The sequence below is a fragment of the Lepus europaeus genome, chromosome 10 (assembly GCF_033115175.1).
Source record: "Lepus europaeus isolate LE1 chromosome 10, mLepTim1.pri, whole genome shotgun sequence".
NCBI lineage: Eukaryota > Metazoa > Chordata > Mammalia > Lagomorpha > Leporidae > Lepus > Lepus europaeus.
The window spans coordinates 111,946,721-112,001,419 of NC_084836.1; the positions used below are offsets into that span (position 1 = coordinate 111,946,721).

The following is a 54,699-nucleotide window of genomic DNA, read 5'->3' on the forward strand; positions in this document are numbered from 1 at the left end:
CTAAAGAGCAACCAAGATGTCCTGGGCAGCGCTCTCTTATTCTACTTCCCGTGTTCTCCAAAACTCAGCCCAGGAGAGATCAGACACCTGGGATGTCTGGAAGGGCTCTAAGGACCATCAGCCCCAATTTGTTCATTTTATAGACAGAAATCATAAAGCCCAGAGAAGTTAAGATGCTGCCCAGGGTCACCCAGAAAGTGAGTGTCAGAGATAGGGCTCACAGGGAGCTGAGCACGGACGTTCTTGCCGGAGCTCGCTAGGGGGTCTGCTGAGATTGGTAGGGACGTAATATTTTATTGTGGAGTTGGACCTACAGAAGAATCCTGAGTGCAAAAGGGGTGGAAGGGACGTCTTCAGTGGCGACAGGGTCTGAAGAGTCGCAGAGCCAGCAAATTTCCAAATGACTCACATTAAGGCTGAATTTCGTCTCCAAATTATCTTTAAAGTAAATTAAAACGCTTTCTGGTTGCTCTATCCCATTATGTGTTGTCTAATTTCCAGGCCCACCCAGGGGTCTCATGTTCCAAGAAAGTAAAATGAAGTAGGTTTCTGAAGGCCTGGCATAAACTGTGGTTTTGGACCCGTGTCACACCTAATTTCTTGGAGAAGACTGGGTAAGGACCCATCTGATCCTCATCTCTCCTCTCTCACCTTCTCTCACTGAGGGTTATGGTACCCTACCTTTGCTTTTTTAAAATTATTTTTAAATTTATTTTTTAAGGAATGCAAATTTCACAAGTACAACTTTAGGAATATAGTTATTCTTTTTTTAAAGATTTATTTATTTATTTGAAAGTTAGAGTTACACAGAGAGAAAAGGAGAGGCAGTGAGAGAGAGGTCTTCCATCTGCTGGTTCACTCCCCAGTTGGCCACAATGGCTGGAGCTGTGTCGATCCAAAGCCAGGAGCCAGGAGCTTATTCCAGGTCTCCCACGTGGGTGCAAGGGCCCAAGGACTGGGGCCATCTTCCACTGCTTTCCCAGGCCATAGCAGAAAGCTGGATCGGAAGTGGAGTGGCCAGGACTCGAATTGGCGCCCATATGGGATGCCGTCACTTCAGACCAGGGCATTAACCCTCTATGCCACAGCGCTGGCCCCTACCTTTGCTTTAGTTCCACTTCTGTTCTGGGAACTCCAAGGAGAACTGAGGTAGACTGGCCTCTACCTGGCCACTCCTGCTTTTTCATTAGACTAATACCAGTGACATGGGCTGACCTCCTATCACTGGTTTTCTATGTTGTTCTCTGTGCCTATAACTGGATTACTGAATTGCATGTTTGTTTCCCCAGATAGGCTCTGAGATCCATTATACAGGTCTGTGTTTAACCTGGAGCTTAGGGCATGAATAGGCCCAGAATAAAGAGTAAATCCTGGCCAGTGCCATGGCTCAATAGGCTAATCCTCCACCTTGCAGCCCCAGCACACTGGGTTCTAGTCCAGGTTGGGGTGCCAGATTCTGTCCCGGTTGCTCCTCTTCCAGGCCAGCTCTCTGCTATGGCCCAGGAAGGCAGTGGAGGATGGCCCAAGTCCTTGGGCCCTGCACCTGTGTGGGAGAACAGGAGGAAGCTCCTGGCTCTTGGCTTCGGATCAGCACGGTGCGCCAGCTGCAGCAGCCATTGGAGGGTAAACCAACGGTAAAGGAAGACCTTTCTTTCTGTCTCTCTCTCTCTCACTCTCTACTCTGCCTGTCAAAAAAAAAAAAAAAAGATTAAATCCTGCTGGATGGGCAGGCAGACAACACTAGGCGGGCGGGTAGCTGATAGGTGATGAGCGATGGGGTGGTTGGGTGAGGAGGAAGTGGTAGAGGAGGAAAGTGTGATGTTTGGATTAAGTTGAGTATAAGGTCAGTGATGGACGGGTGAGTCTCTCGGTGCAGGCTGTTTGAAAGGAGGCAGATTAATGGATTGGTAGGTGAATGGAGAGGTGGTAGGTATAGAAATGGGTAAGTTTGTTGATGGGCATAAAGGAGAGAGGGGGTAAATAACAGGATGATGAATTAAAACACTGGATATAAAATGGGGAATGGATAGGTAGGAGGAGGATGAGAAAAAAGGATAAACGCATGGGTGATGGCAAATAGATAAGTTGAGAGATGTGTCAGTGGAAGGCTGGGTGAGCGGGGATCGGATTCCTGGGTGAATGGAGAGAACACTTGGGTGTATATATACACGGAGTGAATGGTGGGTGCAGAGATGGTTAGGTAGAAACATGCATGTGCAACTGAAAATATTAACCAAAATTAGAGATATGAAAAAAATTACATAGAGAACAATTTATTTACTCATTTTTAAAATAGAGGAAATACATCAATTTGATAAAAATATGGACATTCACAGAAGAGGAGGTAGAGAACCTTCACAGACTGTGAGATGAAGTGTCTGCAGGTCCCTCGACTGTGCCACCACAGAAACAAGTGCTGACCTGGATGATTTTCAAGCAGAATTTTACATAACTTTCCATGTACAGAGACTAGATATATCATAAAGTATTTCAGCTCATAGAAAAGGCAGCTAAGTTTCCCATGCTAGTTGTTCTGAAAGTACCATGACCCACCCAGCAAAACAAAACATACACTCAATGTGATTTAAATCATTCTCAAGTTGCAAGATGGTTCGACATTGGACGATTGAATAACATGCTCATGTTAAGTTGTTGTGCCAACAAATGAGAAGAGTAAAATCACTCTATGTCTAGATGCTTAAAAGGTATTTGATAAAATTTGGCAATCATGGGCTGGCGCCGCAGCTCACTAGGCTAATCCTCCGCCTGCAGCGCCCGTACCCCAGGTTCTAGTCCCGGTTGGGGCGCCGGATTCTGTCCTGGTTGCTCCTCTTCCAGTCCAGCTCTCTGCTGTGGCCCAGGAGTGCAGTGGAGGATGGCCCAAGTCCTTGGACCCTGCACCCACATGGGAGACCAGGAGGAAGCACCTAGCTCCTGGTTTTGGATCAGCGCAGCGTGCTGGCCGTAGCAACTATTTGGAGGGTGAACCAACGGAAGGAAGACCTTTCTCTCTGTCTCTCTCTTTCACTAACTCTGCCTGTCAAAAAAAAAAATTTGGCAATCATTTCCAGTGGCACCTGCAAATGGATAACCTAACAACCCAAGTGCAATAAAACCTATTTATCCCAAACCCAATTACAAATATCTTTTTATGCCTTTGACTATAAAATAAAGAACTAGGGGTGAGAGTTTGACTCAGCAGTCAGACCACCGCTTGGGACACCCACATCCCCCGTTGGAGGGCCTGGATTCGAGTTCTGGCTTTGCTCTCCATTCTTGCTTCCTGCTAAGGCACACTCTGATATGCAGTAGGCGATGGCTCAAGTACTTGGGTCTCTCTTCCCTGGGTGGCAGGTGGGAGACCCAGACTGAATCCATGAATGTTGTGGGCATTTGGGGAATAAACCAGTTGATGGGAAATTCATTCTCTCTCTCTCTCTCTTTCTTTCAAATAAATAAGTAAATAAATAAATATTTTGGAAATACAATGAAAGTCTATTATCTTATTTAATGTTCAAATCAAATTTCATATGTTCATATTATATACATATACGTATATACATACTATTTTTCCTTTGTAAAAAAGATTTATTTATTTATTTGAAAGTCAGAGTTACAGAAAGAGAGAGAGAGGTCTTCCATCCGATGGTTCATTCCCCAATTGGCTGCAATGGCCGGAGCTGCGCCAATCCGAATCCAGGAGCCAGGAGCTTCTTCTATGTCTCCCACACCGGTGCAGGGGCCCAAGGACCTGGGCCATCTTCCATTGCTTTCCCAGGCCATAGCAGAGCTGGATTGGACGTGGAGCAACCAGGTCTCGAACTGGCATCCATATGGGATGCCGGTGCTTCAGGCCAGGACGTTAACCCGCTGCATCACAGCGCCGGCCCCCATACTATTTTTCTTAAAAGCAGGGATGGTAATATCACATGAGAATCGTGACTAGGAGCACATCATGAGGAAACAGGGTGTGTTACTATGTAATTCAGTGAAGACATTTACAAATACCTATATGCCAAATAGCATGGCATCCATACATTCTTTATACTTTGCATATTAATGTCCACATATGAGAGATGAGATGTGGAATTTGTCTTCTTTGTGTCTAGGTGATCTCAGCATAATGATCTGCAGTTCGATTCATTTTGTTGCAAATGTCAGGATTTCATTCTTTCTGATGGCTGAGCAATATGTAAATACCACATTTTCTTTATCCATTCATCAGTTGATGGACATTTAGGTTGATTACATATCTTTGCTGTTGTGAAAAATAAAATAGAATAAGCAACTATAGAGAGATAGATACCACTACCTTTATTTTCAGTGGTAGTTTGCAGGTTCTGCATAATGTAAGACAAGAGAACAAAGTCACGAAGTTTCAAAAAAGAAAAGCGACATTTACTATCATTTTCAGATCATATGCTTATTTCTAAAGCCACAATAACTACTAATATCATTGTACTTAAAAATGTAATCTGGCCAAGTAGTTAGATACAAGACAAATAAAAGCTTTCGATTCGGATTACGCTGCTCATGACGAACGATTCCGATGGCCCGTCTCTCCACTTACTTCATTTCTTGGGTTCCAGGCACTGCAGTCCACACCGCGAGCAGCACTTCTGTTCCAGCGGACAGTCATCATCGTGCAGGCACATGGGCTTTCCAATCATGCCACACACTGCGGGCTTGCGCGGGCAGAAGCCTAGTTTGCCTTTATGAAGTAAAATCAACGCTTGATCTGGAAAGACTTGTCACAATTCGAGACAAACTTGGGGAACCCAAATGGCTTTACTCTGATAAACCTCTTACCTCTCCTCCCATAGCAACAGTGGCCTGGAGGAAGCAGAGTATCAACTCTCTGGGGATAATAATTTGAGGAGCATCAAAAAAGTACTGCCATCTCGGACTTCTCCAGTCTGGGAGAATCCCTGCCGGCCCCAACAGAATGAAGGTATCTGAGCTATGTGGTTCAGAGGTGGGAGGCGTATGAGAGAGTGCCAAGAACCTCCTTGTCCGATAAATTATAGGAACTGAGGGTCATCTATCAGGAGTGAATTGTCCAACGCCAGTGGAAAAGTTGAAGTTGAAAAAGGCCACCATACTTTTACCATTTTTGCCACCATACTGTGCTGAACTTGAAAACACTGACAATTCCTGGGGCCATACTGGGGAATGTATCCTTCCAGCCTTAAAAGTGGCAGAGTTAGCTTCTACATCAACATCTTTGGCTACTAAGCTTTTTATCTTGTAGGTCCATCTTGTAGGATGGTTCTGTGCAGAGATGAGGGCTTGTTGGGAACACATGAATCAGTTATGGGGTATGTGTATTTGTGTGTGTGTGTGAGAGAGGGACACAGACAGAGGGACGGGGGTGGGGGAGAGAGAGAACGTCAGTGGATGTCATCACCTTGTAGGTCACTGAAGAATGAGACTCAGAACAATCGCATTCTGTTGGGGAAGAGCTGAGGGTGATACCACATAGGGTTGACTTTAAGGAACTGCCCACTAGTGTCCTGAGGTCAGGATGAGCACAAAGTGGGCGTTAAAAGAGGAAACATTCCCAACAGATCTCAAAAATTGATCAATCCAAGGGCCATATGAGGTTCAAGCCCCCCCCCCCATTCAATAGGAAACATGGTACCCTTGGAATATACCCACTGGGTTTTGGGAGGTATATCCCCAGTTCTCACCTGACCATTCCTTGGTGCAAACAAAGCCACAAGTGGATTCACAACATTTTTCTTTCTTGGGGCAATCAATGTCACTCTTACACGATGATGGACACTCCATACGGAAATTGTAAGGGAAGAGTGGACACTGTCCTCTCTTGACTAAAACAAGAGCAGATGTGAGCTCCTGCCAACACCACCCACCTCACCACCCTTCACAACAGTGTTTGCTTTTCTTCAAAGCTAGCATCTCTTTACGAAACTTGGTTCACCATGCCCTGAACTAACCCGAGCTTTGGAGGAATGAAATATCTCATCATATCATGGAATACGATAGAAAGAATACTTGACATCGTGTCGGAAGCCCCAGTGTAAAGCCTCAGTTCTGCTGTTTAATGAGCAACATCAGTTTTCTCCTCTATAAAACAAAGGTAATTCGGTGGAATGTACACAAATCACTGTAGCCATTTTTAGGGACCTTGATTTTACCTTGAGTGAAACGTGCAGCCATTGCAGTGTTCTCAGTAGAGAAGTGATATGATTGGACTCATGCCAAAGTTGAAAGAACCACTGTGGCTGCCATGTTGAAAATAGCTCATAGGAGGCAGGGGTAGGAGCGGGAGGACCTTTACGGAGGGTGAGGCAGCCATCCTGCTAAGAAGCCAGCTCTTCTGACCAGGATGGTGGCTATGGAGGTGATAAGAGGTTGCCAGATTCTGGATCGATTTTCAAGTTAGATCCAAAATAATTTCCTAAGTTAGTGCTTGTTAACTGAGAGAGAAAGAGAGGCACAAAATATAACTTAGAAGGTGTTTTAAACAAAACTGGGGAGAACTCTGGCTGGAAAATGTGTGTGGTGGGGAGCGCCGGTAGGTCTTAGGTGAGTTAAGCGTGTGGTGTTTGTGAGGTCCAAGTGGATGTGTAGAGAGCTGGAGTGTGGGAGTCAGATTCAGATATAACTTTGTGGGTCCTTAGGGCACAGATGGCATTGGAATGAAGTCTCCAGGAGTCTGTGCGTGTGTCCTGTTGTCCTCGTCTGACTGTAAATTCTATGAGGCCAGAAACTGTTCTGTGCTTTTCCTCCTCCAGACTATGCCAGGTTTGACCCTCCGAAGTGTGTTAGGTCACCTCTGAGCACCAGCCTACCTTCCCCACTAAACAGCTGAAACCTGTTTTCTTGACCTGTTCTTCCTGCTGGCTCCTGGGAGTGAGCACTAAGATCTTGTCCTCTACACAGCGATTCCTTAAGACCTCCCCAAGGGGAAGCCTGTGGTCCTAGTTCCATCAAGTCAGGCCACAACATTGCTTTGGCCTTGCAGGGTCACTGGGCCCGTGGAATTGAAATCCCAGCTCTACCCCTTGGGCAGCTAACTTCATCTCTCTGTTTCTTGTACAGTAGTGCTGATGGCACATTTCCCAGCCTGCCTCGTAGACTCTGAGGTCCACATCCCAGCGCTGACTTGTAAAACACACAGTGCTGCAGTTGGAAGATCAAGGGCTCCCGGCTCAATCGTTAGCTCTTAGTGAACCCACACCGCGGGGCAGCCATTGTGCTGACGAGTCTTTGTCTTTGAGCCCATATAATTGCACCAACGACTCAATGAGGTGGTTACTATTGCTCCCGTATTAGGGACTGAAACTTGCACTAAGGGGAAAAGCAAGGGTTTTAATCCAGTCTACTTTCCTCCTAAGCTCTTTAAGACACTGTCTTCTAATGTTACTGATGATGGTCATTATACAAAGCAATTAATCTACAGCCTCACCTTCACCCTATGCAGCTCTCTGCCCCCAGTGTCTACACTAAACTCCACAGGGTTCCTGACCTCTCCTGTCTGTGTTTTCTTCTTGGGCAAGTCCTCGGGGTGATGCTCAGTAGGTGGCTGTGATAAGGAAACACTTTCCTCCAAGAAGGTAGATCTGGCTCTCAGGTTCCGCTTGCCAAATTATTTTAGCACTTCGCATTGTCTCTTTTTTTTTTTTTTTTGGCGCAAAACCTCCATTAGGTAAATGCCATTACTATCCCCATTTTATAGACAAGAAAACCAAAACTCATCAGGGCATACAACTGGCCCAAGACCTCCCAGACAGTGAACGGCAGAGCTATGGCTTGTTCAACATCAAGGCCTGAACATATAACCACACTTAAATACTATTTCTAGTAAAACCAGCCCCTCAGGTTGCCAGGGTTATAGGTCTCACCAGTAAACTCGCAGGCCTTCTGACAGTCATTATGGCTGAGGAAGTTGTTGGCATTCCCACGGCAGCCCCCAAATATAAAGGATTTGCATTCTTGATGTTCAAAGTCAAAATACCAGCGCTGTTTGTTATCCCCACAGTTTCCTGGGTCGGAGGGTAGTGTGCAGGGCTCTGGAGGTAGGAAGTAAAGGGGGAAGAACACAGGGCAGAGATAAAAGGAGGGGTCAGGTGCCAGCCCTTGGTGCTCTCGTGCAAGCCATAAAAAGGAGCCACGGGGGCGGAAGTTGAGGGCAGCGATCCAGACGCTGCTTGGGACACCTGCATCCCTCATTGCCGGGCCTGGGTTCGAGTCTTGCCTTTGTTTTTGATTCCAGCTCCCTGTGCATGCTAGGAAGCAGCAGTGATGACTCGAGAACTTGGGTCCCTGCCATCCACGTGGGATGTCTGGATTGAGTTCCAGGCCTGGCTTCAGCTTGGCCCAACCCTGGCTGTTGTGGGCAGTTGGGGAGGGAATCAGTGGATGGAAGATCTCTCTTTGTCTTTGAGTCATTCTCTTTCTGCATTTCAAATAAATAAAATAACATTTAAAAGCAGATCCACAGCCAAAAAAAAAAAAAAGGCATAGATTCTAGTCCCAGCCCTACTACTAATATCCTATGCTGTACAGTGCCTGTAAGCAACATTTCTTCCTTGCAATGGATACTACAAAGAGCACATGAGATCACCTTGGAGCTGATCTTCCCTCTCCACTGCTCTGAACTTGGCAGGGCAAGACTTGTTCAGCATCTATGTCCAGAGTGCCTACAGAAGTGCCTGGTTCATGGAAGGGAGAAAAAGAGTAGATCCTGACTTCTGAAAGCTGATGTGACCTTCACAGCTGAGCCACATTGTTCCTCTGGTGGACATAAAACAAATCTCACGGGACATCCACACAAGGGGAGGCAAAAACAAGACGAGTGTGAAACACAGCGACTACCAAACACTTCTCTCCCCCAGTTAGCATGAGTGACTTACACTTCTCTACCGATGACAGTTGCATGCTCACTTGATTACCCCCTCTCTACAGATAGGTTTCACTGAGACATCCGGCCACAGCATCGCACTTGCTTTATGAGGGCACCTAGTCTAAGAAAACTCTTTGCTTGGTTTTTAATTTTTATTTGTTTGTTTGAAAGTCATGGGGGGGGGGGAGAAACACACACACACACACACACAAAGAGAGAGAGAGAGAGAGAACTCTCCCATCCACTGTTCATTCCCCAAATGCCTGCCATGGCCAGGGCAGAGCCAGGCCAAAGTCTAGAGCATAGAATTCAACCCGGTTTCCTGTGTGGGTGGCGAGGACCTAACAATGCAAGCCATTGCCTGTGCCTCAGAGTATGCAATGGCAGGAAGCTGAATTCTGGAGCAGAGTTGGGGTGCAAACTGATCAATCTGATATGGGCTGCAGCTACCCAGACCTGAACTTCTTTAGACTCGCCCTCAAAGTCTGTAAGGATTTCTTCATAACCATTTCCTGCTGAGATGTGTCATGGTTGCTTCTCTATGGTGAACATTCTCCCTCATTGCAATGAGTAGTTAATCCAGTTTGTTCTACTGTAGATGTGTTCCCAGTGGGCTTTGGCTACAGGATATTGGCAATACATGTTGGTTGAATGAATGAGAAAAACTCTATGAAATCCACAGGTCCCCATACATATTATCACCCAATACTTTGAGTTACTAGAAAACCTTGAAGACCCAAAAAGCCCAAAATCACCCCCACATCTAAGCGGACTGAGGTTTGATTTTGCCACAGTGCCAACAACAGTCTGTTGACACCTAGCGAACATTCAGACAGTACCAGCTGTTTGTGAATGGCTGAATGTTGGGCCAAAGACTAGCAGCAATATCATCCAGCTGAAGTGTACTGTGCCTAGACTCGTGGTTCATCCTTGATGATGGGGGGCTAAAGAATGAGAGAGGTATGAACCCTGGTCTCTTTGTCCTGCTATCCAGGGCAATCACTCAGCCAGCTCTGGCCAGAACAAGAGAGGGAAGCTTCAGGAGGCACCTCGACCCGTAACCTGGATGCCCCTACCTTGGTATGGATCTATGCACTTCTTCTCACAGGCAAAACGGCAGCACTTCAGGAATTCCCGGCAGTCCAAGTCTGTTTTGCAGGAGCCCGCAGCTTTAGTGTCACAGGTGAGCCTTTCTTTGGGACATACTCCTGGCTTCTCTGCAAAAAAAAATGTCCAAGATCACCCTTATTGAGAGGTTTAGCGCTTCTCCTCCTGTGCCGAAGGCGCATAGTGGATTTCTCTCAGCCTTGTCCTCCATCTGCTTTCTCTGCTTGTTAGGTAGGGACTAGGGCTGCCCCTCACAGCCCTTGGCCTGCTCAGATGGATCTGAATCAGCGATTCGTGCCCAGGCAGATCTGCAGGGAACTATCCTGGGCTCCAGGACAGGAGATGAGCTAGGGACCAAGACCTTTGCCTCAAGGATCTCCCCCTCTAGTGAGGATCTCCCTCTCTATTCTTGAAACCGAATACTAAATCCTCTGCCTCTAGCATCTTAGTTGGACGGGAAAACTAGTATGGAGTTGTGGCGATGTGGCAGGAATGGGAATCGGGAGTTCGGAATTTGGCACCTTCAAAGCTCAAGACCAACCCAAGTTCAACTGTGTGACTTGTAAATCACCCCCGGAAAGGGAAGAAGAGGTGGAGTGGAAGGAGAACCTGGTTGGGAGCTTGGCTCCAGCACTAACAAGCTGACCCACCTGGGAGAGGTGTCTTCCTTTGTCTAAGTCGTGAGTCTCCCCCCGAAAAATGAGAATGGTGATCCCTACCCTATAAGCCATCCTATAAGCCAGTTACATGGGATGGTGTTTATCATAACCTGTCCTAGAGCATGGCAGACGGCCCTTTCTGGGGCTACGCATAGCTTCCTGATTTCGCTGCTTGTGGTAGACAGAATTCAAAGTCTCACTCCCAATAACCTCTGGTTATGGAATCAAATAATAACCCAGGCACTGCCGTGAATGGACTTTGCAGGTGTCACCAAAGTCCCAAGTCAGTGGCCTTTAAGGTCCGAGGTTACCCAAGGGGGCCAGGCCCCATCAACTGAGTCCTTTCAAAGCAGAATTTTCTTCTGGCTGGTGGAGAAGAGGCCAGAGAGATCCAAACGAGGAGCAGGATCTGATGCTCTCTCGGCAGCTGAGCAGATGGAGGAGGCCAGGTGCCATGGATGCGGGTGGTCTCTGGAAGCCGACCTCCAGTGACGAACGGGGGCCTCATATTGCAAGGAGATGATTCTGCTAACCTCCCGTGCACTAGTTTGCCACAGCATGTCTGGACGGGAACTAGCTGGGGGGCCTATTACAGATCAGATTGCTGCAAGAATAAACATCACATTTATGGAAAAGCTTGCATGGAAAAATGAGAAAAATCATGGATGCTCTATAAGAGGCTTATGAGAACAATGCCCCAAGGGAATGAGCAGTTCGTAAGAGGATAACTCATTGTCAGGAGTGATGAGATGGGGCTGCAGATGGAGCCCCTGGCAACAGGTCATCACATCGTCTTCAGGGAAAGGTTAATCTTCGGGACAGACACTTAGCAGCAAAAACAGTAGTCCACACCATGGATAGCTCAGGTGGTTCTGTTAACACCATTCTGAGACGCTAATGTGGAGCAAGTTTTCTCAACGGGGCCAAGATGCTCGTGCCCAGATCAGCTGCAGACAAGAGCAGAGCTTTCAGCGCAAACATTAAATAAGTGAGATCATGATCCCGAAGCATTTTTTTAAAGACTTGTAGCAGGAAAGGGAACATGGCTCTCCCAGCTGGGTTCGCGAGTGAAGCACAACCAAAAGCAATGGTCCAGTCGAGGCAAAAGCAGACGGGTCAGGAGCAAAACTCCTGGCCACAGTTTGCTGGGACTCTCGGGATATTTTGCTTGCTGACTTTCCGTATGGCCAAGGAGTGGCCACATCTGCCGATGATGACAGTGTTTTGAGAAGGTCGGCCAGAGCATCAGCAGAGAAACCCCCAGGACATCTTCACCAGAGCGTCCTCTCCACTACCACAGCGTTCCTGCTCTCCTCTCCTCAAACGGGAGCAATTTGGTGGGAGTTTTGATAGGCAGTCACTAGGTGTTCACTTGACAGTCCTGATTTGGTTCCAGAATTCTTTGTTTCCTAATCTTTAAAGGGCATCTTTTTTTTTTTTGTTTTTTTTTTTTTTTTTTGACAGGCGGAGTGGACAGTGGGAGAGAGAGACAGAGAGAAAGGTCTTCCTTTTACCATTGGTTCACTCTCCAATGGCCGCCACGGTCGGCGCGCTGAGGCCGGCGCACCGCGCTGATCCGAAGCCAGGAGCCAGGTGCTTCTCCTGGTCTCCCATGGGGTGCAGGGCCCAAACACTTGAGCCATCCTCCACTGCACTCCCTGGCCAGAGCAGAGAGCTGGCCTGGAAGAGGGGCAACCGAGACAGAATCCGGTGCCCCGACCGGGACTAGAACCCGGTGTGCCTGCGCCGCAAGGCAGAGGATTAGCCTATTGAGCCGCGGTGCCGGCCACCTTTTTTTTTTTTTTTTAAACTTATTCATGTAAAAAAAAGACTGCGTCAATAGAGTCAAATGCCCAGGACCCTCAGTTAATTAGGGATGGACTATATGTCTGGTCTCATCACTTGCAAGTGTCTTGAACTGAATGGAGTTTGTGTTGCGAAGTAAAGCTTATGTATTTTTATTTTTAAATTTTTGATTCCATTTTCCACAAACTGTAGGCAGTCCCCTGGGATTTAGCACCAACAATTCTCGTCTGTTGTTGGAATCCAGGGATTCCTTCACCCTAGCAGCCAGAGACCCTGGTCAGTGCCGTTTTCCTGCCTCTTTCTCCAGACTCCCACCCCCCCCCCCCGCCCTTCACTGTGGGTCCTCAGGACAGCTGACCTCATTCCATCTCTCTTCCCAGGGACAGCAACAGCTTCCTCCCGGGCCCTGCGTAGTGACTCTTACATCTGAAATATTACACTTGAAAGACAACTATCAGAGAAACTCGGGGAGATCGTTTCGGGGAAACATGTTCGGGAAGAATCCGGAGGGCCCTGGGCGGCTCTGGATCCTAGGGTCAGTGGCGGTGGCCTCCTCTCGTGTCCGACCCCCAGTCCCCAAGGATGCTGCTTAAGGAGGAATGGCCGCAGCTCCTCTGAACGCACTTTGTATCTTCTGGGGCGGCGCTGCCGAAGTCTGCTCCAAAGGCAGAGAGAGAAGCAGCAGAAGAGCTACCGTCCTCCGGGGGAAGGGGGCGCTGTGGAGAGGGAGGTGCCTGTGAGAGAGGAGGAGGGGGCAGCCGTTAGGCAGGGTCACACAGAATGTCTGCAGAGGAGCCTTCCCACAGATCCACCGGCTTCCCTTAGTCTAGGAGGAGCCTTCCCGAGGATCCACCAGATTCCCTTAGTCTATGGATCTGAGCACCAAGGTCCAGAATGGGGAAGGGATTCTCTGAGGTCGGGTGTGAGTTAGGGCAGGCCTGGGATAGGCAGCACCCAGACTTCTCCCAGGTGCCCCACGCAGACACCTGCCCACTGTCTTGCTCCTAACGGTCCACACCTGAACGATCACAGGGATTTATCTGGGGCAGTTGCCCAGTTGCAGGGCTGGTTTGCTCACAGTCACTCCCAGAGAGAACCTTTTCTGTGCCCCACACATGATAGAACAGGTGGACGAGATTTTCTGGAGGGCCTAATCACACCCTATGGGTTATGGTGTCCCAGAGCACAAATGATCCCAGATGACACTGGGTTAACAAAGAGATTCCTCTTACTCCTTGCGCTGCTATCCAAGCCTAGGATGTTATGATACCGTCAGACAATGAGATAAAGACTCTTCCCCAGCGTGCACAAGCCCCCAGTTTCCTTGTGTCTTTTCATGACCTTTAAGTATTTTTTTTTTTAATGTTTAGGTATGAAGACCTAAATAATGCCTTACTGTGTTAACTCTTGGAGTAAATGCATTTCAAACACACACACACACACACACAGAGGGAGAGAGAGAGAGAGAGTTGGAGGGAGAGAGGGAGAGAGAGATTAGAGGGGGAAAGATGAATAGCTTTATGACAAAGTATGCATCTGCATTGGGGCATCTTCAGACCCCCGAGCTATGGGAGTGTGTTGTAGTAGTCTTTCCCAGAGCTCCTGGGGTCTTCACATGTGGCTAATTAAGAGTGAACATTTGTGGCAATTTATTCCCCAACCCCCCCCCCCTTTCTTTTTTTCAGAAGTCTAATCCTGTCTTCTCCCCATTTTTACCATTGTTTTACCCATTGTTACCACAGAGTCTAGACTCTTCCATAATAAGAATTTTGACCTCCAACTAGAAGTCTTGATTCCGGTCCTGGCTCGGTCACTTACAGTTACAGCACCTCTTGATCTGCATCTAGAAAATGGGCACAGTGCAGCCTACCCGGCAGCGTCCTGGTCGCCGTGAGGATTAAGACGAATCCCTGCCTTACCCTCGCTCAATCTAACGCAGCTGATGAAGTCTAATGCCATGAGTTTTTGACCATCCCACACACTGCATTAAGTCTTCGACAGTCTCATCTGAACTTTCCAATTCTGATTTCCAAACAAAGGAACAGTTTGTGGATCCTATTCCTGAGGATGCTGCCGCAGTGGGAGCAAAGCAGAGAAAGTCTGGGTAAGACATACCGAGGGGTAAGCGCCACGTTCCCTTCAGGTGAACAACACAGTGAGCCCCTGTGCCTTCGGTGCTCCAGTCTGGAATTAGAATTCAGAAATGCGATGGTTTCCACAGAGATATATATTACAACATTCCTTCAAATTGAAAAATGAAGTTGGAGGCCGCGGCGCCCCTCTTCCAGGCCAGCCCTCTGCTGTGGCCAGGGAGTGCAGTGGAGGATGGCCCAAGTGCTTGGGCCCTGTACCCCATGGGAGACCAGGAGAAGCACCTGGCTCCTGCCATCGGATCAGCGCAGTGTGCCGGCCACAGCGCGCCTACCGCGGCGGCCATTGGAGGGTGAACCAACGGCAAAAAGGAAGACCTTTCTCTCTGTCTCTCTCTCACTGTCCACTCTGCCTGTCGAAAAAAAAAAAAAAAGAAAAAAAAATGAAGTTGGTTTCTTGTGCGATAAAGGGGATCTGATTTGGCTGACTAAGGACTGACTTTGCCAATTTTTTAGATATGATGGCAACATAAAAAATATAAATATTTAAAGCATGTAAATAAAGTATTTTATAAAACCATATTATCTGGGCTGGCACTGTGGCATAGCAGGTAAAGCTGCCGCCTGCAGTGCCGGCATCCCATGTGGGCGCTGGTTCGAATCCCAGCTGCTCCACTTCCGATCCAGCTCTCTGTTATGGCCTGGGAAAGCAGTAGAAGATGGCCCAATCCTTAGACCCCTGCACCTGCGTGGGAGACCTGGAGGAAGCTCCTGGCTCCTGGCTTCAGATTGGCCCAGCTCCAGCCAATGCAGCCATCTGAAGAGAGAACCAGTAGATGGAAGATCTCTCTCTCTCTCTTTCTCTCTCTCTCTGCCTCTCTGTAACTCTGCCTTTCAAATAGATTTTTAAAAATCTTATCAAAGATCTATCAAAATTAATAATACTCAAAATTTTCAACACTTACAGAGCAAATGAAAGTAAGCAATTGTGCCTCAAAAGGACTAATTAAAGGTATAATTAATAATATTATTAATCATTTGGTAAATGTTGATAAAACCTTACTAATAAACTTTCCAAAAATTAACAAAAATCACTTGTAATTTATGATTGACATCCCAACTATTAGGAAACAAGTTTTTTTTTTTTCAAATTTTCCATGAACTTTATTTATTTTTTCTCTCTCTTTTTTTTTTTTACTTAATGAATGTAAATTTCCAAAGTAAGTTATTTTTAAAATTTATTTATTTATTTGAAAGTCAGAGTTGCACAGAGAGAGAAGAAGAGGCAGGGAGTGATCTTCCATCTGCTGGTTCACTCCCTATTTGGCCGCAGAAGTCAAAGTTGCACTGATCCGAGGCCAGGAGCCAGGAGCTTCTTCCGGGTCTCCCACGCAGGTACAGGGGCCCAAGGACTTGGGCCATGTTCTATTGCTTTCCCAGGCCATAACAGAGAGCTGGATCAGAAGTGGAGCAGTTGGGACTCGAACCAGCACACATATGGGATGCTGGCACTGCAGGCGGTGGCCTAACCCTCTACACCACAGCACCTGCCCCCAAAACAAGTTCTTTTACAAGTGCCAGGTTTAGTGGCCCAGGAAGGCAGTGGAGGATGGCCCAAGTGCTTGGGCCCCTGCACTTGCATGGGAGACCAGGAGGAAGCACCTTGCTCCTGGCTTCGGATCGGCGCAGCACGCTGGCCATAGCAGCCATTTGGGGGGTGAACCAATGGAAGGAAGACCTTTCTCTCTGTCTCTCTCTCTCACTGTCTAACTCTGCCTGTCTAATAAAATTTCAAAAAAGAAAGTGTCAGGTTTCTGATTTTATGCCTTCATAAAAATTGAAGGCAAACTTACTCGTTTGTTAATATCTAAGTTTTATCATTAAAATAATTTTGATAAGAGAGTATCATGTGAGTTTTGGCAATTTACTAGAAGTTCAAAGAGCCAAGTGATATGCTCAAAGCTCCATGTGTTCTCATGTACCCACATATCATCAGTGATGCATTCCCTGAAGAATTTTATCAATAGAATATTATCAACACATTGTTATATTTAATTATATGATGATTATTGTATCATTAAAATAATACACAGATTAAGAGGGAAGTCTATAAGAAAAAATTATTCCTAGAGAATTATGATCTTAGAAAATGAAAAAGTAAATTATAATTTATGCATATGCTTTTATTGCATAGCAGAATGAGAAGGGTATAAAAGACTTTGGGGTATATGGCTGTACTTCATTTGATTAAAAATGTCTATGGGGCAGTCGCTATGGCACTGCTATGGCCTGGGAAAGCAGTGGAAGATGACCCAAGTCCTTGGGCCTCTGTACCTGCGTGGGAGACCCAGAAGAAGCTCCTGGCTCCTGGCTTCAGATTGGCCCAGCTCCGGTTGTTGTGGCCAGTTGGGGGGTTCAAAGAAAAAGAAAAATCTTAATTTTCCAGTGATTAGAGATTTGCTTTTCATATATTTTCAAATGGGTATTGTGGGTATCAAAGTAGTATAGTATTTTCATCTCAATGAATACATCCGAAGCAGTTAGGTGGCAGTTAAAAATTAGCATTTGCCATATTTTTACACAATACATTTTACACAATACATACTGTTGTGTGCTGTTTGTTCCTTTTATTGCTGAGTTGTAGTCTATTGTATGGAAATGCAGCAGGTTGTTAATCCAATCATTAACTGATGGACATTTGGGTTGCTTCCAGGTTTTTTGCAATTATGAATAAACCCCTTACAAACATTTGCACACAGGTTTTCATGAAATAAATTTAAGAAGAAGCAAAGAAATGGAAAGATATTCCATATTCATGAATGGAAGCATTATATTGTTAAAATGTCTATACTAGAGGTTGGCCCTGTGGCATAGCAGGTTAAGCCTCTGCCTGCAGTGCCAGCATTCCATATGGGCACTGGTTTGAGTCCTGGCTGTTCCACTTCCGATCCAGCTTTCTACTCGGGCCCCTACACCTGTGTGGGAGACCCAGCGGAAACTCCTGGCTCCTGGCTTCAGATCATTCCAGCTCCAGCTGTTGAGGCCACTTGGGGGAGTGAACCAGTAGATGGAAGACCTCTCTCTCTCTCTTTCTCTCTCTCTCTCTCTCTCTCTCTGCCTCTCCTTCTCTTTGTAACTCTGCCTTTCAAATAAATAAATAAATAAATCTTTTTTAAAAAGTCTATACTACCCAGAACCTACCTTTTTGCACTGCTGTCCCAAGTGGCTGGACTTGCTCTTTGCTGTAAACTAAGGAGCATTTTGCAGTTGGAAGACCTACAGATGGCCAAGAGCGGGAGGAGCCGTGCAAATTCCCAGGTTGTAACCTAACTACAGGGAAGGCCTCACTATTATATCCCAGTACCCCCTTCTGCTGCCCTACCGGAGCGCGCCGAGCCCCAGGCCCTGTTCTCATGGTTGAGTGCTCCTTCTCACACCCGCCTCACTCCAGTGGTGTGGTGCGTTCGGCCATGTGACTGCTCAACCAGGACAGCGCCTTCGGCTTGGCCAGGAGACCTTGAGGGAGACAATGGCTCCACGGGCCTCTCTAATACACCTTGCCCTGCGCTCCAGCAGAGTGAATGAGTAAGACTCCTCCACACACTGCCTTCTGAACAACTCCTACTCAGCCGTCTCCATCCTCACACCAAGGAAGGTGCTCTCTAAATGCTGTGTGGAGCATTTCGTAAACACAGATCGGTTGTTCAAATAGGTGAAATCTTTCTAACGTTTTGTCCTTTAAAAATTTTTATTGACTAATGTGTTTGAAAGGTAGAGTGACTCACAGAGAATCTTCCGTTTGCTGGTTCATTCCCAAATGTCCACAACAGCCAAGTCTGGGCCAGGCTTAAGCCAGGAGCCAGAACTTCATCCGAGTTTCCCACGTGGGTGGCAGGAACTAAAGCACTTGGGCCATCACCCACTGCCGCCCTGGCACGTTAGCGGGGAGCTGGGTGGGAAGTGCACTCGAGCTGGGCATTTGGATATGGGGTGCGGGCATCCCAAGCAGCGGCTTAATCCGCTGCAACGTAACACCTAACCCTTTTTGTCCTTTTTCTCAATAGTTGAGAAACAAATGCTAAATGACTTCAACATGGCCATAGATTTCTCAGTTTATACCTGTAACTACACGAGTGTTAGCTTTACATACCCTGACTTCATTGATTGGGTCAAATATAAATGTATTCCTGGTGAACTGAGTCTTTCTGGTGATGCCCTCTTTGCCCCTAGAAGAAGTCTTCATCCTAGAGCTTTCTATCGTCTGGTATTAATCTAATTATATCTTTCTTTTGCCTGTATTTTCCTGGTTAGTTTCCATCTTCGTGCTTTCAACCATTCTACATACTTACATTTTCTATCTTTCAAATAGTGCAAATCTACATGGTAAAAAATTTAGTCTGGCAATCTGGACCTGGTAATTAACACTTACGGGCTTTGGTGACATCTTAGGATTAATTTCTAGCTTGAGTGTTCCACAGCCTGTCCTCATCATGCGATTCTGAACTTGCAGTGTCTCCTGCGTGCTGAAGTCTACTTGCTACCCTAGAATCAGTACCTCTGATGCCTGGGCAGTCCTTCAGAGCCTTGTGCCCAGGGGCGAAACCCCGAGTTGGTCAACACGCACATTCCCAGCTGAGGTGGAGGGGGGCGGCTCTCACCCTCCCGTTCCCTGCTCTCCTACGGGGCTGTCCTTTTCCATGGATTTGGGGCCACGTTTTTCAGTTTTGTGATTTTTCTGTGTAAAATGGCCCCACGCATAATGCTGAAGTGCCACCTTGTGTTTCTAGGTGCAAGAAGGCTGTGATGTGCCTGACCAAAAAAACAAAACAAAAGACCGCGTGTGTTAGCTGAGCTTTGGACAGGCACCACTTCCGTGCAGTCGACCAGGATGTTCACGGAACAGTAAGCATTACAGAAGGTGTCTCCCCACTGAAGCGCACATAAAATGAGGCTATGTGTTGAGCAACTGGGGAAAACGCTGTAGCCGGGGGCTCCCGGAGACTGACTCTGTGTCCCCGGCAGCAGGGGCTCAGGGTTTGCTGCGTCGTCAGTGCTGACCGTGACCGTGCTGAACGTAACTGATGTGAACAGGGGCATCAGCTGTCTCTATCAGCTTTGCTTATGTTTGGGGCACAAGTAACCCGAAACCCTCCTTGGCTTTCCACCACAAAAGGGTGTTTGTTTTTTTCTTTTCTTTGTTGAAGATACTTGTAGGTTTCAAGTTGTCTACTGTTTTGTTCCAGGCAGGGTGCCCCCTCCAGGCCATGGGGCTGAGACTAAAGGAGCAGCCTGTTCACTGGTCAGTCTTCTTCTCAAGATAGAGTGAAATAACCAAGGAGCCAGCAGGAACGGACAGTGTGTGCGTTGCCTTTGCTCATGTTCCATTGGCCAAAGCACAACTCACAGCCAAGTCCAAGGTCAACGATGCTACTCTTCCCACAGGAGGGTCTGTAAATTACAGGCAATGGGCAGAAACATAATTCTCTCTTAAAAAACATGTTTATTTATTTGAAAGGCAGACTTACAGAGAGAGAGAAGGAGAGACAGAGATAGAGACAGAGATAGAGAGATAGATAATCTTCCATCTACTGATTCACTCTCCAAATGGTCGCAACGGCTAGGGCTGGGCCAGGCTGAAACCAGGAGCCAGGAGCTTCTTCTGGGTCTCACACGTGGGTGCAGGGGCCCAAGGATTTGGTCCATCTTCCACTGCTTTCCCAGGCACATCAGCTGGGAGCTGGATCGGAACTGGAGCAGCCAGGACTCGAACTGACACCCATAAGGGATGCTGGCACTGCAGGCTGTGGTTTAACCCACTACACCACATCGCCGGTCCAACATAAGTCTCTTCAAGAAGACTAGAATAAATGATGGTGTTTAAAAATATAACTTATCATTATTACTCTTTCTGAATTTTTAACGTTTATAGTCATATTTGTAGAAAATATCACACTTTCCCCTGCTTAGGATGACTTTCTACACTGCCCACTCACCCTGCTTGGGCTCCCGCAGTGACACAGGGCTGCTTCTGCACACCGGTGCCTGCTTCATCCGGGCTATTCTGGGGAACCCCTCATCTCTTAGCCAGACGCTGGCTCCCCGTGGCAGGCCACCCTCGCCTCCAGATGTCCTCTTCTGTCTCCTGGGGCTCTGGCCCTACACATCAGGGTGCCCCTTGCACTGACAGCCTTCCCCCCTGCTCAGGCTGTGGTACCTTGGATGGGTCTCGCCTCCCACCCTGACGCCTGTGGACACCTGCCTTCAGCCCTGACGGTCCACACTCGCGCACACTCTGCCCCAGTGCTGAGGCTGCTCCTCGGCACGGACACCTCACCCAGCCGCTTTCCAGGCCCCAAACAGACGCCGTTCTCCCTGCCCAGCCGATTCTCCACGCCGTCCTGCTGCCCACCTCTTCCTAGGCTCTCTCCGGCTCTGTACCAACAGTCTCCCTACAGAGATGCCACCCCTGACCTTATGGACACGGACCCAGACCTCCGTCACTCCTTGCCCTCGGGGCAGATGCCCTCCCGCTCTGCCTCTCTAGTGGCTCTAGACTTGGCCAGTCCACTAAGTTCACTGGAAGATCACTGAGGTCAAGTTCAGGAAGATTTCTTTTTTTTTATTTCATTTTACAAAATCAGAAATATTTATTTTGAAATAAGATAAGACATGGTTTACCTCAGAAAACTACCACTCAGAAATATTTTCCATCCACAAAGCAGGAAAAACATAAAAACATTCAAATTTCACATTGGCGCTAAAAAGGCTACCTGCCCCATCTTGGATCAGACAAACTAAAGCTGAGTGATAAGTAGTTTTGCAGGTGTTTGAACATGCCTAAGCCTTTACATCAGTAAAATATTTTCTACAGATTCTGATTACAAAAGTAACACATACTTATAAAAATTCAAACAGAATAAAAGACAAAAAAAAAAAAAACAACAGAAAGTGAAAGGCCCCTGTACACCCTCCATGGGATCCACACTCCCACCCCTCTAAAGAAGCCACATCTAACAGCTTGGAGCTATCTTTACAAATCATTTGTTCTACACATACACAAAACACACACCCCTTGACTTGGCTCATAACATGCACAGTGGTTTAGTATTTGTGTTTTATACTTACAATATCCTTGACATCTTTCCATGTCACTACGTGTTGGCTAGATGGCATTGTGTCGTTGAACACAAACCTCTTTTGAAATCATTCATCCAAGTGAGTGCTGATCATTTGAAAAGGACAGAATCCTAAAACACAAAGACAAGCATCTAAAAATAATCTCTATCTTTCCACCAGTGCGGATCGGTTCATTCTGTTTATCACACACAACAAATTATGTGATTGGGGAGATTAACTAGAATCTCCAAGTTTCTACAGAATGCTCCATTGGCTAAGTCTATCTGAAAAGAACGAAACAATTAATTCACGTACACTTAGAAACTAAGTCAATGTACTACCAATACACACTGCAATCAGTTATCATGTGATGCTTCTTAGTCTACAGTTTCAACTAAAGAACAGTAAAACAATGGGAAAAATAATACAGTTAATAACCGGAAACACTCAGAAGTTCAATTTTACACTGCCGACTAAACCATTACTTTTTCCCCCTAATTGGTAGCAAACGCTAACGGAATTCAACGCTGATTACTTAAAGTCAGCTCACGGCACACATTCAAGCAGGGTAATAAGAGGACCACAGCCTGCCCCTGTGGCGTTAGATTAAGACATAAACATCCTCTGCTTCAAAGCGATGACGGTGTAGCACAGGGGCACGTGTCAACTGCTCCAGCACGCTGTGTACAGGTGCCCCGTGTCCCCAGGAATGAAGACCGCAGCAGCACTTCTGTCCCGGCAGGTCTTGCAAGCTTCCCCTCCTGCAGGCGCCGGAGCTGCCAGCAGTGAAGTCCGACTCCACTCAGCCTGTGCACCGCTCTCCCGAGCGTTCGCTAGATCTGCAGCCAGACCTCGAATGATTCATAGCTGCTCCCAGAAGTCTGAACGTCTTCCTCCATTCTTTTCTTAATGTCCCCGACGCTGGATCCCATCCGTATAGCTTCTTGAACCACAGGACTTTGGAAGACGGCACCATCGGTTGTTTTAGTGAGTGATGGTGTGTTTTCAGCCGTTCTTGCCAGAGGCTCCCCAAGTGAATGAGTTAAATGAATACTGTCTACATATCCTTGTCCTTTCTCTTCTAATAGATACTCACACCATGGATACCACTCAGTATGCTGTTCCCAAGGGTCTTCACTAGCCCTCCTCCACAGCGAAAGCACCTTACCTCATCACCTTCGCCTAAGGCATCAGATCCAACTCCCGATCTGCCATGGCTGGGTTGCTTGGAGGATTCGTTGAATTTGGGAAATTCCTATCAGAAATCACAACATCAGATTCGCTTTGAATACCAACGGTCTGGCCCAAAACACAGGAGCAGTTAGGAACGCGTTGCCTGGGCTCCCACCAGGCGTGAACACAAGGTTGCCAGTTCTTCAGTTTCCACAAGAGCACTGCACTTGACCCTCCACACCTGTGTAGCGGAGCCGGGCTCTAGCCAACTCTCTGGGGGCTTAGTGGGCATAGCGTGGCCAGTGCTGAAGGGACTCCAATCTGGCTTCTGTGCTGCACGTGGCAGGGCTCCGTGGGTATATGGGGTCTGACAGATCCACACCTGTCCAGGTCTCAGATCGTCTGCGTGAGTCTCAGATGGTCTGTCTAAAGCAAAATGATTTCTGTTTCCCAGGCAGTTTCCACCTTCGTATCGACCATTTGGGACACCAGGATTGTAGGTCGTGCAGCACTATTTTCAAAATAAAAGCCGTCGATAAACCTGCGTTTTTGGGATACTTTCCCGTGTCTTCCAACCGCCGGGTCTGCACATCGCCCTCTAGGGCGGCTGAGCATCGCTCCGTGTCTCCACCTGCCGGAAGCCGGACTGCTACTTGGAAAATCCGCAAGTTTTTAACTTCAAACTCCTCCTTAAATTCTCCATTTCTGTGGATGTCTGCAGGTCCTTCCACACTGGTAAAAGTCATCTTGAAAATAGGACCTCCAGCGGTGAACGGCCTGGTCCCCAGGGGAGGGTCCCCGAGCTGGGGCTGCCCGAGACCCCAGTTGGAAATGCCAACTCCTGCCCCTTGGCCGGGCCTTCCTCGATCAGCGCCGTGGCCGCTCGGGGCGTCGCCAAGGTCCCGCCACTTCCACCAGCAGGGAGGGCGCAGCCACAGAAAACGAACTCTCTTTCCACCCCTCCCTGCCTGCCCTCCGGCCCCCGCCACAGCTGAAAATGCTACCCCACCCAGCGGGCGCGCATGCGTAGGAGGAAGAGGTCCAACATTCTAGAAGGTCCTTGCTTGTTCTTTCCCAATCATAAACCCTCAAGGTAGCTGGTGGCAATAACTTAATTGTGTTTCCCTTATATTTTTTAAAATATGTGTAGCTCCAAAACGTATACTTATATTTTTGTCTGTTTCTGTTTTGTATAATGAAGTCATTTGGAAGGTATTATTTTGTGTCTTTGTGCCTCGCGTTGTTCTGCTGAGTTTTGTTTTCATTCATTTTAATTGCTGTATCATCCGTTGTAGGACTGTACACGATACTCCTAATCTACGTGGTTTGCCTGCGGCTTTCAGCTATTAAGAACAGAGCTTCCACAGGCCTGTTGCACTTGCTGGAGCGTGGGCCAGTTATTCTTGTTGGCCACAGGATAGTCAAGCCTTTTGTGGAAAATGAAATTAAAAGATAAGTTTTGATTCAAAAATTTTTTTGAAAGCCATGAGCAAGAGGAGTCTCTCAGGCCGGTGCCACAGCTCAATAGGCTAATCCTCCACCTGTGGCAGCAGCACCCCAGGTTCTAGTCCTGGTTGGGGCGCTGAATTTTGTCCCAGTTGCTCCTCTTCCAGTCCAGCTCTCTGCTGTGGCCCGGGAGTGCAGTGAAGGAGGGCCCAGGTCCTTGGGCTCTACACCCACATGGGAGACCAGGAGGAAGCACCTGGTTCCTGGCTTCGGGTCGGTGCAGGGCACCGGCCTTAGTGGCCATTTGGGGGGGGGGGGGGTGAACGAACCAATGGAAAGGAAGACCTTTCTCTCTGTCTCTGTCTCTCTCTGTCTCTCTCTCTCTCACTAACTCTGTCAAAAAAAAAAAAAAAGAGGAGTCTCTCATCCCAATTCAGAAGTAATGAGAAGGGCCGGCTCTGTGGTGTAGCAGGTAAGGTTGCCACCTGTGCCACTGGCATCCCATATTGGCACTGCTTCAAATCCCGGCTGCTCCACTTCCAATCCAGCTCCCTGAAAATGCACCTGGGAAAGAAGCAGAGGATGGCCCAAGTGCTTGGGCCCCTGCACCCATGTGGGAGACCTGGATGAAGCTCCTGGCTCCTGACTTCAGACTGGCCCAGTTCTGGCTGTTGTGGCTATTTGAGGTGTGAACCAGCAGATGGAAGATCTCTCTGCCCCCCCCCCCCCCCGCCGCCCTGGCTCTGCCTTTCAAATAAATAAAATAATCTTAAAAAAAAAAGAAGAAGAAGAAGAAGAAGAAGAAGAAATGAAAAGCACCCTGTGTGGTGGAATGAGAAGGCCATGCCAAAATGGCCGCTGGCAACAGAAACTGCCTGGCAACAGGCTGTGGTTGGATGGCTTTGGAAACCACATGACAACAGAGCCTGACTGACAACAGGCTGTGATTGGTTAGGGCATAGAGCGCCCCTTGACCCGATTGGTGCCTTGGCTATATAAGCTGCTGTACCAACTGAAATAAACGAGTCTGCAGGCTGCCTGCCTCTGCCCCGCTTTCACCCGGCTCCCGGGGTCTGTGTGGTGACTCCAGACTTCTTGCCCCCACCACGCTCCTCCTCTCAGAATGAATCCTGTCTACAGGTCAGGTATCAACAAAGCCATATTGCTGGTGCTGTGGGACTCAGAAGGGGCAGCCCTACGGGTGATACTGGGGGTAGTGGCACTGAGAGTTGGGGCTCTGGAACTGCGGGATGTGGATGTGACCTTTCCTAGATCCTGCTGAGTGGGTGTGGATGAAGCTACCCAACAGCTACAGTCCCCGCACAGGGGGCTCTGAAATTTACCCAGGCCCCACAGGGCTCTGACGGATCGTGTCCTGGCGGGCGTGAGCTTGGAGCTTTCTCTTGCTCCAAAGCATCAGAGTCCCAGAGCTGTCGGACATGGTAGTGACCTTCCCCAGTTTCAATGGGACAAGTGCAGGTGAGGCTGTAGGCCTGGGGCAGTGGACTGCAGATAGGGCCTTGCTCAGGTTGCACAGGGTGAGCACAGGAGTTTAGCACCCATGCACACAGTCCCAGAGGTGCAGAATGTGCGAGTGTGGCGTTACCTGGATCCCACAGGGGAAGCACTGGTTATGCTGGGGAGTGTGCCCTTGAGTGAGCTCAGGTAATGCTGGGGAATATGGCACCAACAGTCAGGGTCCCAGGGCTCAGGATGCAGAGGGTAGTTTACCCTGGTCCTGCACGGTGAGCACAGATTACAGTGGGGACTATGCACCAGCAAGCACAGGCCTGGTGTGGTGGAATGCAAACAGAGCCTTCCACAGAGCCCACGGGGCCAGTGTGCGTGTCCCTAGGGCTTATACAACCAACAATCACAACTCCAGAGCTACAGAATGTGGTAGGGTCCTTACCAAGCTCCCATGGCGTGAGCGCAGGTCATGCTGTGCACTAGCAGATGTGGGCCTGTGGCAGTGCAATGCAGGCAGGGCTTTCACAGGTCCCATGGGGCCAGGGTGGCTGTCCCCAAGGCTTAGAGAACCTACACAGTCCCAGAGCTTCAGGGCACAGAGGGTACCTTATTCTGCTCCTGCAGGATGAGAACAAGCTATGTTGGGGCATATGCACCAGCAGCTGTGGGGTACAGGTAGGGCCTCCCCCAGTTCCCTCAGGGCGAGCACTGGTTACTCTGGGGGTTGTAGCACCAACAGCAGCAGTCCCAGGGCTGCAGGATGCAGAAGAATCTATCTCCAGGTACCAATGCAGTATGCAAACTTGATGCTGGCCACCAAGAACCCTGTGCCAAAAGATGGCAGCAGGGGGACTTCATCAGAGCTTGTGTACTGGCCGCGGCCTCTGCTGAGCCCAGGACGAGGTGCAGAGGGGAGGCAGGAGTCAGCAGCTGGTGCCTGGGAATCTGCCCCTGCGGGATGCACACGGGCTTGCTCTGTGCCCTGTGAGGTGCACCAGTTCCAGAGGCTTCCTACAGCAGCTGGGGCTGCCTTCTGGCCCCTAAGACAGAATGGAGTCTAGGAGAGCTGTGGAGCACTGTGAGTTCATTTTTCTGGGGGTAAAACAGCTGCTTGGACCCAGCCAGCTTTCCAGACAGGCTTTAAGGCCTCCGAGGACCGTTTATCCCTGTAGTTAGGGCTGCTGGCTGCAGCGGTGATGGGCGTCGCCGAGCTTTCCCTCTTAACCTTTTCTCAGCAATGAGGCGTCTCCCTCCCTCCCTCCCCCACCCCGTCCCGGCCAGGGAGCCAGGACAGAAGTGGCAGGGTGCCTTGTCCCTGGGCCTGTGCTGGCGGGCTGAGTCTGTGCAGTTGAGGGTGCCTGTCCCTTCTTTACTGGAGTCCCCCCTTGGTCTCTGGAAATGCAGTCCTCCCTTTGTTCCCATTCTTCCTGGATCCTCCTTTAATATTTTGTTCACGACGTTTGCATCTATTCCTAGAAACATAGATCTTTTATTTTGTTTATTTATTTATTTGGAAGGCAGTTAGAGGGAGAGAAGGAGAAACAGAGGTCTTCCATCCACTGCTTTACTCCTCAAATGGCCATTAACAGCCAGAGCTGGGCCAAGTTGAAGCTAGGAGCCAGGAGCCAGGAGCCAGGAGGTTCTTCCGGGTCTCCCATGTAGGTGCAGGGGCCCAAGGACTCTGACCATCTTCCGCTGCTTTCCCAAGCCATTAGCAGGGACCTGAACCAATGCATATGGGATGCCAGCATTGCAGGCAGCAGCTTAACCTGCTGTGTCACAATGCCGGGCCCTGCTTTTGTCTTCTTATAACGACCTTTTTAAGTTCTAGAGATCAAATTTATATTGGCCTCATAAGTAAGTTGAGAATATTCCCTTTTTTATTTTATGGGAGATTTGCTATAAGATTGGTATTATTTCTTCTTTGAATGTTTGGTAAAATTCAATATTGATGCCTCTGGAGCCCAAAGTTGTCCTTGAGAGAATTTTTAAACTCTGTATTAATTTATTTCATGGATGCATGATTGCTGATGTTTTCTATTTCTCCTATGAAATTTTGATGTTCTTATTTTATAGGAATTTATCCATTTCTCTGAATTTTGTATTTTATTCCTATGCAGTCATAATATTCTTTATTTTCATTGTCTATAGGGTCTATAGTTATGTTCATTTTTCCTTTGTTTATATTAGCTATTTCACCATAATTTACCAAATTTTGTTAGTTTGTTCAAAGTTTCAACATTGGGTTTTGTTGATCTTCCATGTTGTATGTTTATTTTTATTATTTGTATTCTGATCTAAGTTATTCTCTTCTTACCAATTTTTATTTAATTTGCTATTCTTGGGGCCAGCGCTGTGGCGCAGTGGGTTAACGCCCTGGCCTGAAGCGCTGGCATCCCATATGGGCGCCAGTTCGAGACCCGGCTGCTCCTCTTCCAATCCAGCTCTCTGCTATGGCCCTGGAAAGCAGTAGAAGATGGCCCAAGTCCTGGGGACCCTGCACTCGTGTGGGAGACCCAGAGGAAGCTCCTGGCTCCTGGCTTCGGATTGGCACAGCTCCAGCAGTTGTGGCTAAGTGGGGAGTGAACCAACGGATGGAAGACCTCTCTCTCTCTCTCTCTCTCTCTCTCTCTCTCTCTCTCTGCTTCTCCTCTCTCTGTGTGACTCTGACTTTCAAATAAATAAATAAATCTTTTAAAAAATTTGCTATTCTTTTTCTCACTTTGGAGATCAAAGGTAAGATGGTTGGTTATCAGCATTTGTTCTGTTTAAATACATACACGTTAGGTTAGAACCCCTTCTGTAGTTTTAGTTGTATCCTATGATTTGCTATGTTGTATTTTCACTTCAAAATATTGCCCATTGTGATTTCATCTTTAAACTGTGTTTCCTTAGAAGTGTTTGATTTAATTTTAATCATATAGAACATTTTTCTGAAAGTTCTATTTCATTTATTTCTATGTTAATTACACTGTGTTCAGTTTGACTTAAATCCTTTGATATTTGTTGATATTTGTTCTAGGCCGGCGCCGTGGCTTAACAGGCTAATCCTCCGCCTTGTGGCGCCGGCACACCGGGTTCTAGTCCCGGTTGGGGCGCCGGATTCTATCCCGGTTGCCCCTCTTCCAGGCCAGCTCTCTGCTCTGGCCAGGGAGTGCAGTGGAGGATGGCCCAAGTACTTGGGCCCTGCACCCGCATGGGAGATCAGGAGAAGCACCTAGCTCCTGGCTTCGGATCAGCGCGATGCGCCGGCCGCAGCGGCCATTGGAGGGTGAACCAATGGCAAAAAGGAAGACCTTTCTCTCTGTCTCTCTCTCTCTCTCTCTCTCTCACTATCTACTCTGCCTGTCAAAAAAAAAAAAATGTTCTGTGTGCATATATCCTATAATAATTTGGTTTGTATATTCCATAATAATTTCGAATTCTTTTTTATATATGTTGATCAGTCACATTGTGTGTGTGTGTGTGTGTGATTCAAACTTCCTATATCGTCTTGGTTTCTGTTTTGTTTTGTCTTCTAGTTGCATCAGTTACTGGGAGAAATGTGTTAAAATCGACTGCTGGTCAGTCCTCCTTCTGATAAGGGCAAGTGAGTCTCCGATCCCACGATCCCCACGGGGAAGCCGAAGCCAGGACTCCTGGGGGACTTGAGCTCGCTCCTCTGACCACCAGTCTCCTCTCACCTCTGAAGCCCCGGGGTGGAGCACCCGCAGCTCTGAACCGCACAGCCCAGTGCGCAGGCTCAGGGTGTTCCTCAGTACACCTGGGGGCAAATAAGAAGTCCTGTCCGCCAGGTGACCCCAGAGGTCACCTGCGCTGCTCGCCAGGAAACAGTCACTGGGTTTGGCCCAAGGCAACCACCCCCTGCTAGGGCAGGGACGCTGACGACCTGTCCTGTCGCCATCTCAGTCCGTGCACCTCCCCAATGCTTCTCCTCAGCGACTTCCTCCATCAAGCGTGTCTCAAGACAGACCCGTGTCAGGAAACTCAATACCGAGGGCTTCAGGACAGGAGGTCTGCCTACTATTTGGCACTGGGCAGCCACCGGTCTCTTTGTTCCCCTTTGCTAATTTTTTTTTTTTTTTGACAGGCAGAGTAGATAGTGAGAGAGAGAGAGACAGAGAGAAAGGTCTTCCTTTTTGCCGTTGGTTCACCCTCCAATGGCCGCTGCGGCCGGCGCATCGCGCTGATCCGAAGCCAGGAGCCAGGTGCTTCTCCTGGTCTCCCATGCAGGTGCAGGGCCCAAGCACTTGGGCCATCCTCCACTGCACTCCCGGGCCATAGCAGAGAGTTGGCCTGGAAGAGGGGCAACCGGGATAGAATCCGGCGCTCCAACCGGGACTAGAACCCAGTGTGCTGGCGCTGCAAGGCAGAGGATTAGCCTGTTAAGCCACATTGCCAGCCTTAATCATGTCTTTTGATAAACTATTTTAATGTAGTACAATTTGTCAATCTTTTGCCTTGTGGTTAGCCCTTTGGTCTCTCCTTGAAAGAATATTTCATTCCCCAAAATTACTAAGACAGACTTCTGTTCTCTCCTGGAATCATACACCTTTGACAATGAAATCTATCATCAAAATTACAGATTTTGTACTAGCCAACTTTTCGTCCCTATAGTGAACTACCTGAGGCAACTGACTCTATAAGAGAAAGAGCTGATTTAGCTCACAGTTTGGAGATGTAGGTCCAAGTTCAGGACCCCATTGGTTTGGCCTCTGTAAGGGCAGCAAATGGCAACAGAGGAGTAGGTACAGACAACTAATCACCTGTGAGACAGGAAGAAAGGGAGTGGTTCGGCTCAACTCGGGCTTTTATAGCCAACCCTCTCATGAGCACTACCGTCCATTGCCCCCAACAATCTTCCACGAGGCCCAGCTCCCAAACACCAGAACTGGTTTAAGTTCTCCCTCTCTTACTACTCCTAACGGATGATCTTGGGGTTGAAACATCTGCATCATATTAAAGCTACAGCAAATGTAAATGTGTTCTTTAAACATGTATAAAGCAGGATTAAATTCCAACTAATTGAGAATAATTGGCTCTTTTCTCACAGAATTAAGGACCTCAGAACTGTGCTTTGTGTTGTTCTTGTTGGTTTTTCTTTCATACATACATTAAAAAAAAAAAAAAAAACAGCTTTAGGAACAGAACAAAATTGAGTTGAAGGTACAGAGTTCCATGTACCCACACACCACTAGCAACATCCCTCACCAACGTTCTTGGTGATCTTTCTTACCAAATCCATGGCTTGTATCAGGGCTCACTCTTGGTATTGCACATTCTATGGGTTTGGGCAAATGGGTGGCGACGTGCATCTGCCCGTGTGGGATCCGACAGTGCGGCTTCACTACTCTAAAAATCCTCTGTGGGCCTGTGCTGTGATGTAGCGGTAAAGCCGCCACCTGCAGTGCCAGCATTCCATATGGGCGCCAGTTCGAGACCCGGCTGCTCCACTTCCGATCCAGCTCTCTGCTCTGGCCTGGGAAAGCAGTGGAAGATGGCCCACGTCCTTGGGCCCCTGCACCCATGTGGGAGACCCAGAGGCAGATCCTGGCTCTTGGCTTCGAATTGGTACAGCTCCAGTCATTGCGGCCACGTGGGGAGTGAACCAGCAGATGGGAGATCTCTCTCTCTATCTCTCTCTGCCTCTGCCTCTCTCTCTCTCTCTCTCTCTGTAACTCTGCCTTTCAAATAAATAAATAAATAAATAAAAAGTCCCCTGTGAGCTGCACTCTCACGTCTTCCCTCCCCAGCCCCCGCCAAGCGCTGGTCTTTTTGTCTCGTAGACTTTGCTTCCCCAGACGTCATGTATCTGGAATGACACAGCCGGCTGCCTTCCAGATCGGCGTCTGTCACTTAGCCACGTGCTTCTGAGTTCCCTCCGTGTCTTTTCAAGCTTGTAGCTCATTTCTTTTCAGCACTGAGTGAGGTTCCATCGACTGATTGCCTCAGTCGATCCTATCTTGGTGGCTTCCAAGTCGTGGCCATGAGGAGCAAAGCTGCTGTCACACCCATGTGCAGGTGTTTGCGAAGACTCGGCAGTCAGAAGTGCAACTGCTACAGCGAGGGCAAATATGGTTCATTCTGTAAGGAATCACCAAATCACCCTTCCAAGTGGCTGTGCCGTGGTGGCTGTGTGGGTCAATGGCGGGGAACCCCTCCCTTGGGAAGCCTCAAAACTAGAAGGGAAAGGCATTCCCCCCTCCCCCCACTTGGTCCGGCTGCAGAGACATGCTGTCAGTGACCTATCCCCTCCCCCAAAACAACAATGGAGTGTTCTGTGTGCTAATGCCTTAGCTTTGAAACAAAATCCTGCGTTTTAGAAACCTTGATAAAAGTGGCATTTCAAACCGTGCAGTGCCCACAAGCACACAGCGACCTTCTGGGCTCCTCCAGCACCAGCAGATTCCTGTGCATGCTCCGTTTGGGGGTTCCCTCTTCTGCGGGGTTACCCCCGGCCGTGCCAGCACCCACTTCTCCCTTCTTTCAGTTGGGCACTGTCTCCTTTCTCTGGTGGGGGCCTCTGTGGCTTGGGTTCTGGCTTCGCAGGAGCAGGTGTAGCAGACGACCTTGTGCTTCTCTGAGGTTTGCCCTTCACCTTGACTTCTTCTCCTTCAGAGTCTTGTTTGGTGGCGGAATACAGGTAGCAGGCATGGGCGTGAGGGCTTTGGTCAGTCCAGCGGTCACTGTCGCCTCTTCTCCTTTGGTCAGTCCAGCGGTCACTCTCACCTCTTCGCGCTGCTCCCAGATGCGGTTCCTACCTTTGCTCTGCTCCATGTAAGGTGTTTATTTCCCCGAGAATTCTTCTTTTTTTTTTTTTTTGACAGGCAGAGTGGACAGTGAGAGAGAGACAGAGAGAAAGGTCTTCCTTTTTGCCGTTGGTTCACCCTCCAATGGCCGCTGCGGCCGGCGCATCGCGCTGATCCGAAGCCAGGAGCCAGGTGCTTCTCCTGGTCTCCCATGGGGTGCAGGGCCCAAGGACTTGGGCCATCCTCCACTGCCTTCCCGGGCCACAGCAGAGAGCTGGCCTGGAAGAGGGGCAACCGGAATAGAATCCGGCGCCCCAACCGGGACTAGAACCCGCTGTGCCGGCACCACTAGGCGGAGGATTAGCCTGTTAAGCCACGGCACCGGCCTATTTCCCTGAGAATTCTTTCAGGACTTTTTCTTTATTTTTGCTCTTCTGTGGTAAAACATTCTCAAATGAAAACCGCAACAAAGAAACAAAAACCAAAGCCATATTGAGACATCTTTTCAAACTACAAAAAAGCGAAAATGAAGTTTAAAAAAATCTTTAGGGATTCCCAAGGAAATAAGCACTTTCCTATAGAGGAGCAAAGATCAGGATCCCAGCTGGGAGCAGTAAGGAAAAGAACAGACGAGAGGGAGCCCCGGACGCACCAAAGCCTGCTCACCCCTCCCCTCTGTGCCCAGGAGCTCTGCCCCGTTGCGTCACTCCCCCACGGCATCACCACCAGGCCCAGAGAGAGGCGGCAGAGGATGCCGAACGAGATGAGGCGAGGTGCGGCACAACCAGAGAAGACCGCACGGTCTCCGCTACCCCTGCCCCTGCACAGCCAGAACTCAGGCCTGAACAGGCCCCGCCCGCTCTGTGCCTCCCTCTTCCCCGATGGTGAACTCTCAGCTTTGATTTATTTGGAAAATCACGTTCCTGCTTCATTTTCGAGGGGGTAATTTTTGGCTGAGTGCTGGTTTTTGTGAACATTTTCAGCACTGTACACGCAGCGTCCGTTCCCTTGCGCAGTGTGTGCCAGGTGAGAAGTCTGCTGGGCTCCTGAAAATCCCTTCGTATGTGATGAGTTATTCCCCCGCCCCGGCTGCTTCCAAGACTCCCCCTTTGTCTTTAACTTGACAAACCGACTGCACTGTCTCAGTGTGTCTTCTGTGAGCTCATCCTGTTCGGATGCCTTCGAGCTTCTTGAATATGGATGTCATTTTCTTCCCAAGATTTGGGGAATTTCCAGACATTTTTTGTAAATTCACTTTATCTCTTTCTTATTTTCACTTTCTGGGATTCCTGTTATGCATATATTGGCCTGTGTGTTGGTGTCCCAACACCCCCCATCTTTCCTCATTATTTTTTATTCCTTTCTTTTTGTTCTCCTCTGACTCAACAATTTCAAATGATTTTCTTCGAGTGTAGTCATTTTTTCTTGTGCGAATCTGCTGTTGAATCCCACCAGGAAGTTTTTCAGTTCTGTCAGCGTACATACTCTTCAGCTCCGAGATTTCTGCATTTGAAAAGCATTTTCTAACTCTGTTGAAATGTGTAGTTTGTGAACTTTTAATGGCGCTTACTTTTCATTCTTGTTCAAGCTATTTATGTGCTCCCATGTCTTTGGAGTTGATTCTTGGATATTAATTTTATTCCTTGGAGCCAGCTTTGTGGTGTAGTAGGTTAAGCCTCCCATTTGAGTCCCAGCTGCTCCACTTCTGATCCAGCTCTCTGCTGTGGCCTGGGAAAGCAGAGAAAGATGGCCCAAGTCCTTGGGTCCCTGTACCTGCATGGGAGACCTGGAAGAAACTCCTGGCTTCTGGCTTCAGATCAGCCCAGCTCTGGCCATTGCTGCCATTTGAGGAGTGAACCAGTGTATAGAAGATCTCTCTGTCTCTCTCTTTCTCTCTCTGTCTGCAACTCTGCCTCTCAAATAAATAAATCTTAAGGGAAAAAAAAAACCACTATCCCTTAATTTTGGCCACATTTCTTTATTTCTCCGTGTCCCTGGAGACTTTGTATTCACATCAGTGCATTGAAAGATAGCAGCCACCTCTCCTGGTCATGTCTGCCTGTGTTTTCCGGGACAGACCTTCTCCTCTCTCCCCAGCTCGGGACTCCGGGCGCCTCTCCAGCCTTCATGGAGGCTGTGTCTTTGCCGTGAACACCTAGAGTTCCTTCTTCAGGAAGGAGCTCCCTCTGGTGTCTGTCTGCTATACCACAGATTTCTCGAAGCTCCCAAGTTTCTCAGCAGATTTCCCCAGAAATGTAGGAGATGCAGGGTCCTGCCAGGACAGGGTGAGACAGGACCAGGCCCTCGGAGCCTGGGACTCTTCCCAGTCGAGTTGCCCTCAGCTGCAGAAAGGGTTATGGTGAGATAATCCACAAGTTTTCCTGCACACTCCAGGGGAGCTGGTGTCACCCTTGCCCGGAGTGCAGGAGTCTCTCAGCTGGCCCCTGCGTTTCTCACGTGTGGAACCGGTCCACATCCTGTTGTTGGCTTGATCCACAGCATCCTGCGATGTCACTTTTTGGCAATTGTAATCCATTTGCATCTAAAGGACTCCTGTCTTTGCTCTGTTTTCCAGCTGTCTTGCATCTACTACGTTCTTTAGTTCCTCCATTAGCGTCATTTTTGCGTTTGACTTTTTTTTCCCACTATACCACCTTGATTCCCTTTTAGCTTACTTTTCATACCTTTTTAAGTCATTTTTTTAGAATTAGCCACTCCTCGCTGTGACCCTGCTTAGTCATTTTGGTGTGGAACGGAAGCGTCCCCGGGAAGTGGATGGTCTCTGCCCCCTTCCCCCTTGCACGGGATACGGGTGGTCACTGTGAAGGCGCTGAAGCTCTCCATCGGTTTATTCCACAGTACTAAGGAGCCAAGGAGCCACAAGGGCCAAAGGGAATTTCAAAACTCAGTTAGAACGTGTTGCTAACATAGTCCACATAACTCCTGCTCACGAGGGTGTGTAGTTCTTACAAGATGGTTTGGTTCCTCCAGGGTCAAGCCACCCCCAGTGAAGCCCTGGGGCAGGGCTGCTGGCTGGTGCTTTATGGATCTGTGATTCTTCATTTCTCCAGCTTTGAGTACTTGCCGTTCACCTGCTAGCCTCCTCCCTGGCTGCCCGATTTACTGTGCCTTCCGAGCCCCCCGGTGCTGAGAGTTTATGGTCACAGGCTGGGACTTATCCCTCTCTTCTTTCCATCCTCCACCCCCACCTTTGGCTCTCGTGTTAAGGGCTGAGCTCACAGCTCTCCACGTGTAGGTGCTGGCCTGCTCATTCCCACAATGACGGACTTATTCATGGCCATTGCTAGTGATTTCACCATTTCATGATGATTTTCCTGCCGTATCAGTCTTGCCTGCCAACTTGACCCAAGAGAGCCAAGTGCCCTTCTAGTAATTCCTGTTTGTTTTTCTTTCTGGTTGCTGTCATTCACATGCCATGAAATTCACTATTTTAAAGCACACAGTTCAGTGGCTCCTAATGAGTTGACAAGATTGTACAACTATCCCCACTACTTCCAACATTTTTATTGCCCCCAAACTCTGTGTCCCTTTACGGTCACTTCCCTGTCCTCCCTGGCCACACCCAGCCCCTGGTGGTCACTAATCTATGTCCTGTCCCTATGGATTTGTTTACCCTGGATAGTTTGTGTCTGGATTCTTTTTTTTTTTTTTAATTTATTTGACAGGTAGAGTTACAGACAGTGAGAGAGAGAGACAGAGAGAAAGGTCTTCCTTCCGTTGGTTCACCCTCCAAATGGCCGCTGCGGCCAACGCTGCACCAATCCGAAGCCAGGAGCCAAGTGCTTCTTCCTGGTCTCCCATGCAGGTGCAGGGCCCAAGCACTTGGGCCATCCTCCACTGCACTCCCGGGCCACAGCAGAGAGCTGGACTGGAAGAGGAGCAACTGTAACTAGAACCCGGCGCCCATATGGGATACCGGCTCTGCAGGCGGAGGATTAACCAAGTGAGAGTTCTGGATATCAACTGTGACAATACGTTTTCTTGGATTCAATATTACATGTATTTCTTGCTATCTCAGTTTTCACCATATGACTATTTTCTGAAATATTTACCCACAATTCACAATCTAGAGTTTTTGAAAGTGCGCTAGGAGTGAGCATTTGGCATCGCAGTCAGGACTCTGCTTGGGACACCCACATTCCGTGTCAGAGCGCCTGGGTTTGAGCTCCACCCCCAATCCCAGCTTCCTGCTAAAGCACCTGCTGGGAGGCAGCAGGGGATGATCAACTAGCTGGGTTCCTGCCTCTCACATGCGAGACCTGGGTTGAGTTCCCAGTCCCAGACTTGATGTGGTTCATTCCCGGCTATTGCAGGCACTTGGGAGATGAACCGGGGATCTCTCTCTCTCTCTCTCTCTCTCTCTCTCTCATAAATAAATAAACCCCTAAAGAATTCTGCATGCAGAAATGTTTAAGCTGTCTGTGAACTCAGGTAAGAATACAGTCATACTTCAGCTTATTTCATACTCATGTCAAAATGTATTGTGAATCACTGATACCAACTTCCCCACATTACTAAGTGGAAAAGGTCCTCCCAGGAAATTAGAAAAAAGGAAATCAACCCTTAGAAATGAAGTTCACTAGCCAAAACGACTCTGCCTGTCTAGCAGATTTTCAGAAACAACCTCTTGTCGACCACATCCGCATTTCTACCTTCAGAAACACTGGTGACTCCGGTTGACGAGACGTCGTGTGCTTTACTGACTTAAAGTTGGGAGAAATAAACACATAAAAGTGTGAGCTTGGCCACATTCATGTTTTCCTTCCCTGAGCCTGATGCTTCCATGCACAAGAAAATAAGTTACGAACCTCCTGTGAGTCTGGAGATCCTCTGTGATTCGCTGGAGCGTGGCGTGGTGTTTCTGAGTGCCAGAGAGATGTGTACCTATGCTGATAGCCACACCACTGGGGGAGGGAACGGAGCGGCGGGCCGGGAGAGCAGATGGTGCCAAATGCCCTCAGATACCTAAAAAAGAATTCAGTGGCGAAGGAGACGGCTGTGGGAAGAAGCCGAACAACTCTGAGTAGCCAACATTACCTTGAAGAAAAAGAGGATGCTCCGGTGACCACTGTAGCTTTCGAGCGCCCACAGCACTCTCATGATTCATCTACCCGTGCATAGACGGATCAAGAACAGTTCACGAAAACTCGCATGTGGCCAAGTTTGTGTTCTCTCTCTCTCTCTCTCTCTCTCTCTCTCTCTCTCTCAAATAGTGCAATGTATACGAAAAATAATTCTGTGAAGAAATTAAATATTGAAGGAAGCCTGGAGTAGTTCCAAGAGACTTGAGGACCGTGAGAATCTGCTTTATTTCTACATCTACATAAAATAAGGATGGTTCACAGAAGCACGGTGTAACTGCGTGTTTGCAGGCTCTCAAAATGATCTCTCACCTGTCCTACCCACATCCCCACCGCAGACACTGATGTCTCCAGCCGCTGAGACTCGGTGGTTTATCGGCTTAAATCAGGTAATTGTCCAGTCCTCGTAGCTCCCCAGTCCAAAGGCACACAAATGCCGACATGAAACCCAAAAACCATTGCTGGCGCCGTGGCTCACTAGGCTAATCCTCTGCCTGCAGCGCTGGCACCCTGGGTTCTAGCCCCAGTTGGGGCACCAGAGTCTGTCCCGGTTACTCCTCTTCCAGTCCAGCTCTCTGCTGTGGCCCGGGAGTGCAGTGGAGGATGGCCCAAGTGCTTGGGCTCTGCACCCGCATGGGAGACCAGGAGAAGCACCTGGCTCCTGGCTTCGGATCAGCGCAGTGTGATCCCCACTGAGTACCCATTGCTTTCCAGCTTCTGCTTTCTTGAAATTGTGTATTTGCTATTTCCTCTCCTGCGCTGTTGATCCAGTGTGTAAATGGTCTTTTTAAAAATCATGTTAGTGAGGCTTGAGTGTAAGCAGAGGGAAATACATTGCCATAGAATAATGATGCCGCCTTAGACATGGCTGTGCTCTGATCCCCAGATCAGGAACTGCTCACAGAGGGCACTCTGCAGGGACCTTGCGACAGGGAGAGCATCCTGATGACTCAGGTGGCCCAGTGAAATCATTACCCCTTAAAAGAGAGAATCTGGGGCTGGCACTATAGTGCAGAAGGTTAAGCCTCTGCCTGTGGTGCCGGCATCCCATGTGGGCACTTGTTCCAGTCCCGGCTTCTCCACTTCAGATCCAGCTCTCTGCTAATAGCCTGGGAAAACCAGTAGAGAATTGACCAAGTGCTTAGGCCCTGGCACCATGTGGGAGACCCAGAAGAATTTCCAGGCTCCTGGCTTCAGCCTGGCCCAGCCCCAGCCGTTGCGCCCAGCAGTGAACCAGCAGATGGAAGATCTCTCTGTCTCCCTCCCTCCCTCCCTCCCTCTCTCCCCGTAACTCTGACTCAAATAACCAAATCTTTTAAAAAAAAGAATATTCATTTTACTTCTTGTTTTGCTGTGGTTTGAATTTCCTTACTTTAACTTTTTTGAGAAAATGACTAATATTTTTATAGCCGTCAAAAATCATAAATTTCCCCTCTAAACAATTTCGAATGTACCGTACAGTTTATTCATAAGTATATTTGTATGAGTGTAGAACAGATCTCTAGAAATTTTTCACCTCACATGACAAAAATGCTATACCCATTGGACAACACTTCCTTGTTCAGCATTTCCTAACGCCCTTGGCGGTCACCATCCTACTACATTTTTCTCGTAAGCAGAATCACGCTTGCTGTGACTGGCGTATTGCACTGAGCATAATGTGCTCGACCACGTTGTGGCCTATGGCAGGACTTAGGGTCCCTGGGCTCCCCCACGTCCTTTCTGTGTCCTCACGGAAAACCACCAAGTGCCTTGACTGCCCTGTGGCTCAGCCACCTGCAGGCGTCTCTCAGCGAGCTTGAACCCAAACCTGGACTTCGAAGGGTCCCAGGGATCTATGTTGTTGCCAAAACATGGGAAGAAACTGGCCCCGAGCCAAATCCTTAAGCATCATATGAGCTCCATTCCCTAACCTGCTTATAGCAGGTGCCTAGAGAGAATGCCCCCCCCTTCTCTTGTGCACATGGTGAAAATCCCTGAATAAGCACTCCGGGCTGATCGCCTTGGCGCATGCTGCTGCTCTCTGGAAACGCAGCAAAGCTGAGAGCTCAGTGTATGCGAACAGTAAATACCCGTAGCCCTGTTCTGTGTCTACACAGCCTGCAAAGGAGCAGTGCTGTCATGTGCCCACGTCTCAGTGATTCTTTTGATGTTCTTCCGCTTCTTTGTGCCAATTACTCTCTTTTTTTAGAGAAAGATTTTATTTATTTACTTGAGAGACAGAATTACAGACACAGAGAAGAGAGACAGAGAAAGAGGTCTTCCATCCACTGGTTCACTCCCCAAATGGTCACAATGGCAGGAGATGGGCCAGTCTGAAACCAGGGGCCGGGAGCTTCTTCTGGGTCTCACACGTGGGTGCAGGGGACCCAAGGACTTGGGCCATTTTCTACTGCCTTCCCAGGCCATAGCAGAGAGCTGGGTTGGAAGAGGAGCAGCCGGGACCCAAGCCGGTGTGCATATGGGATGCTGGGGCTGCAGGTGGAGGCTTAGCCTACTATGCCACAGCACTGGCCCTGCCAATTACTCTTTTGCTAATATTGGCAAGGAATATATTCTTGCCCTACCACTCAGCAGATGAATTGTGAAAGGGATATGACATCAAAGTCAGAGGCCCAGCTTTGCCTTCCCCAGTCCTTCCTCTGGAGGCCTGTAGCCTTTTTGTTCCTCTCTATTTTTCATAAGAAAAAAAAATCATCTTCATTCTAGGGAGCTCCAACTCTTCTCGACCCCTCAAGGTCAAGACATAGCCCCACTCCTGAAGGGTGTTTACCTGAGCCCCGGAGCCCCTGAGCCATTTTTCTTTCCACAGCTTGGGCTGGAAGGCATTAACTGGTCTCCTATTGGGCTCCAGTCCCTTGGCTGGCCTTGATCTCTGCTGTATCACATTCCCAAATGACATTCAGACCCATGCATCTAAGTGACAACATCTTGTCTTCTGGCCTGAAGGGAGGGGCACAAGGCTGGATACACAGTGGGCACTCTGTAATATCCTCATACAGGAAGAGTTACACTTGAAATAGAATCTTCAATGACAAATGGTGGGAATTTAGACACGATTTATGGGAAAATATGGCAGGACAGCCTACCTTGCATTATCTGAAATCTCAGAATATAAGCAACATCACCCAGATAAAATTACCAGGCAGCTGGTCTCACAAGAATAAGATATACCAGGGATGGTAAAAGCAGTTCATTCTGGAAGCTTCCAGTACCCACCTGGAAGACATAAATGCTTTCTCTAATGACAAGGTGCACCTGCTTTTTGCTAGTGTATTGTGGTAGGGGGCTCAGGGAAGGGTGTGTGGGCAAGGTGCCTATTCCATTGAACGGAGCAGTGTGGAGGGCAGGGTCTTGGGCCTTTGTTGAGAAGTCTGGCTTTGCATGAGTAGATGCCACGAGGTCACCAAATCCCATTTTCTGTTCTTGGGAATACAGCTAGACTATGGTTCCTAGCTTCATTTGTAAGATGACGGGACTGTATGACTATATTATGGCCCATGAAGTGTAGGCTGAAAATGATGAACTCTCTATTCCTAGGCTCACCCACTTAAAACCTTCTGTGTGAGTATCCGTAAGCCTTCTTTCTCCCACCTACTGGCTAGATGGATCAGAACCAATCAAGGAGACCCTGGGAGGTGACAGAGCTACAGATGGAAGGAGGCAAGGTCCTTGAATCATGGCAAGGAGGATTGGCTACTGACCACCCTTGGTGAAATGTATTGTGAACGAAAACAGACCCATGCTGTGTTACTGCAATGGAATTTTTAAATATCTCTATAATCTTGCTATAAGGATTAACCAGCCTGGCTAATGCTTAGGTCTAACTGGAAAGGCAGAATTGGATGCCCGTGCCCACTTACGTATAGGAACAATGGCTGGGGTTGTTGGGGATTGTAATGAGAGAAATTAGGTCACAGGTATGCAGTATGAAAAATGCAGAGCCATCAGGATGATGCATCAATTTATTTAGCAGAACCTTGAACCTGCTCAGGGTGAAGAGGTCAAGGAGAGAGCAGAGGTCCTCAAGAGAAAGGAGTGTCCCAACCGGAAGCCAGGGGGCGCTCTTCTAAGATCAACAGTCATCCTCCAGCCTGCCCTGAGGGGCTCAACATTGTTCTAAAAGGCTCCCTGGAAAAGAAAAGTTAGATAGTTAAAGTCAGGGGCCCTCAGAGAAATCTATTTCCAATCTTAATAGCACAAGAGGCTCCAGATAAGGAGCACAGAAATTATTTCTGTTAAATCAGGAGTTACCTACTTTTAAGTGATTTCTCCCAAGACGTTTGCTGGTGGAGCAGACAGGTGGAAACCAGGATGGGGCCTAAGAGAACGGGGCCAGTGGAGAAGCCCACCGAAGGCAGCACTTAGGATCTCAGAAAGAGGAGGGATAATACAGACTGATGGGTGGTGCTTTAAGGAAAGGGATGAACGTGGAGGGAAAGGCGGGAGGGGCCATGCTGGCGTCTTGGTTTATTTGGCAATGAGTGGCGGCCCAGGTTCAGGGATAGGAGGCTGTTGCCTGATTCTGCCTGATTCTTTTATCCCAAGTGGGTGCCTGCAGGCTTCTGTTTGAGGTCTGAACAGTGGGAGAGGCGCAATGACGGGGCAAGCTCAGGCCCTCCGCCCCGCCCCGCCCGTCAGCTCACTGGTTGTCCAGGCAGATGTTCCCACAGAACGTCCAGCAGCACGTGTGGTTCAGGCGTGGGCAGCTGTGCTCCTTCGTGCACCTCTGCTTGCAGTGCTTCTCCGGAGGCTGCACCCAGCACTGCTCGATCTCTTTGTCATCTGAAACCGAGATGACAGCGCTGCCAGGGCCCGGCCAGACAACCCGAAAAAGAAACCCTTCTCTGGCCCAAGAGCCCTAAATAACAAAATATTTCTCTGTCTTCCGATAAAATCCCTTCCTCAAATTCTAACCAATGTCTCTTCACACGAGACGGTCCCTGTAGGGCGTGTGTTCTGCTGCAGGACTCCGGGTGCCGGAGATGGGACCTGGGGCGCCCACGGCCCCCGCTTCATTCTCACAAATGTTCAGGTGGCAAGGCCTGCACTATCCTCTGGCTCCAAATCCCACACCACGGAGCACCTGCTGTTGCTCCCTGTTGAGAACACCCAAGCACTCAGCTCTTGGTAAATCCCACGTCTTTCCCCAGCCCAAACCCAGTTGCTCATTATATGACCCCAAACTTCGACCTACTGAGGACTAAGCGCCCTGTTCAGGTTTTTATGTTCTATAAGATTCTCTCCTTCAAACTAATGCATGTGTTCTCCAGTGCCTTCTGCTCGGCATCAAAGGCTCGCCCCGCTGATTCACAGAGATGGCGCGCTCGGCAGGAAGATCTGTGTCGGTATCTCCCCTACCCACGCCGCTCTGACATTGGAAAATAATAAGCTGATAACCCACGTAATGTTGGCACCGCTGTCTTCTCTTCCCATAGGCCCAGCATCGCTCCCAGAGCTGGGAGGGGGAGTTTGACGAGATAGCAGATTGGGAGCAGCCAACATAATCTCGCTTGGCTGTCTCCACTTAGGGAGGACTCTGATTCCTTAAAGGAAGATCTGGAAGTGTGGGCCCGGAATCAGCTCTCACAGATGTCCCAGGACCCGGCAGCCCACACCTGTCCCTCGCCACACCACCTACCAACGTTACTTTCGGTCTTGTGGCCTCCCAGCACGGACAGAAGCACCATCACCTCGTGAGTGAGCACGAGGAGTAGGAGAATCCAGAACTTCATGGTCGTCTCTGTGCGCGCTCGGCTTCAATTCCGGCAGACGCAGGTCTTCCCCCAGTGCTGATGGAGGTAGGAGACGGATCGAGGAGAACAGGCTTGGCAAGAGAGGGGAAGTTCTGGTGAATACTATGTTACTCTTTCTTCTAATTTTCCTTTTTACCCTCTGGTTCCCAGTAACAAGTAACAAGTCGACTCCCAAGCTGGCCACTGACTTCCCTAGGCTTCATCTCATCTCACGTAACATACTCCTTCATTTGCAATACAGTTTATAATGCAGAGCAGGGAACTGCAAAAATGGGGGGCAATACAAATTGTCAATGGCTAGATTTTCTTGTCTCCAATGAACCCTTGGAATCTCCCACCGAGGAGTCAGGACCAGAAGCACAAAGCCAGCCTGGGGTAGCATCCCCTGGTGCTTCCTCCCTCCACTTCCCAGGGGACAGAAACTTGCCCTAAATCAGGCGGAGGTGTTCGGTAACCCAGCTTCTGAGCGGGGAGACCCTCCACAGTTGGAAACACTGTGCCCCAACGTGGCTACCTGCATGGGCCTGCACACTTTAATTATTAAGTTGAGAAGATGTTTTGAGATTGAAGACTCACATCAGATTTGTGGGGACCTATCTAAGTTTTCCCAAAGTAAAGAAACAACAAATCATTCTGAATAAAGTATGCATACAAGAGAGAAAAAAGTGACCTCAGGACACAGGTCAGACCAGCAATCCAATTATGCGTTTGTGATCACTCCCCACGTCATGAGGACACAGATATTTCCAATTTCTTTTTGTTAATGTCCTGATGAACCTAAAGCTTTGACACGTGGGTTATTATTTTTATAGCATGAATTCATAAAAGAGCTTGCTGGGCACCGTTGTCTGTTTCAGGCTTTGAATAACTGTGGCATGTTTTCTCATTAAGGGTTGGGTTACATCCCCACCCACTGGACATCAGGTGCATACCCCACACTCCCTGTTCAACCCTAGGCAGCACAGAGGTGGTTTCCGCTGCTATGCTGCTGGCTGCCCAGTAGCTTACAGAAAAAAGCCCCTGATGCCAGGTCACAGCGGCCTGGACTAGAATCCTGTTCCCACCAACTTTCAGCTGTGGAACCTGTGCCAGTTGTGTAACTCCCAGAGCCTGCTGACACGTGGCAGCTGAGAGTGGGGAGTCCTGGGGCATGGGAAGAGGAGACTTCATTACCTTCCAATGTCCCCACCCTCTCCCATTTACCCCGTCATCCTCTATCTGCTGCTTTACCTTCCTGAAACCAAATCGGAAAGAAGCTAAAAAGTCAACCAAAAGGATAGAATTCTGCTCCTGTGAGTTACACAGGGATAGGGAGGTGAGTTCCCATCTCCCTGGAAGTCTCTGTTGTGCAATACATAATCCCAGCTGTGAGTGGCTGTTTATGTTCATTCAGTCAACTTACAAATTCAAAATCTGGTCATCTCAAGAATTCTACAGCCACAGGAAGCTAGGGGCTATCATATTGGACAGTTGAGACAGAAAATTTCCGTCATCAAAGAAAGTTCTGCTTGGGGCTGGCGCTGTGGAGTAGCAGGTAAAGCCGCTGCCTGCAGTGTCCGAATCCATGTGGGCACCAGTTTGAGTTCCAGCTGCTCCACTTCCGATCCAGCTCTCTGCTGTGGCCTGGGAAAGCAGTGGAAGATGGCCCAAGTGCTTGGGCCCCTGCACCTGCATGGGAGACCCAGAAGAAGCTCCTGGCTTCAGATCAGCACAGCCCTGGCTGTTGCAGCCATCTGGGGAGTGAACCAGCGGATGGAAGACCTGTCTCTGTCTGTCTGTCTCTACCTCTCTCTGTAACTCTGCCTTTCAAATAAATAAATAAATAAATCTTAAAAAACAGAAAGTTCTGCTGTAAATGCTGCTCTGAATGAGTTCACACAAATTACTCTGCTCAAAAGCACACTGTAGCCCCTAACTATATATATTTATTATTAATGAAACATGTTTAAAAATGAGTTAAAATACAGATATAGGAAAATGCAAATGTAATGCTGCAGGTCATTTAAAAGGTGCATACTTTTCCAAAGGGGGCGTTGAAAACTCATTGTTAGGGCTGACGCCGTGGCGTAGTATGTTAAACCTCCACCTGCAGCGCCAGCATCCCGTGTGAATGCCGGTTCGAGTCCTATTGCTCCACTTCCAATTCAGCTTCCTGCTAATGCACCTCAGAAAGCACTGGAAGACGGTCCAAGTGCTTGGGCCCTGCACCCACGTGGGAGACCTGTGAGAAGCTTCTAACTTCTGGCTTCAGTCTGACCCAGCTCCAGCCGTTGTGACCATTTTGGGGAATGAACCAGCAGATGGAAGACCTTGCTCTCCATCTCCTGCCTCTCCAATAAATAAATAAATCTTTAAAAAAAGAAAAGAAAACTCATTGCCCCCCTAACAAAGGTGAAATTTAGAAGTTGGAAAAATACAAGTTTTAGGCACGTGAACCACTAGGATGCACGGAGTTTTAATTGAATTGGTTTTAGATCTAAGGAGGGGAGAGCACAAGATCAGGAGAATAAGGAGCAAAAGAGAAGAGAAAGCCCTACAGAAGTAGAAGACCGGAGACCTGGGCTTCTTGGATGCCTATACCTGCCCCCCAGCCCGCTCAGTTCAGAACAGTGCCCCTTCCAGCGTGTCCCAGCATGGCTTGATGGAGGAAAGTTGCCAAGTTAAGAAGTTGGACTCCATTTACCACTGAGCAATATTTATATCAAAGGAAACAGCTCAACAGGTAAGGCTCAGGCTGTGGGAGAACCATCTTGAAACACGGTAGGCGTCCAGAAATCCTGCAAACCACTCGGTCTGAGCACAGGAAAGCCCGCTGGCCGTGGCAGGGAATCCAGGCCCAGGGCTCAGGCTCAGAGAGCTCTGATCCTTTGAAGACAGCAATACATAGCAAGGCAGATGTGCAGAGCAGGTGTTCTGTTTGCCCTTACAGATGGAGATGGAAGGGTGAGCTGGCTGGGTTAGTGGGCCAGAGCGCAATGGGCCTGTGCATTTCTGGCACCTGCCACTTACACAGACGAGGGCAAGATTGGTGCACAGTGACCGGAACACAAGCCCAAAGCAGTGGGTTCTACGAGGCTATTCCTTTGTACTCAAGAACTACCATCCTCGACGCAGGTTTTCCAGTTTTGTTCATTTTTAGCCCTCGCTCAGTTTTTTCAGTCCCTTACTGCCCTCAGGTACGTGCAGAATCATGGGAACCTCCAATCTGCTTTGCACCTCTCAGTGTACCAGATCATCCCGGAGAAGACAAACACACCATGCCCGGCTGGCCATGTCTCCTTACAGAGCTCTGAACAAATTCTTTGATCACCCTGAGACAGAATGTAAGACCATTTAAAAAGCCCTCAGGCACAGGAGGACACAGAACTGTTGCTTCCCCCCTAATCTGGGACCCTGGGCCATCCAGATAATGTTAAAGAAGAGAGAGTACTAGATCCAGAGATAGGAATGCTGGTATCTGGTTTCATCTCTGTCCTTTTTACCTATGGGACCTCAAACAGGTCATGTCATTCTCTCTGTCTCTGTCTCTCTCTCTCCCCTGTCATGCCCACATCAATGTCCTTATTCGAACAAAGAGACACAAATCCGCATCTTAATGACATGATATTGACGTCCTCTGGGCAGGGAACGCATCCAAGGCACAATACCCTTCACCCTCCCTGCCTTCTGTGTTTGAGCTGAGAATCAGTGGTCACTTGCTGAAAACTCCATTGTCTGTCCTCTTGCGACCAGGTTGAGGGTTCAGGACAGAATAGCAAGGAAATAAAGCCCAAAGACATAGAACTTAACGATGGCTTGTTTTGGTAGTGGCATGTCTTTAAGTTCTTTGCGGGAGCTTCATGTTGGGTGTATTACAGAATCTTAATACTTGATTTACTTTGATGCAGGAAATAACTCCTGAGTAGATCATCGTGTGCCACCCCAGCTGACCCAAGGCACCTGTCCCCAGTACATGTGAACCCATTCACTGGGAAGGAGTTGAGGACAGGGTCTGTACACCTGTCTTGGACTTGCTGTGTGCCCTCTGTTAATGTCCATTCTTCCCAGCATTCAGCCAACTTTGGCGGTGAAAGCATAACACCATCTCCCACCAAATGCCCTCTGGTTTTGAAGTAGCTCACATGAGACTGAATAGGACGGATTCTACAAAAAGTAGATCGCCCAGACAATAGAGGAAGTGAAGGGATCAAATCCAGCACCAAGGTCATGGCTTGTTAGTTAAGAGGTAAAGGGATTTTTTCACCAAATATCACAGAGAGAGATTATATGGGTGCGTACACACACACACACACAATTTGGTTAGATTAGAAGAAGGAAGAGTTGGCCAGCGCTGCGGCTCAATAGGCTAATCCTCTGCCTTCGGCGCTGGTACCCTGGGTTCTAGTCCCAGTTGGGGCGCCGGATTCTGTTCCGGTTGCTCCTCTTCCAGTCTAGCACTCTGCTGTGGCCTGGGGAGGCAGTGGAGAATGGCCCAGGTCCTTGGGCCCTGCACCCGCATGGGAGACCAGGAGGAAGCACCTGGCTCCTGGCTTCGGATTGGCGCAGCGCACCGGCCGTAGCGGCCATTTAGGGATGAACCAACGTAAGGAACTTTCTCTCTGTCTCCCTCTCTCACTGTCTAACTCTGCCTGGCAAAAAAACAAAAAAAAAAAAAAGAAGGAAGAGTCAAGTTAGCAAGAGGCAGGGACTACCAAGGAGCAGACCTCCTCTCAAACTTCATCTATGGGAATATTTCATACAGTTCCTGGAGATGCCCCTGTATCACCAATTCTTCCCCAAATGTTATGTACTGAGCAGCAGGAATTTTGTGCCAAGACTCCACAATCTTAACCAAGGAGAATGGACCAGAACAAAGACAAAGGCCAGAGTTTGGGGACCTTGGTACAAAAGTAAGGAGACAAACAGAAGGGAACTCAGATAGGGGCTAAGTGATGCCAGACCTAAGTGGCTGAATCCCACATTTCCGAGTCACTGGTTTATATGGCAGGAAGGTGCTCCATGGAAGGCAGGCGCAGGGTCTTGTCTGTGTCTGGCCCAGACACTGGCGGCTCTCCGCGTGTGATGGGGAGCACAGCCAAGGATGAGTAGCTGACGGGTGCCAAGGAGGTTCCTCCCAGGACGCCTGCCACTCCGGGCCAGGCAGGTAGACCTGCAGAAAGCTGCACCGAATTTGGGACAACTTGTACATTCCTGTCCTATTTTAGTGAAGAATTTCCTTTGTAATATCTGAAATACCACGATCAACAATTCTCTGTCTAGCAAAGCAATCCTGCCGTAATGAAAGGGAAGGACAGGTAACCCCAGAAGAGCAAGACTGCGAGAGTTTGTTGCTACCAGTGCTGCATTTCCAGAAATACTAGAAGTCCTTGAAACCCCCAGTGAAAAGACATTAAGCAGCAATTAGAATCAATATTAAGAAAAAAGAAGACTCGCTGCTCCACTAAATAAAGAGTTCAGCAAGTAGAAAGTAAGAAGATCAGAGTTTTTTTTTTAAAAGAATTATTTTATTTCTTTGAAAGACAGAGTTACAGAGAGAGGTAGAGCCAAATGACCACAATGGCCAGAGCTGAGCTGATTTGAAGCCAGATGCCAGGAGCCTCTTCCAGGTCTCCCATGTGGGTACAGGGTCCCAAGGGCTTGGGCCATCTTCTACTGCCTTCCCAGGCCACAGCAGACAGCTGGATTGGAAGGGGAGCAGCCAGGACATGAACCAGAGCCCATATGGGGTGCTGGCGCTGCAAGCTGGGGCTTTAACCCACTGTGCCACAGCGCCGGCCCTGAGAAGGCCATAGTTCAGCAGGAATATAGGCAAAGGCTAGAAACAATCAAGTGAAGAAGATAGGGGGCTGGCACTGTGGCGCAGTGGATAGGGCTGCTGCCTGCAGTGCCGGCATCCCATATGGGTTCGAGTCTCAGCTGCTTCACTTCCGATCCAACTCTCTGCTATGGCCAAGGAAAGCAGTGGAAGATGGCCCAAGTGCTTGCCCCCACCCCCTGCACCTATGTGGGAGACCTGGAAGAAGCTCCTGGCTCCTGGCTTCAGATTGGTGCAGCTCCAGCTGTTGTGGCCATCTGGGGAGTGAACCAGCAGATGGAAGACCTCTCTCTCTCGCTCTCTGCCTCTCTGTAACTCTGCCTTTCAAATAAACAATCTTTTTTAAAAAATGAATACAGGTAAAGGTAATTATATAGGTAAACATCAAAATGATATAAATAATTTTACTCCTAACATATTGGCAAGATGACATGACATAATAATTATAATCATATAACTGCATTGTTGAAGTTAAAACATAAAGATAAAATACATATGAAAACTAGCCCCAAAGCGGGAGAAAGGGAGCTGTCCTAGAAGAAAGTTCTGTGTGTTGCTAGAATCAGATGTGTGCTAGTGGAGAGTGAGTTGCTGTAATTAGCATGCACACCCTAAGCCGTGCTTGAGCACTGGGCCCAGAGGGCTACGGTGTCAGGAATGGAGCGCAACATCACTTCAGCTGCCTTGGGTCCCTCTGCTCAGGCGCTGGAGGTCCCACCCGTCTGGGCCCACTTCAGACATCGGCCAGGGGCAGCTCGAGCATACGGGCATCACAGCCTTCTGGAGACTGGCGGCCCCCACTCAGGTAGGAGATAGATGCTCTGGTCACTAGGTGTATCGAGGGAGGCCTGGGGGTTAGTGACCCTCTTGACCCCGGTAGGACCGTTCTGAGGTCTGATCTGCACGATTGCTCTCAGTCAGCTGCCCACTGGAACTGAGCTCAAGATTCTATAACACACTCATGATGAGCTCTCTGCGAGCCCTGCTTTCTCCTCCTATACCTGCCTCCCCACCCTCCGAGGTCACCTTCCAAGGACTTGCACTCAAAGTCTTTGTCTCGTGGACTAACAGCAGGGGCATCTAAACTAGGAAAGCTTGCCCAAACAGTGGCCCCAAGGAGCAGGCTTTCTTGATAAGACTTGGCAAGTGGATCGTTTGCCAGTCACGTGACAACAAGGGTCCCATTCCCGCTGGGAAGCTGAATGGTCCCCTCCATGGGATGCAGCACCGTCTTGTGCAGCTGATCGTTACCCAGGGTGGGTGGGTGGGAGGCACAGGTGGCACCACTGGCCTATCTGATGGTCCCATCACACGACACGGATGGAGACAGTGGTAAGACTATTCATTGTGAAACTGGTTGCTTCATTTTTTTTTTTTTTTGACAAGCAGAGTGGACAGTGAGAGAGAGAGACAGAGAGAAAGGTTTTCCTTTGCCGTTGGTTCACTCTCCAATGGCCGCCACGGCTGGTGCGCTGCAGCTGGTGCACCACGCTGATCCGAAGCCAGGAGCCAGGTGCTTCTCCTGGTCTCCCATGCGGGTGCAGGGCCCAAGGACTTGGGCCATCCTCCACTGCACTCCCGGGCCACAGCAGAGAGCTGGCCTGGAAGAGGGGCAACCAGGACAGAATCCGGAATCCGGCACCCCGACTGGGACTAGAACCCGGTGTGCCAGCGCTGCAAGGAGAGGATTAGCCTGTTGAGCCACGGCGCCGGCCCTGGTTGGTTCATATTAAACGCTGTATAAACCTTGAATGAGAAGGATGTGCACATGAGGGGCGATTACTAGGTCACGGCGTGCTGTGAAGTCCAGAAAACTGCACTGAGCCATTCCTCTTTGTAGCTGAGAAGAAGACGGGCAACACGGGCCTCTGCCGTTCTGGGGAGAGAACCAGTGCATGGATAGATGCTCTGTCTCTCAGATAAGTGAAAAATCAAATTTGTAAAGAGGGTGTTTGTGAGACAAACCCCCAGAGACTCTCTGCCTCAGAAGGTTTCCACTGCACCTTCACACTGAAGTGGAAGTTGAGCAGAATATAAATTTTTTAAAAATATTTACTTTATTTATTTGAAAGACAGAGTTACAGAGAGAGGTAGAGACAGAAGAGAGGTCTTCCATCTGCTGGTTCACTCCCCAGATGGCCACAACGGCCGGAGCTGCGCCAATCCGAAGCCAGGAGCCAGGTGCCTCCTCCAGTCTCTCACACGGGTGCAGGGGCCCAAGGACCCGAGCCATCCTCCACTGCTTTCCCAGGCCACAGCAGAGAGACAGATTGGAAAAGAAGCAGCCAGGACTAGAACCGGCACCCAGTGGGATGCCGGGATTCTTTTTTTATTTTTTTAAGATTTATTTATTTATTTGAAAGTCAGTTACACAGAGAGAAGGAGGGAGAGAGAGAGAGAGAGTCTTCCATCCACTGGTTCACTTCCCAGTTGGCTGCAATGGCTGGAGCTGTGCTGATCCGAAGCCAGGAGCTAGGAGCCTCTTTCGGGTCTCTCATGTGGGTGCAGGAGCCCAAGAACTTGGGCCATCTTCTACTGCTTTCCCAGGCCACAGCAGAGAGCTGGATCTGAAGTGGAGCAGTCAGGTCCTGAACCGACACCCATATGGGATGCCGGTACTGCAGGCCAGAGTGTTAACTCCTTACACCACAGTGCTGGCCCCTGCAAAGATTTTTTAGTAATATAAAATCAGTAAAGGGCTGGCGCTGTGGCATAGATGGTAAAGCTGCTACCTGCAGTGCTGGCATCCCATATGGGTGCCAGTTCAAGTCCCACTGTTCCACTTCCGATCCAGCTCTCTGCTATGGCCTGGGAAAGCAGTGGAAGATGGCCCAATTCTTTGGGCCCCTGCATCCGTGTGGGAGACCTGGGAGAGGCTCCTGGCTCTTGGCTTCAGATCGGCACAGCTCCAGCAGTTGCGAACATTTGGGGAGTGAACCAGCAGATGGAAGACCTCTCTCTGTCTCTGCCTCTGCCTCTCCTTCTCTGTGTAACTCTGACTTTCAAATAAATAAATAATTCTTTTTTTAAGAAAAGTTTTAAAAATCAGCAAAACAGACTGCTTTTGAATGACCCCCGAGGCCGCTGTTCATCTCCTCTCCTGGAAATGAACCCTATCTCAGCCCTGTTATACTCTGTTGACCTTCTGGGGTTCCAAAGACTGGGAAATGGTCAAAGGTGGCCTGGGAGCTTAGTTGTTTGAAACAGGGGGAGGGAAACTGTTAGGACTCAACAGGAGGTATTATCTTTAAATACCAAAAAATCCAACATGTTAGCATGGAAACAGTCCTATATTCAAGGTCATTGAAGATCCAGCTTGCCGTCCCTTGGGGTTAGAGTCATTTGGCAAGGATACCATTTGACAATGCACATTGATGTAACAGCCCAAGATCTGGTCCTGGGCAGTGAGCAGTGAGGATCCACTTCTGGCTTTTACAAAATATTGAGGTTGCTGACATCTCATACCGTCCATTATTTTCCACATCTCTATATCCTCATCTCTCCCTACTTTGTCCCACTCAGGCAAGAAATACAATCCGGAACACTCACTCTCACTTTTCATGTGCTCCCTAAGCCATCCACACTGCGAATTTCAGATAACTAGACTTTCTACTATCCTCCAAGCACCACAAATAATACCAGGATGCATAACCTTCAGTACAATGATCCTTCACTCTTCACACCCTGTCATCTTTCCCCTCTCACCTTTTCAGAGGCAAAACCATCCCTTTTATTGTTACAAGTCAACGAGGGAGAAGCCAGAATAGTCATATATATGGTTGTCTCAGCAACCAGGCCTTGTCACTCTGCCCTCCCCCGGCAGGTGGCCTGGAACTCGCTCTCTGAGTACAGTTGCAGGCAGCCTCTTCCTTCATACGCACAGACACCCTCCCATTTCACACACGTGGAAACTGAGGCTAAGAATTGATGGGCGGTTGAGTGACTGATTCACGGGCACATGGCGTGACCAGGATTTGGAGGGTGTAGACTCCTAAACTGTTCTGCTTCCACCTGGAGCGCTGAGCCTGTGCACGCCGTCTGTGGGGACAGTCCCACTGTCCTTCACGTTTACGTTATGAGCTGGTCTCAGCAGGGACCGCGTTTTTGTGGGCTCTCCAAAAGGCCTCAATTTGCTCGATCTACAATTGGGTTCTCTCTCAGCCCAATGTAGTTTTGAGAGATCCGAGGTCTTTGGAATCTGTCACAAAGTCCCTAACTCAAAATACTTCTACCTCTAAATCCAATACTATTGCCTAATTCCAAAATTCTTGGACCTCCTAGGAAAGGGCTCTCCCTCTGGGGAGGACCACCGGCACGGTAGCTCATTTTCTTCTCGATAATTATCCTTGAGAACTTCAGAATAAGAGCCTGAGTCAGAGAACCGAGGGCCTGAGAGGAACTCAGAAGAGAGGACTTTGTCCAGGAAGGCTTTGGAGAGGGAAAAGGTTCTGCCCAGCCTCCCCAGACCACATGAATGGCAGTTTTGTTCCAACACCTACTCTCCACTTTGACTCCTCGCCTCTCTTCCATGCCTCAGGTCCCTTCCTCTCTACTTAGCCCAAAGCATTCCAAAAAGGGAATGCATCCCACCCACTGCTGGAGCATCGAGGGGGGAGACGACGGAGAGCCCTAGAATAAGCATTAGCCTATTGGGAAGATAATTAAATGGGGGGCCATTAGATTGCGATGGCTCCAGAGACCTAAGCACCCACATAAACAGCCCAAACCCAGCTCAGGATAAGCAGTCAGATTCTAAGAAAACAAAACTTCAGCTCAACCATTCAGAAGCCACCGACTAACCTCCAACCGGGGACTTTCCACCGGAATGGTCCGGATACGGCTGCTGTTCCACTGGAAGCAATCAAGTGTTTGCTTTGCCTTGCTTCTGTTTCCACCTTTTCCAGGTCTTCCCCTGGCCCTACTGCAGCTGAGTCCTCGACTGCTTGTGGCCTGGCACTGCCAGATCCGTGAATCACTGCTGGCTCGAGTAAACTCTTCAGTATCTTAACGTGCCTCGGTTTGTCTTTAAATAGGAGAAAGCGTTCCAGTAGGAAACAGCAGCTAGGAGAGTCTTGGTGTCAGCTGAAGTTATATCCTGGGTTTGACATCTAAGAAGACCTGAGCCTGCCTCCCCCAACTTTATATCCCCAGGGGCCAGGGCTGGCCTTGATGGGTGATCGTGTGTGCTTGGGTACCCAGCCATGAAGCCAAGTGTTCCAGATTAATTAGACCCCAGACAGTGAGTCCCAGGGTCAGCCAGGGACCATAGAAATATGAAGATCAGACCAACTGCATAGCTTGCTCTGTTCTGCCATGAAAGGGATAACCACCAAAGAAAAGGATGACTGAGGAACGATTTATTTTTCCACCTCCAGCATTCTGTATGGAAGAGAATGATGCTAGCCTGCCGGAAAGCACATACAGACACACTAGCAATGGTAGCTAAAGCAGCTCTGTAGTGCCTCCCTCATGCCGGGCACTATGTTAAACACCTTACGTATACTACATCCTTTAGTTATCACACCTACCCCATGATGTAGG

General features: G+C 48.7%; 2 protein-coding genes and 1 pseudogene across 2 annotated transcripts; all 3 read right to left on the reverse strand.

Annotated features, from left to right (window-relative positions):
- Positions 1-4,571: 4,571 nt before the first annotated feature.
- WFDC8 (WAP four-disulfide core domain 8) lies at positions 4,572-14,400 on the reverse strand. Its single transcript, XM_062202566.1, has 6 exons — positions 14,312-14,400; positions 13,066-13,175; positions 9,946-10,086; positions 7,869-8,036; positions 5,691-5,831; positions 4,572-4,711 (listed from the first exon to the last, which is right to left on the reverse strand). The coding sequence occupies exons 1-6, from the start codon at positions 14,398-14,400 to the stop codon at positions 4,572-4,574; spliced, it is 789 nt and encodes a 262-aa protein (XP_062058550.1).
- A 7,910-nt stretch (positions 14,401-22,310) lies between these two features.
- LOC133768194 (E3 ubiquitin-protein ligase XIAP-like) lies at positions 22,311-23,435 on the reverse strand (annotated as a pseudogene).
- An 18,234-nt stretch (positions 23,436-41,669) lies between these two features.
- WFDC9 (WAP four-disulfide core domain 9) lies at positions 41,670-43,322 on the reverse strand. Its single transcript, XM_062202567.1, has 3 exons — positions 43,238-43,322; positions 42,234-42,372; positions 41,670-41,718 (listed from the first exon to the last, which is right to left on the reverse strand). The coding sequence occupies exons 1-3, from the start codon at positions 43,320-43,322 to the stop codon at positions 41,670-41,672; spliced, it is 273 nt and encodes a 90-aa protein (XP_062058551.1).
- Positions 43,323-54,699: the final 11,377 nt, after the last annotated feature.

Coding starts and splice junctions, on each gene's coding strand:
- WFDC8 (XM_062202566.1), bottom strand. CDS start 14,400: ATGGCATTAGACTTCATCAGCTGCGTTAGATTGAGCGAGGGTAAGGCA. Junction 10,087..13,065: donor GCCGCCCCAGAAGATACAAA/GTGCGTTCAGAG, acceptor TTTTTTTTGCAG/AGAAGCCAGGAGTATGTCCC. Junction 5,832..7,868: donor GAAGGCCTGCGAGTTTACTG/GTGAGACCTATA, acceptor CTCTTGTTTTAG/TCAAGAGAGGACAGTGTCCA.
- WFDC9 (XM_062202567.1), bottom strand. CDS start 43,322: ATGAAGTTCTGGATTCTCCTACTCCTCGTGCTCACTCACGAGGTGATG. Junction 42,373..43,237: donor GGGAGGCCACAAGACCGAAA/GTAACGTTGGTA, acceptor TCTCGGTTTCAG/ATGACAAAGAGATCGAGCAG. Junction 41,719..42,233: donor AACATCTGCCTGGACAACCA/GTGAGCTGACGG, acceptor TTTCTTTTCCAG/GGAGCCTTTTAGAACAATGT.